The following is a 72089-nucleotide window of genomic DNA, read 5'->3' on the forward strand; positions in this document are numbered from 1 at the left end:
ATAAAGTAAAGCATTACAGGGCAATTGCATTGCATACAATAAAGCGACAACCATATGGCTCCTGCCAGTTGCCGATAACTTGGTTACAAAACATGATCATCTCATATAATAAAATTTAGCATCATGTCTTGACCATATCACATCACAACATGCCCTGCAAAAACAAGTTAAACGTCCTCTACTTTGTTGTTGCAAGTTTTACATGGCTGCTACGGGCTTAAGCAAGAACCAATCTTACCTACGCATCAAAACCACAACGATAGTTTGTCAAGTTGGTGTTGTTTTAACCTTCGCAACGACCGGGCGTAGCCACACTCGGTTCAACTAAAGTTGGAGAATCTGACACCCGCTAGCCACCTTTGTGCAAAGCACGCCGGGAGAACCGGTCTCGCGTAAGCGTACGCGTAATGTCGGTCCAGGCCGCTTCGTCCAACAATACCGCCGAACCAAAGTATGACATGCTGGTAAGCAATATGACTTATATCGCCCACTACTCACTTGTGTTCTACTTGTGCATATAACATCAACACATAAAACCTAGGCTCTGATACCACTATTGGGGAACGTAGTAATTTCAAAAAATTTCCTACACACACGCAAGATCATGGTGATGCATAGCAACGAGAGGGGAGAGTGTGATCTACGTACCCTTGTAGACCGACAGCGAAAGCGTTAGCACAACGCGGTTGATGTAGTCGTACGTCTTCATGCCCGACCGATCAAGCACCGAAACTACGGCACCTCCGAGTTCTAGCACACGTTCAGCTCGATGACGATCCCCGGACTCCGATCCAGCAAAGTGTCGGGGAAGAGTTCCGTCAGCATGACGGCGTGGTGACGATCTTGATGTACTACCGTAGCAGGGCTTCGCCTAAGCACCGCTACAATGTTATCGAGGATTATGGTGGAAGGGGGCACCGCACACGGCTAAGAATATGATCACATGGATCAACTTGTGTGTCTAGGGGTGCCCCCTGCCCCTGTATATAAAGGATCAAGGGGAGGAGGCCGGCCGGCCCCTATGGCGCGCCAAGGAGGAGTCCTCCTCCTAGTAGGAGTAGGACTCCTACTAGAAGGGGGAAGGAAGTGGGGAGGGAGAAGGAAAGGGGGGGGGGCGCCGCCCCCCTCTCCTAGTCCAATTCGGACCAAGGGGAGGAGGCGCGCGGCCCACCCTGGCTGCCCCTCTCTCTCTCCACTAAGGCCCATATGGCCCATTACTTCTCCCGGGGGGGGGGGGGGGTTCCTGTAACCCTCTGGCTCTCCGGTTTTCTCCGAAATCACCCGGAACACTTCCGGTGTCTGAATATAGCCGTCCAATATATCAATCTTTATGTCTCGACCATTTCGAGACTCCTCGTCATGTCCGTGATCACATCCGGGACTCCGAACTAACTTCGGTACATCAAAACTCATAAACTTATAATATAACTGTCATCGAAACCTTAAGCGTGCGGACCCTACGGGTTCGAGAATAATGTAGACATGACCGAGACACGTCTCCGGTCAATAACCAATAGCGGAACCTGGATGCTCATATTGGCTCCTACATATTCTACGAAGATCTTTATCGGTCAGACCGCATAACAACATACGTTGTTCCCTTTGTCATCGCTATGTTACTTCCCCGAGATTCGATCGTCGGTATCTCAATACCTAGTTCAATCTCGTTACTGGTACGTCTCTTTACTCGTTTTGTAATACATCATCTTGCAACTAACTCATTAGTTGTAATGCTTGCAAGGCTTATGTGATGTGCATTACCGAGAGGGCCCAGAGATACCTCTCCGACAATCGGAGTGACAAATCCTAATCTCGAAATACGCCAACCCTACATTCACCTTTGGAGACACCTGTAGAGCTCCTTTATAATCACCCAGTTACGTTGTGACGTTTGGTAGCACACAAAGTGTTCCTCCGGTAAACGGGAGTTGCATAATCTCATAGTCATAGGAACATGTATAAGTCATGAAGAAAGCAATAGCAACATACTAAACGATCGGGTGCTAAGCTAATGGAATGGGTCATGTCAATCACATCATTCTCCTAATGATGTGATCCCATTAATCAAATGACAACACATGTCTATGGTTAGGAAACATAACCATCTTCGATTAACGAGCTAGTCAAGTAGAGGCATACTAGTGACGTTTGGTTTGTCTATGTATTCACACAAGTATTATGTTTCCGGATAATACAATTCTAGCATGAATAATAAACATTTATCATGGTATAAGGAAATAAAATAATAACATTATTATTGCCTCTAGGGCATATTTCCTTCAGAAAATTTGCAAGGAAATTACTGATGCTATTTCTGGGTTTTGGTGGGGTGATATAGAGGAAAAGAACAAGATGCATTGGTAGTGGGCATGGTGGAAGATGTGTATCCCCAAGAGCAGGGCCGGGCCGACAAAATCCGGGGCCCTGTGCGAAACTAAAAAATGGGGCCCTATCTTAAAAAAATGAACTAACAAGAAATTATAGTATATATATCTCGCAGAAAAAAATTGTAATGTATATAATATAATGGCTTACATAACAATTGAAAATATAAAAAGTCATACCTATCCAACTCCTGGTTGCTATTTATTTGAACATCCTCATTCTTTTAGTATTCTTTATGAGTAGAACCGAAGTTAATACCTATATAAGAAGTACAATTTGAATATATTGGCTCAAAGAGGCATACAACTAGTGAACACATTCAAGTTTGAGCTAACATGTGCACTGTCCAAGAAAAGGCATTGCAATATTTGGATGTAGTATAGCACTTGAAATATGTAAGAGACTAATATTTAGAGGCTAAATCATATTTATGTCTTTTACATTTGAATAATAATAAAATAAAAAGCAAACTGCTAGGCTCATGAGCCTATATATAAACCATAATATGATGTATACAACTGTGTCTAGGAAAAAAGAGTAACTGTCTTTATACTTGTTACAATGGTATAGCACTTGGAAGTATCACATACAAACTATATGCGGGTATGCTAGTAATTAAAGAAAACATGGGATATTTTCTGATATATTCTGGGGAGATATTTGAAATTTACCATCAGAAATACTTGAGGCAACAAAAACTATATCAAATCTAACTTCCATATCCCTGATCTACGACGGCGGAGCTCAATCTACATGTAGGGGATGTGTTTATGAGTCTGGAGGAGTGGAGGTCCTTGTATTCACCTGCAGCGGCCAGTTGCCCTGTGATCCGATCGATCCAGGGACCGAGGGGCGAGGGATCAGACTCCAGGATAGAACACCTTCGACCGAGGGATCAGACTCCAGAACACCTTGGATCGATCGTCGATCCAAGGACCGAGGGATCAGACTCCAACACAGGCGAAGTGAACACCTTGGATCAAAGGTCCTTTCCTGCAGGCTGTAGCGATCGAGACGAGTAGGAGGACTGGAAGAGGAGGAGGAGATCGATCCCCGATCCCGTTTCAGCGCTGGTCGCTCGATGGCTCGATCCTCGATGCCCTCGTTGCTTCGACTCCAGCAGTCCAGACCACTACAGCACCCAGCAGCCCAAAGCGCATAAGTTTTTTTTAGTACTAGGCCTTTGTAAAAAAAATTGGGCCCCCCCAAATTTTTGGGCCCTGTGCGGGCCGCACTTTTTGCACCACTATGGGCCCGACCCCGCCCAAGAGAGATGGCGGCATGGGGTTTAGAGATCTACGTGCTTTTAACTTAGTGATGCTAGCAAAGCAAAGTTGGAGATTTATTTCCAATCCGGATAGCTTATGTGCTAGAGTGCTTCGAGCAAAGTACTGTCCTGATGGGAACCTTCTAAAAGCAGGACCTAAAAAGGGGTCACCATTTACATGGCAAAGTACAGTGGCTGGGTTGCAGACCTTCAAAAGGGGGCATATTTGGCGAGTTGCATCTGGTAGTAGCATTAACATATGGGAAGACCATTGGATCCCATGTAGCCCATCAAGAAAAGTTATCTCACTGAAATGAATGTGTATGCTGCAAACTGTTGACGAACTGATTGACCCTTGGACAAGAACTTGGGATGAAGCACTTTTACGTGATAATTTTATATCTATTGATGTTGAGAGAATTTTGAGGATACCCCGAGCACAAATCTGACAGAGGATTTCATAGCTTGGCATAAAACACAATCCTTCTCTTTCTCTGTCCGATCCGCGTACTATACAGAATGGGCTCACCAGTTCGGGGGCAGAATAAGAAGAGAAGAGGACGGACCATCATCTTCCAATCCTGTTTGGGAGATTCTCTGGAAGCTGAATGTTCCTAGCAAAGTGGAAAATTTTGGCTGGAAGGTGCTACATGGGATGATACCGGGTATGGCATTACTCGCAAACCGACATATTCCCGTCTCGGGACAATGTCCGGTTTGTAGAAATGCAGCTGAAGATTTGAAGCATCTTATGTTCACTTGTGACCGAGCTAGAGCTGTTTGGCGGGCTATGGGAGTTCATGAAATAGTTGAAGTGGCAGCAGAACAGGACCGATCTGGCAGTATCATCCTCGAGAATATCCTTAGAGATAAACAACAGCATCTTGTGCAACTAACTCAGAGTGGCATACATGAGTCCATATTTGTGGGGGCTTGGTATATATATATGGTGGCAACGGAGGCAGTTGGTGAAGGGTGAAGGGGTGGCGAGCCCACCAAAATCTGCCCTCTCCATATATGCAATAACGATTAACTTTGCTGGAGCAAAGAAGGCTGCTGATGTTCCTCAAGTTAAGTGAGCAAAACCAGAACATAACAAGTATAAGGTGAATGTTGATGCATGTTTCATGGACAATGGAAGGGGAGCAACTGCGGCTATTCTTCGGGATCACCATGGGCAAGCACTTGCAGGCTCAACGACACTCTTTAGTTAAGTGCGAGATGCCCCTACTGCCGAAGCAATGGCTATATTGAACGGTTGGCCTTGGCAGATCAGCTGGGATGCTCAAATATCATGTTTGAATCGGATTGCTTGGAAGTCACATCAGCATGCAATGGAGAGAGATGGAAATACTGAGCCCCTATTCTGCTATTTTGAGTGACTGTTTCATCCTTGCTCACAGGATCGGTCTGGTATCCTATGCATACTAGTAGACTGCCCGTGCGTTGCCACGGGCTTTTGAAATAGTTTGCACGAGTTACATGTTAACTTTCTAAGGCCTCGCCTTGCCGTAGATCCAGACCCCCGCCACTGATGCCACCCCGCCTAGGCCGCCGCCTGCCGCCGCGCTGCCCCATCGCGTTCGCCTCCGCTCCGGCTACCCCGACCCCGCCCGCCTCCTCTCCGGCCGCCTCCGTCTCCAGTCCATCCTCCGCCCGGCCCCGCTCCGTCCGCCTCCTCTTCGGCCCTGCTTTGTCCGCCTGTCTCTCCGGTCCGCCCGCCGCCCCGCTCCGTCCGCTTTCGTCCCGCGCCGCACGCCGCCGCCCAGCTCCGTCCGCCTCCACCCCGCGCCGCACGTCGCCGCCCCGCTCCCCGCTTGGCCGCCGCCCGCTCCCCGATGGCGCCGAAGAAGACGCTGAAGGGAAAGTCCGGTTTCTTCGGCATGAGGGCGAAGCCCTCCGGGAACTTCGGACTGGAGTTCTCCGACGCCGGGCAGCGTTGGTGGCTCGGCATGTATCCCGCCGCCTATGAGGCTGCTCGTTCCTATGGTGGCGGTGTGGCGTGCCGGACGGGCGTAGACGGACCTAAACTTTCCGAAGGTCGAGTCCCAGCCGGTGGCGGAGTGGCTCGTGCCGCAGGGCATCCGGATGGAGGAGATGCCGACTAAGAATGCGAAGAAGAGACAGGCGGTGTCGCTCCCGGCGAGAGCGACGAGGCGGTGATGGCTTGGTTTGCGCGATTTGCAATTTGCTGCAAAGCCATCTCTAATGAAATGCTATTTGCTACATTTTTAAATAGGAAAATTATTCCGATCAGCCAGCCGTAACTCAACAGACCAATCTATAATGAAATGCTATTTGCTATATTTTTTAAATAGAAAAATTATTCCGATCAGCCAGCCATAACTCAACAGACCAATCCGAACCCCCATAGATCAAGATGCCAAAGTGTCATTTGCCTGACTGCTATGTTCCTACACACGCAGAGCAAATTATTTTTCAAATCAAGGAATTAAGAAAAGGAAGAATATCATGATGTTTGTGGCACTTGCCAGGTCTGCCATGCTACCATGGCATCGTCTTTTTAGTCTCTACCCACATGCCGAGTTGAGAAATAATCTTCAGATATACCCACTGCTAACACACTCACGTACATAATGGTCCTTGGCTGATTGATTTGGCTGACTGTTAACCCAAGCACACAACATACAAAATTAGTTAATGGCCACACGTATGCATTGTTTACTTTATTCCAATTGTGATGCAATCGTGACACCTACTCGCCCCATCCGCTCGCCCATCACGGTAATTGCCTACTCGCCGCTGGTGCCAACCACTCGACCTCGCCACCGCCGCTCGCCACTCAGTCTCCACCGGCTGCCCATTGCCTCTTGCGACACCCGCGTGCTCGCTCAGCCCAATGTTGTTGATTGGAATGTGGGACTGAAGGTAATCCATGGACAGGTTTTAGTTCTGCTTGCATCAAACTTTGGTACTTGTCAATCCATCTAACGCACAAAAAAATCGACTCTCAGACAGAAAAGTGATCTAACTCTATTGATGAGCACAACAGTACATACCATCCCATCATGATGTTGCCATCTCTCACACTTGATGATTACATCTTGTTATTCCTAACATGTACACCATCGGGTGATTGCTTTATTAGAAATATATTTACACAATATGATCAGAGCAACATCAAGGAGTCGGACGCTGGTGCACAGATTCTCCTTAGATTCCACATGCAACCCTTGTAGAGCTAAAAATTCTTTAATCAAATAATTTAAGAATGCATCCATTATGCATTCGACATTAAAGTTATCGTGTGTGACAGACACCGGGAACAAAGACAATGATGGGATCCCACCAAATCCCATTTTTTATTTTAGAATATGGTTGTCCTACCAATGTGTACTTGCAAGGTTTCTTCCTCCTCACTCTCCCTCATTCCCTCTCTCGAACACTCTTCCTCCCTCTCCCGGTCACCCCCCCTCTCTCTGGATCACTCTCGGTCTCCATGTTGTCTTTTCAACAAGGCTCGAACGGTTCAGTAGCTGCCTTGTGAGCTGGTCATCATTGTTGCTGATTGCAGTTGTGCCGATGATGAGGAAAACCACCAAGGGTTGTTGATTCTCTTGATCTCCTCCCCGAGGTCACTGTGGTCCCTGATTGGAGTGTTGTTCATTAACGTCACAACTGCGCCAAGTCCTTCCTGTATAGGAAAAAAACAGTGTCACACAAAAGGGGCATATCGTCAACTTACGACAGAGTGAAAAAAAGAACAGGTACTCGAGGAAGAACAAATGGTGAAATAAAAAATCACCATTAACCACTACGTGAGATACCATCATTACCTGAACAACTTTTTTCAGTAACATAATAGTTTGTAAGAAAAATATGCCGCACAGCATGAAACGCAAAACATATATTTATTGACGCAAGATATACTACAGTGAAATTTTATCCAGAAATTTAAATTATCCTAGTAAGCAAATGCATTTAGAATGGTATTTCAATTAATCACATAAATGCAGGAAGAATCTGGAAAATGGAGAATCATAGAAATGCATGTAATTTTTCTGAAAAAATACCACCATCGACTTATATGTATAATCATTTAATTGATGTGCCTATTTCTCTAGCAATTTTGTGCAAAGTATCAACAAGCTAGCAAAAGTGAAGTAAACTAACAAAAGTACGTGCGATATTTTGTTGTATTAATTAAAACTCACAAGATGCAAGCTAGGACCTGAGCATGATGAACCGGGAGGGGGAAAGGTATAGTAAGATTGGCTGATCAGCCAAGGGCGCATAACAGGGTTCACAGCAATTGTTAGGAGGGCCGGAGGCAGGCAAGGACTCATCGTCTAGCTCCAGCGAGCCGCACAGAACAAGGTTGGCGGCATGATCAGCTCGCTTGTTTGTCTTGGTGCGTCCAGATCTCTCCTCCCTCCTATTCTCCTTCGCACTGAACTCCTTTCTGCTTTGCTCCCCTGAAACTCTTTACGTAAACTTCAAGTAGCATGAGAGTTTAGTAGAACAAAAAATCTATATATCTGAAGAAATGATAGTACAAGCAGAATAGCAGACTAAACTGAATGGGAAAGTGTTGGTCATGTAACTATTGCCATTTCCAATAGATGTACAATGCACAAAGTGGCATCATCTTCAATTTATTTAGCTATCTATAATTGGATTAGCAAGTATGTATACAATCAAATTCAACATGAAAAATTCAGTAGAACCTGAAAAATTCATTAACCCACAGCAAATTTGTAAACCAAAATTAAGAGTAGTGACAATGAATGAAATATCTAAGATGATGTGGGAATATAAAACAAGAATTTAGCCAGAAGACTAATTGTACTCACAGGTCACAACAAGGCAAAAGTAAAACAATAGCTATATGCGAAAATCATAAACTTCATGGATTTGCAATAAATAAATAATCAGTGAGAGGCGGTACATGATCGAAAAATATATAAATAATTTAGAGAAAAATATCTAAATATTTAAACATAGGAAGACAGATATAAGGCATTAAGTAGGTTACATGTCTCTAGTTCTGTAACCTTGTGGCTTCCATGGTGCCAAACATGTTTTATGGTTATTGCATCATGCATGAAACAGAAGGACAACGCCGAGTGAATTTTTCCAATGTGAACCGACATTTTCCTAAGAGTAAAGTTTCTAGAAAATAAAGTAATGCATCGGATCAAATATATAGTCAAGATACATGCAGAAACAACATCCATTAATGAAAAGGCCCAACGTATTGTCCTACTCCAGACTTACAAGATACTGGAGTGAGATCCTCACCTCTCTCTACACAACGTACACCAACTCTAGAAGCATCAGCCTCAGCCTCTCCTCCTTGTAAACCAAAGCAACCCTGCAAGCAAACCAAATCAGTAATAAAAACTGAACCAAATCAAGCCAAGAAGCAAGAGATTTCCACCTATCACGTGTGTGCTCTAGCTATTTTGAGCAAAACCGCATGGCAGCAAGCCCCTCAAGCAGCTCTGCCGGGTAAGGTCTGATGAGCGAGCAGCTAAACACAGCTCCATCTTTGATGTCTCTCTCTTCTTAATTTGGTGTCTCTCCTCAGCTGGCCTGACCAACAACCTAGGATGGGGAGGGGAGGAAACGAAATGACATATGCATTGTAGTCCAATATCAAGGCCTTGATGCAACACCAAGAAGTAGAGATATCTCTTTCATCAAATTATGTCTTATAATTTTATAAACCTTCTCAAGGAAAAACGTAGGTTAAATTTTTAGAAAATTTCACTTCTACATCCTCCCCCCCCCCCCCCCCAACACACACACACAAATGGTAGTTATTCTTTAATTTGCAGTCCCTCCATCCAAAAATAAGTGTCTTAACTCTAGTACAATTTTATACTAAAGTTAGTACAAAGTTGAGCACTTATTTTGGGATGGATGGAGTAGTATTTATGAGTGAAACTGCCTTGAAATGCAACATATCGACACATTTATACCAGTTGTGCGATGTGCCCTGTTAGTTTGCCATTCCATAGTCCATTCCCAGGATGATCCATTAACCTAGAGAGAGAACACCAATTTCAATTAAGAAAAAAGCAAAACATAAGGTTGTAATGTAATGAAGATCTCAGCTGTACGATAAAAAAGAGAGAAGCTATTGTATCTAATCAGAAGCAGCAACACATGTCATGGAATATACTTATATTATATACAGAATTCGATTTCAGAACACCCAAGTAGTCTGTTACCATATTCACAATGCTCTGTCAATGGTAAAACATTGCTAGTGCCTGCAAAAAAGTGTAAAAACAAAATGATGGAACATTATAAAATAACAATTAATAATTGATGTCAACAACATCTACTTTGCCAAGCTGCAGATGCCCTCTAACTTCCTAATGATTGAAATCCCACAAATATTCCTTCAAGTCAGAAACGGCTATATAACTTGACTCGTGGAGACATCACCAGATTTTTCTTCCGTTCTTGCCTCCAAAAGGATTAGTATGTAATACATTAGAGTAAATGGATAGGTGCAAATCATCTCCTAAATTGAAAACCTGCATAGGTGCAATGTTGAGACGGGATAGCCTCTGACTATGAGATGCTAAGCATGCCTTGGCATCTGGACTGAACTTCTGAACTTCTGTGAATCAACTTAGAGCTTCCTCTGATTTTTGTTGTTGCAAACTGCACTAAAGAGCTTTTTGAATCGCGTGGTCGATCAAAAGGCCCTGGAAAAAAATCCCAAACAATATCAATAGATTGATGTGCAGATGTGAACATAGTTGAAGGGGCGGGGGAAGACGAACCAGCGGTAGTCTTCTCTTTGTGATCATTTGCGTAGCCACCTTCTTGACCTCATCTTCTGTGAGCATCCCATCAATGTTCAGCAACAATTCATTTAATCGACTCAACAAAGCGTAATAAAGTTCAGATACATGGTCAAGGAGAAGAAATCAAACAGTATTCAGATATGCTTTTTTTGGCGGGGTAGTATTCAGATATGCTGATTCATGTCATTAATGAAGTGTTGCTTGCTGATCACACAAATGAGTTAATTAGTCAGTACCTTTGAAGCACTCAGTTTGCTGTATGGACATAGCATCCATGAATCCGAGCTCATCTACCTGAGAAATCAGAGGCGCCATTCCATGGCAGCGAAGCCCACCTGCACAAATGGCTTTGCATCAGTGAACAGAACAAGAAGCCAGCTAATGGAAACAGACATGCTTAGAAGTTGCATGGATGGGATCGGGGACAAATTTGTGGCTGAGGGTGTGCGGCTTCATCAGCGGCGTCAGCCCAGGCGTGTGGCCATGGTCGCAGTAGATGCCCGCGGCGTGCCGGCCCTGACCCTGGGTCTGGCCGGAGAAGCACGTCCTCCTCCTCTAGCATCCATATCCCCTGGTACCCATATGACGGCGACGACCACAGCTGGATCCCGGAAGACACCCGCACATGGCCACCGACGGTCTGTTGCGGTGGCGGCCTCCCATCATTTTCAGGTTTTGTCCGGTGAGACAAAATAGTGGCCACTGTTGGCGCACAAAACAGGAATTACACACGCAAGCATAAATAAAGTGATGGTCAGACCAGCAAAATTCACAGCAACATGGGCTTATCTGATGCATATATCTCAAACAATCCAGCACAAGTATATTTCCTCAGGCTCATTATCAAATGATATGTTGCACAGGCAAGTCCACATAACCCAGAGGCAACATATACTACAGGCAAGTCACATAACCCAGGTCTGCAGCTAAATTTCAGGGAGAAGAAATTATCAAAAGACAACATAGGATAAATGTTACATGCTATATACCTACAGCCTAGTTAAACTTTCATCAAACACCTTGAAGGCATAGAACCAACAAAGATGATATTTTGGGGGGATTAAATAAAAAGAGATGAATGGAAAAGAGAGCAGAGAGGCAAATCAGGAGATAGAGAGAGCAACGAGCAGATTAGCTGGCTCGAGGAGCTATGGTCGTTTCTTGATGTGTCCGTTATCAGCTCCACCAGTCATGCCCATGTCCGATCCCCACCAATCATGCCCATGTACGATCCGTGCTGGCGAGGCGGCTCGTCTCCACGACGGCCGCGATCGCCATGGAGATCGCCATGAGGACGCGGCCTGCGCCCATCCGCTGCAGCTGCGACGGCTCCCCGCAGCCGCCGCCCGAGGAGATGGAGAACTTGCTCAGCGCGGGAACGATGACCCAGCCGTAGAGGAGCACCTAGGTGAGCACGCAGAGCACCTCAAAGGAGAGTTCCTCCGGCCCCATGCCCTTGCCGCCCAGCTGCTCGTTCTGCCTGCTGCCGACCCGTCTCCTCTGCATCTCCCTATGCAGTTTGCCCACTCTCCTTCCTCTGCCTCCGCCCACCGCTTCCTCTGCCTCGCCATCCCCATCTTCTTGCCCCGCCTCCTGGCCTCCAACTTCTCTGCATCGCCGCGGCCACTGCTAGACGCCGAACGCCGACCACCACCTCGGCGGAGGTGCCTTTGCTGCTGCTCACCTCACTGTTGTTGCCATGGACATGGGGCTCGGACGATTGACCCAGAAATACTTGGAGATGGTGCAGCCGTATGGCTGATGCATCTATTCACATAAACATAGAATACTCACCGTGTGCCCCGGATGAACATCAACATGTCCTCGCCGGCTACCACCCGCACGCATCGACCACGCGCCCTGCTGCGAGCGGCCTTGCGCTGTCGCCTGCCGCGCCTTCTGGTAGACCCACAGCCCGTCGGTCGCCGTCACCGTCGGATATACATGTGGAGCACCAGCAAGGACGAGGGCGGGGCTGCAAGAGGAAGAGGAGGCATCACCGTCGGAGATAGAGATGGCTAGGGTTAGCCACGGGTCCGCACATGGGGCCAGAACAGCGAGGCGGCTGCATATGTTGGAAATAGGAGATCTCGTCGGAGTCAGTAGCGCCATGGGGGCACCAATCGACGGCGGAGGCGGCCGGTAGTGGACGCCGGCAGCGATGCACGCGCACAAAAGAGAGTTATTGGTAAAAGGGAGAGAGGCCGGCGAACCAGAAATAGAGAGGGATGTCGATCTCAGAGGTCGATGGCGGCGATCTTGGACCTCGGCGGCAGCGATCTTGGACCTCGACCGCAACGCGATCATGCCCTGCCCCGCCCTCGGGTTCCGCAAGGCGGCGGCGTCCCACGAGTTGGGCGCCTCGGAGGTCGGCGGAGGAGGAAGACGGTGCGGCGGCGGCTCCTCCCGGACCTCGGTGGCGGCGGCTCCCCTCGGATCTCGGCGATGGCGAAGGGCTGTCGCCCAGCGGCGTCCTGAGGATCGACCTGGGAAACAGATCGAGGGGAGCCCCGTCGATCCTGCGTGCGATTTGTTTGTGTTTTTTTCGCTGGTTAATTTTCGCCGGTTTGTTTTCGGTGGTTTATTTTCGATCGTATCAGTTAATTGCGACGGGAGGTTGGGCGTGTGCGGCACTCGATCGTGGGGTTTTCTTTGGTTTTTCGCGGCTGAGTGGGAGGTGGGAGCAAGTACCAAAGAAGTACCAAAAAAGACCGGGTGAGGTGGGACGAAAATAAAACCCGAAACGCGACCTACCAACCGAGACATTAGGAGTAGAGATTGTCCTAGAGAGGCAAACACTGTGGCACATGAGCTAACTAGAAAATCTTTTGATTCAAATTCTGTAATTGCGTGGGATAATGATCCTCCACACAGTATTCTAGATGCCCTTGTTAGAGATGTAACCATTATTTAATTTGAAAAAAATGTGCCACAAGTTAAAAAAAAAAGACCCCTCACTCGAAAGGCCCAATAAGAAGAATCACCCCACCGGGCCGACCCCCCACTTGTCACTCTCACTCCTCGTGTCCATCATCGCGCGCGGCCAACAGAAACGCGAGCCGGCGGCGCCGGCGACAGCCGGCAGCCGGTCTCGCCGATCGTAGTCGTACCAGAGGGCAGAGAGAAAACGACGAGATCGTTTAGTGCGGCGACGGGCGCAACTGCCAAAGCAACGCGCGCTTATCAGTATCTGTCCGTCTCTCTTTCTCTCCGTACGCTGCTTGTCCAATATTGGCAGAAGGCAGCGACGCAGCGTCTACGCCGACGGCGCAGCTAGCTTCGGAAATCAACCCCAGCAGTGAGTCGACCAGCATGGCCGGCGCCGCGCCTCACGTCATGGTGCTGCCGTTCCCGGCGCAGGGCCACGTCACGCCGTTCATGGAGCTGTCGCACCGCCTCGTCGACCACGGCTTCCAGGTTACCTTCGTCTGCACCGAGCTCATCCACGCGCTCCTCCTCGACACCGGCACCACCGGCGACGCGCTGTGCGGCATCCGCCTCGTCTCCATACCGGACGGCATGGCCGAAGGCGACGACCGCAGGGACCTCTGCAAGTTCGTGGGCGCCATCACGCGGTACGTGCCGGGCTACGTGGAGGACCTCATCAGGGGGACGGAGGCGTCCGGGGAGAAGGTCAAGTGGCTCCTCGCCGACGTCAACCTAGGGTTCTGCTACCAGGGTGCCAAGAACCTCGGCGTCCGGGTGGCTGCCGTCTGGCCGGCGGCCGCGGCGAGTCTCGGGATTTGGTCCAGCATTCCCAAGATGATAGAGGATGGCTTCATCGATGACAAGGGTACCAAATATCTATCCTTCTACTGCCTAGTTTCCATTGTTTATACTAGCAAAAGGGCCCGTGCGTTGCAACGGGAGAAAAAAATTCATAATTTCAAATGGTCATGATCACATTTCGTTGCATCACCGAGATACAATATCTCTCTCAATTTCTCGAAATCATGAACATTTTGAAATTATGAACAATTTGTTAAACTCATGCACATATTTGAAATCGCAAACAACATACTATTACAAATTTACAATCAAGAACATTTTTTCAATTTATGAATATTTTTTGCTATTTACAAACATTTTTTAGAAATTGTGAACATTTTTAAGCAATTTTCCTGAACTGGCAAACATTCTATAATCGATGAAAATATTTAGAAATTGGGTGGAATAGTTATTGAATTTGACGAACTTTTTTTGATTTAGCGAACATTTTTGGAAATGCCCGTGCCTTGCAACGGAAAAAAACTATCAAGTTATACATGTGTGGTAGATATAAAAAAGTATGAATCAAATTCACAAAGTATATACAAATCATGTCATGATGCGATAAGACACTTTTAAAATGTAATTTCAAAAACGAACAATATGATGCTCATCAAGACTTGATTTTTTAAGGCGTCACAACAAAATATTTTGTGGCTGAGCAAACTGCATTGACGGACCCTGCCTGAGCTATACTGATAAATAAAGTGTCTCGTCTGGACTTAGCGTAGCGGTGTTTACCATAACCACTATTGTGATATGAAAATAAGCATAACTGTGTATGGAAGCAAAATAGACATTTAGTCATTTTAATATAGCTTACAAAAACAAACCCTTAGAAAGTTATGTCAATTTTGTTGGGTTCAGCGTTGTACAAAACACGGAAACCCTTTTTTACCCAACGCGAAGGACTAAATAAAATCATAAAACGAGCTATATAGATCTCCTAATAAAACCTTTATGGAACCTACAATTAGTTTTGTTCATTATTTACGGATGTGTTTTAATTTTTGTGAACATTTTCTAAAAGCTGATGGACATGATTTTTAAATTCCTGAATATGCTTTGAATATTGGCTCATTTAAAAAAATCATGAACATTTTTTATTTCATGAAATCATTAGAAATCGTGATTTGTTTATAATTTGTGAGCAATTTTTTAAGTCATGAACATTTTTTGATTTTTAGAATATTTTTTAAATTCACAAACAGTTTACCATTTTCCTACTTTTTTTCAGAACTCGCAATTGTTTGATATTTTGGAAATCCAAAATTAATTTTGAGATAAAAAACCAAAACAGAAATAAAAAAGTAAAAAGAAATAAAAAATAGGGGGCGCCATCAATCCGAAATTTATTTTTAGGGAAAAAACAAAATAAAAATAAAAAAAGATATAGAAAACAGGGGGCGCCACGACCCGCACATGGGCTGGCCCATTACTGCGCTTGGTAAAAAGAAAGAGAAAAAGTGTGAGAACCAGGGATCGAACCCTGGTCTCCTGTGTGAAGCATCGTTGCCTCAGCCATCGCGCTGCCCATGCATTGGTGCTATTATATCGTATCCACCTTTAATAACAGAATCCTGGAGCGATATTAGAAATTAAAAACGAATCGTTTTTGCCACTTACGGGTGGCATTGGTGGGTAATTATTGCCAACGTCAAGGGCATTTTTAATGACGGACGGGCAGAAGCACTATTTGCTTTATTAGTAGGTAAAGATTTATATATATCATAAAAGAAAAGTTTCGATTCTTTATTATATACATATCCTCCGTTTCAAAATATTAAAAGTTCTACATTTGTCCCAAGTCAAACTTTAGTAAAATTCCACCAAGTTTGCTAAAAACTTTCCTAATATATAATACATGGAACATATATAGTTTAAAATATATATTATGCTAAATCCAATGAAACTAATTTTCTGTTGTAGAAGTTGGTATTTTTTTCATATATTTGATCGAACTTAAATAAGTTTATTAGTTTAGGACAAATCTAAAACTTCAGGTATTTTAAAATGGAAGGAGTATTAAACCTAAAAAAATATTTTGGGATTTTTTTTCAAACTATTGTAAAAGATCTAAAAAATCATTTGAGAAAGACACTAAAGGGCATCTTAAATCTAATAATTGTCAAAAAAAAGTTGTCAGTTCAATGGAAAGACAACTAGACGCAAAACAATCAGTAAAAAATAAAATTACATTGAAAATCATACTCTTCATCTTCTTTCTTCGATTATACACCGGCCATCGAAAATTCAAAATTGTATTGAACCGACGGTCAAGAAAAGGAACACCTACAAACGGCCTCACCATGCCATGCTTTGAAAACCGAAATAGCCACTCACCGCTTGAAACGAGGTCTTTTTTTCTTTTTTTTCCTTTTCTTATTTATTTCTCCACCTCTTCCTCTCCTTCTTCTTCTCCTTCTTCTTCTCCTTCTTCCTCTTCTTATTTTCCTTTTACTCTCCTTTTTCTTCTTCTTCCTTCTTCCTGTTTTCTTCCTTTTCATTATTTTACCTTTTCCTCTCTGATCCACTAACATAGAATCTAGTATCCTAAAATGCACTAACAGTAGAACTAATAACCTAAAATGCACTAAATCAACTAACCTTAAATGTAACTTTTGTAGCACAATTTTTTTCTATATATATATATATATATATATATATATATATATATATATATATATATATATATATATATATATATACATACATACATAAATTAACAAAAAAATTCTATGAAAAAAAATCATACATCAATGCATACATATCCATGGATCATACATACATCTGCATATATACATATACATACGACATCCATATATACATACATCAATGAATTGCAAAAAGGTGTATGAAAAAACATTTTTCGTGTTTCTCTTTTTATAAGAATTTCCAGAGATTTGTTACCCTCCTGAACGAGTGAGCTCATTTTACTGTATACTGAGAAACATTTTTCGTGTTTCTCTTTTTATTTGTTATACATTGTGCATGCTTTCTGACGCGTTTCCCTTGCGTATATATCTTCCCAGATTATGATGGCTCACCAAGTATAGTGGTTCCCTAGCGTACACTTCTTAATCTGTAGAAGAAGAAAAATCCGAACGATTTTAACCTGCTAACTGTATGAACCGTTTGGAATACAAAATACGTTATGGCATTTCCAACGTTGACGCTCAAGCCGCGCAACCGTGTGGACGGTGTGGTTCGGATTTGTTGTGCGATCCAACGCGAGCTTGTATCGGTCCGCATGGTGGTCCGGACGCACTTTTTCCCGTAAACCAAAGACAAACGTGCGGGCTTTGCGGGCGTCCGGACAACACCCACGCCCGCTTCTGACCATTCTAGTCCACACGAAACCCTCCCTCACCCACGCGCGTTCGCGCAGAGCGGCAAGTGCGCGCATTCATGCCAATGTAGAGCGGCCGCTCCACATTTACAACTATGACATTCTCCGTTTTGATTCTCATATTATCAATCCAATATTCATGTTTCAAGATGTGGTCCAACATTCCCAAGATGATAGAGGATGGCTTCATCGATGACAAGGGTACCAAATATCTATCCTTCTACTGCCTAGTTTCCATTGTTTATATTTATATATCATAAAATAAAAGTTTCGATTATTTATTATATACATATTCCTCCGTTTCAAAATATTAAAAGTTCTACATTTGTGCCAAGTCAAACTTTTGTAAAATTCGACCAAGTTTGGTGAAAACTTTCCAAATATATAATACATGGAACATATATAGTTTAAAATATATATTATACTAAATCCAATGAAACTAATTTTCTGTTGTAGAAGTTGGTATTTTTTTCATATATTTGGTCGAACTTAAATAGGTTTAGTTTAGGACAAATCTAAAACTTCAGAAATTTTAAAACGGAAGGAGTACTTAAAACAAAAAAATATTTTGGCAAAAAAAATTATTTGAGAAAAAGACACTAAACGGCATCTTAGGTCTGATAATTGTCAAAAAAAAAGTTGTCAGCTCAATGGAAAGACAACTAGACACAAAACAACCAGTAAAAAATAAAATTACATTGATAGTCATACTCTTCATCTTCTTTCTTGGATTATACACCACCCATCAAAAATTCAAAATTGTATTGAACCGATGGTAAAGAAAAGGGACACCTGCAAACGGCCTCATCATACCATGCTTTGAAGACCGAAATAGCTACTCACCGCTTGAAACGAGATCTAAAAACTGTTGAACACACATCGATTGGGGCATCAGACCACACAAACACATGCTTACACTCCTTCTCCACCTGTCAAGAGGGTTCAAGAAACCAGATCATGTTGCTTAACAAATTGAAAGAAGATATCGAAGTCGGCGCACTATGATCCAACCAACAACATTCCTAGATTGCTACACTAGTTGCCAAGATCTAAAGATCCGAAGAGAGCCAGCATATTTGACAACACCATGGTTGGTGTAGGATTAGACGTCGCCGGTGTAGGGAAATGGCGGAGAGATCTCATTCCAATACGTTGTCACCACCAGCACCTCCCCGATGCTGCTAGAAAACCAAAACCCTTATAAAGATAAGAAAAATGGAAGGGATGGATCCCCATTCCTCTAGCTGTCGACGAGATTGCCTGGGGTGACTATGGTGGAAAAGACCTTCTGAAAACTTGGGTTGGAAGGGTTGGCCATGGTTAGCGGCATGATATTGCATTGCACAAAAGAAGAAATAAAATGTAAAAACAAATAAAACAAAAAATGACAATTTTTTTTGCACATGATTGGTATAGAAATTGCATTGTTTCCTAACGTGCAAAAATAAGGGTATCGTAGTGCAATTTTAACACATCGGTATGAATCGGACACACATTGCATAAAAATTGAGTGAATATATATCCATGTTATGGGAGCTATTATTTGATAGGTGCTTATTTTTTGGGTGTTCAGTCAAATTTTCTCCACCACTCTCCACCACCCGATCTAGATCCAAAGGCACTTTCTTCTTCTTCTTCTTCTTTTTTAGCATTCTTTTTTCCCTTACACTAATACTAAGAAAATAAAACAAAATAAAAAATAAGTTATATAGGGAAGAATGAATTAGTGGCATGGTATTACCCTTTAAGGAAAAATAAAATAACAAACTAAAACAAACAATGACCAAATTTGCACAAAATTTACACGAAATTTGCACTATGTTATAATATTCAATAATAAGCATCTAACGGTCAATGTTTTTGCCAAAGGAAGTTTCCTAAGAAGGAATAAGTTAATGGCACAGGTAGTATGCCAACAAAGTGACTGACCCAAATTGAAAATTCAGGTGACTTGCATATAGCTAAAATCAGAGGAAATTTCACTTTAAATCAGATATTTGTCTTGATATGACATATCAAACTAACCACCAACGATAACAATATAACTCTGCAGCAGAAGTCATATGTGCATCGTCTCTGCAGATTGCATATCAATCAGCTTTGCGATTTTCCCTTGAAGCACACATGATGACAAATAAGTGCATTGCAGGCGTGGCAAAGCAGGAGGGAATATATGAGATCGCCCCCAAGATGCCGACGATCTGCATGTCGCGCCTGCCGTGGTACATCGACGGTCCAACCGAAGGGCAGCAGCTGATCTTCAAGCTCGTGGTCACCGACAACGCCCAAGCGACCAACCTCGCCGAGATCGTCGTGTGCAACTCGTTCCACGACGCCGAGACAACGACGTTTGAAATGTTCCCGGAGATATTGCCCATCGGCCCGCTGTTTGCCGACCAGGAGCTCCGGAAGCCTGTCGGGCAGTTCTGGCCGGAAGACATCAGCTGCTTGGAGTGGCTCGGCTCGCAGTCCGAAGGCTCCGTCGTGTACGTGGCGTTCGGCAGCTTCACCATCTTCGACCCGCGGCAGTTCAGAGAGCTCGCCGAGGGGCTGGAGCTCACCGGCCGGCCGTTCCTGTGGGTGGTGCGCCCGGACTTCACCTCCGACGGCCTCGGCAAGGCATGGTTCGACGAGTTCCAGAGCCGCGTCGCCGGCAAGGGCATGATCGTCAGCTGGTGCCCCCAGCAGCAGGTGCGTACATTACCAAGAAATGTGCGTCTGTCAGCGCTCATTGCAAGCTCCAGGTTCTCATCCATGTCAACATGCAGGTTCTGGCGCATCCCGCGGTGGCGTGCTTCGTGTCGCACTGCGGGTGGAACTCGACGATGGAAGGGGTGAGGAACGGCGTGCCGATCCTGTGCTGGCCCTACTTCGCCGACCAGTTCACGAACCGGAGCTACATCTGCGACATCTGGAGGACCGGCTTGGCCGTGACGCTCGGAGATGGAGTCGTGACGAAGGAGGAGGTGAAGAGCAAACTTGAGCAGGTCATCGGCGACGAGGGAATCGCGGAGAGGGTAGGGATGCTCAGGAATGCAGCGCGTAGGAGCATCGGCGAGGGCGGGTCCTCGTATGAGAATTTCCAGAGATTTGTTACCCTCCTAAACGAGTGAGCTAGCTGCATTTCACTCGTTACTGTCTGAGACGGCCGAAGAAACATTTTTCGACTCTTTCTTTTCTCTTTTTTATGTCGTGCACGCTTTCTGGCGTGCTTCCCTTGCGTACATCCTCCCAGATTATGATTGCTCACCAAACAAAGTATGCACGTGGTTCCTTAGCGTACACATCTTAATCTGTAAGGAAATGTTTGAACGATTTTAACCTGCTAACTGTACGAACAATTTGCAGTACAAAGTAGGTTATGAAGCCCAAAATCAGCATGAAAGGAATGAGGCGGGGTAAGTGTATATGCATATATGTAAGCATCTGAGATTCTACAATCCTCAACAACACCAGCTGTGACGCGGGATGGTACACTCCCAACTAACGAAAATTAGTTTTAATTCTATAACCACATTTAGCAAGATTATGCGCAATCCATTTCTAAGTCTGGGCTCATCTGCATCCAGTGAACAGTAAACTTTAATTTTTTTTAAAAAATCCAAATTATTTTTGTATGGAAGCTTTTTCAGTGGGTGAGGGCCATGCCAACTTTCAGCTTGTTCGGACATCTGAGTAGCTCTCACAAAAAAAGGGTCCAACCAGTAAATTGTTGCATAGACCCTAAATTTCTCTTTTTTGCTGAGAGAGACTCAGATGTTCAAACTAGCTGAAATTTGGCACGGAGCTTACGCACTGAAGCATCTTTCTTTCATGCAACAAACATTTGGATTTTGTTTTGAATTTTTCTAGTATTTATTCTGATTTTACTGTTCATGGTGGGAGTAGATGAGCTGAGGAGCCAAATAGCCGCTCTTCATTAAGCTATAATCTATTCATGGCCTTTTTGGGAAGTCCTAAGGCCATATTTTATGCATCGCAAGTCCAAATCTTTAGGGTTGTCAAAGTCTTCTTCCTCTTGTAACCATCGACAACGCGTCATGAGCAAACCTTGTTGCTGCCTCTAGGCCTTCATCTCGACGGAGCAACTTTGTTTGAAACAAGGAGCTTGTAGAAGCAGTGGCTGAAGAGTCATTGATGTAGACCAGAAGACGTTGGCGACTGTGATGTGCGTAGAAAATTGCCACCCCGGAGAAAAAAACACCCAAAAGAGCCTGCAAGTACTCCAAAGATCACAAGTGTCGGCCGAATCCATACGGATCCACCAGAGATCAAAACCGTCCGCATCCAAGAAGATAAGCCGAAGAAACACCTCTACACGCTCTCCACCGACGCTAAGCGCATTGCTGAAACGAGGAAATGACAGGGAGGATATTATTCCTAAACTGGGGCAACGCTGCCGCCCTAGTCGCCCCGACCAAGACACAACGACTTCCTAAAGTCTGTTACCGCCCATGATCATGTCTCCGCGCCCTCCTATGATGATTAGGCCAGGACGAGTTGCCGCCGAAGGTTACCAAGTCACGGGATCTTAGCGGCTAGCTAGCCTAGAACCGCCGCTAACGCGCGAACCTGCAGCAACACCGCACAACCGCGTCAAATCTTGAACATCCAATGCGAGTGCTGCTTGGTCGTCCACTTGCAGGTCTTGCGCCAGCATGCACAACAGTTGATCCTCCCGTCATACCAGGCCACCCCACAAGGCACGAAACCATGAGAAGACCTCCTACCACCGGCGGCGTTGTGCTGGTTTTGCCTAGCGGCGCACCCTTGCGGTGGCGAGAGCAGTAGGAGGCAAATGGGCTTCCTTGACAGTGTGGGTCCATTTTGAAATACTGGAACAAGTCAAAGACCCCATTCGCCTTCTTGAAATAAAGCAAGTCCGACCTGTCCATAACACCATTAGTAGATAAGTGGTTATGCATGTACAGGCAACCAGTTTCCAAAATAATCGTTTTGTGCATAGGAACTGCATTGTAATACCTGCAACGTAAAGACATAACCACATAAAATCATTTGCCTTAGCCAGGGGCATTTGCTAAATGGCTTGGACATGATAGAAATGGTGTGGAAGGCAAAAGTGAACAACCATTTAATGGAACAGGGGCAAAACTAAAATTGAGTAGGTTGGATCCAGCTAAAGAAAAAGGCCCAAACGAATAGAGTATATAATTTTTGTAGTTATTTAGCGCAAGACCTATACGTTGCCCTCCTAATGTGTCATGCCTCTGGCATCGACACCGCTCGCTACCTGTGAGCCGGCCCGGTAAGGGACATGTTGAGGTGCCTTTTGTATCGTTTTTTCTCTTTTATCTTTTCTTCGGTTTTCTTTGTTTCTTTATCGATTTTCTTCGTTTCTTTATTTTCTTTTCACCATTTTTTCCTTTTCGTTTTCCTTTTTGTAACAGATTTCTAAATTTTTCATACACATTGTATAGTTTTGTATACATTTAACACTTTCAAATACATGACTAACATTTTTTGTAAATATATGTTTTGTTGTCTAGTTTTCTCATATACATTGTACATTTTTCGTATACATCTAAAACATTTTTTATATACATTTAATATTTTTAATACATGATTTAATTTTTTACTACTTGTTTTTGAATATTGTACGAATATGTGTTAAATATTTTTTCAATGCATGTTGAAACAATTTGTTTGTATAATGCGATTTGTTTTCTTGAATTATGTGTTTTTTAACATGGGATAAATTGTTTTTTCATTCACAAACATTTTGTTCGAAATGAATGATAAATTTTCTAAATGGAGCCTGCATATTTTTTTGAATGGTAGGGACCATTTTTTTTACATTGTATAATATTTTTTAAATGTAACATAAATTTTTTCTAAAACACCTGATTTTTTTGAAATGTTTCTGCATTTTTTGAAATGGTAGATTTTTCTTTTCAAAAGTTGAGCAAACACTGCATTTACATTTTTTTAATGTGTGTTGAACACTTTAAAAACAGTGAACCATTTTTTTCTTCATAATATGCATATTTATAGTTATTTTCAAAATTAGAGGAAATAAACACGCATGACTTCTGCGTGATATGAACTTGAAGAGACCACGTGGTTACTGGGCTTGCAGGCGACGCCACTCTCCGCTGCGCCCGTCATTTAGAAGGAGATGGTCTCTAGTACCACCACCTACTACTTACAACCTGTGTGTTCCACATAACTTATTTTCCCAACCGAAATGGAGCATCGTGCAGCACAGATTGCACCTGCAGGTCAATCTCTGTGGAAGGGGGATAAAAAGATTGTCTTGCTGGCACCTGCAGGTCAATCTCTGTGGCAAGGAGTAGTCGGTCACTAATTGAGGAGTATTTGGTGTAAAGATCACTTCATTTTTCTTGGTTGCGGCAAGTGACGCACATACAACGCGCCACTTATTGCAATCGAGAAGTTTTCTCTTTTTTCGTAGATTCGTTTATTCAAACGTTTTATCTCTTAAACAATGGGTTCAAATCTCGAACCCCTTTCACCGTTGGATTCCTCACGTTGAGATCTTCAAAACTAGATCCCATGTTGATAGATTTTGACGAATTTTTTTCATAAAAAAAACCGGACGAAAAAACCGAGGCAGGATCACGGGTTTTTTTCCTTTCCGAAAGAGGCACGCCCGTGCCTTTCACGAAATCACAACCGTGCCTCTCGCGGAAGAAGAAAAAAGAAGAGAAAACGCGTTTTTATTCATTTCCGAGGAGGCACGGCCGTGACTCTCGTGTAAGCAAAACCGCGACTCTTGTGAAAGAAAAAAAAACAGAAAACACGTTTTTTTCCTTTCCGAGAGGCACGGCCGTGACTCTCATGAAAACACAATCATGCCTCTCGCGGAAGCAAAACCGTGACTCTCGTGAAATAAAGAAAAAACAGAAAACACGTTTTTTTCCTTTTCGAGAGGCACAGTCGTGACTCTCACGAAAGCACAACTATGCCTCTCGCGGAAGCAAAACCGTGACTCTCACGAAAGAAAAAAAATAAAAAACGCGTTTTTTTGTTTCTGAGAGGCGCGGCCGTGACTCTCGTGAAAGCACACCCGTGCCTCTCGGAGAAACAAAACCATGACTCTCGCGAAAGAAAAAAAACAGAAAACACATTTTTTTCGTTTTCGAGAGGCACAGCCGTGACTCGCGCGAAAGCAAAACCGTGCCTCTCGTGGAAGCAAAATCATGACTCTCGCGAAAGGAAACAAAAAAAGTGTTTTTTGCGTAATTTTTTGGAAAAAGTCCATTTTACTCCCTTGAAGAAAGTGGGTTGTTCGCATAACCCCCTCATCTTTCTTTTGGTTCACTTAACCCCCTAATCTAACCAATACCGTTCAAAAATCGTTGTTAGTGGGTTTCTCAGGTGGTTTGCTGACGTGGACTGGGTCAAAGAGGTTTGTTGACCAGTGGAGGGGAGGGAGGGGGGCGATGCAGGTTTGTCCGGCGTCACCGCCGCTGCTGTTCCCGTGACCCGCCGCCGCCGTTGTTGCCTCTTGACTCTCTCTCTCTCTCTCTCTCCCTCTCCCTTTCTCTCTCGCCCTCTCTCTCTCTCCCTCTCCCTCTCCCTCTCCCTCTCCCTCTCCATCTCTCTCTCCGCCGGCGCTCGTCGTGCACGTAACAAACATGAACCTCTGCTGGCCCTCAAGTCCGTCCTGGATGCATCGGCTCCCGACAGCCTCCTCTGTCCGTGCCGGAGGCATAGCCGAGGTGGGGCGAGTCTCAGGAAGGTGCTTGCCCGGATACAGGTTAGGAGGCACGGCTGGGTGCAAGAGATTCGGCCGGGGATGGAGCAGGATGGCGGCGACGGCTGGTGGCGCGAGGTGATGGGGAGTCTGGGCTGCTCGCTAGCAGGCTGCATCTCTCATGTAACGACCTGGCCACTGTATCCAGTTCGCACAGCCGCTAGCGCGCTGCTGGGATCCGGAGCAGGCAGTGAGGAACCAGGACGAGGTGTGGTGGTGTTTGGCCAGCCGTGGCAATTCCGGTTGAGTGAAGGTCAGGCCAGAGGCTCGTGGATCCGGAGCATGGTGGCCAATCCGCCGTGCTGGGAGGTTAGGGTGGACACGGTCCCTGACCGAGCCACCATTGGGACCGGCCACCGTGGTCCTCCAGGAGGAAGAATCCTACGAAGAGCAGTACGCTGTGCAGCCAGACATCACTAACGTGCACACCGGAGGAAGGAAAAAGGAGGCTGTGATTCCTGCCCACCATGGCGAGCTTTCGTTACGTTGAGGTCGACTCGGAGCACTCCTTATTCAGCCCCAGTCGGCATGCAGGTCGCCGCCGCCAGCCCCTGGCTCCCCGCACCTGTCGCTGCTGGTGGCCATGTTGTGTGCATCGCCTTCCAAAGAGGCCAAGGCTGCACAAGGAAGGAGGAGACTCCACGGTGAACAAATCAGCCTTGACCGAGTCAATTTAGCAAAACCACCCGGCAAATCCATTTTGGGCGAGTATTGAACGGTATTGGTTTTATTAAGGAGTTAAGTGAACCATTTTAGACTTCGGAGGGTTATGTGAACCATCGACTTTGTTGAGGGGAGTAAAATGGACCTTTTTTTTATTTTTTTGATTGAAAAGCCGGGAAAGACCGATGAAAAAACCAAAACGTTGAAAAAAAAATCGAAAAAACCCGTTTAAAAAGCCGAAATTCGGTGGGAGCGCTCAGAGCGCGACACGTGACGAATGGTTAAGAGCGCGTCAAGTGGCGCTGATCGTTGCGAGGCTTCCAAGAAACGCTCGTTAACTTTTTTTTGAGAAGATAGAAGCGCTCGTTAACTAGTTGCTCCCGGAAGTAGTACACCATGCAAGTGAAATAACGTAGGAGGCCCGAGCGGGGCCTCTATGACGTATTAGCCCGGTCTGGCCCAGCCCGTTGTGCCGGCGGGCCTGAACCAACTATAAAAAGTTAAAAACCGCCGCACGGACACGGACACGCCGCACCGAAACGCAACAGAGAAACAAACACCGGCGGCACAGGCTGCAGCAAGGAGCAAGCTAGTTGAGCGGCATCCAGCTCGCTATGGCCGTGTCCTCCGCTGCTCGCCGCCTCCTCCTCGTCGTCACCGTGACCGTCGTCTCCGTCGCGGCCGCGGCGCCATCCTCGCCGGGGCCGTTCCGGACGCTGTACGCCTTCGGCGACTCGTTGACGGACACGGGCAACACGCACTCCACAACGGGGCCATACTCCTTCGGCGTGTCCCACCCACCGTACGGCGCCACCTTCTTCCACCGCCCCACCAACCGCTACTCCGACGGCCGCCTCGTCGTCGACTTCCTCGCCACCGACTTCGTTGCCCTCCCCTCCTTCCTCCCGCCTTACCTCTCTACCCTCTCCCGCAACGCCAACGCCACCAAAGCCAGCTACTCTGGCGTCAACTTTGCGGTGGCCGGCGCGACGGCCATCGAGCACGAGTTCTTCGTCAGGCAGAACCTCAGCGCCAACATCACGCCGCAGTCCATCATGACGCAGCTCGGCTGGTTCGACGCGCACTTCAAGGCGCGGCGGGCCAGCGGCGGCGGCAAGGACGGGGGCGTCGGCGATGCGTTGTTCTGGGTGGGCGAGATCGGCGCCAACGACTACGGGTACAATTTCATGGCCCCCGACGCCCTCCCGTCAGAGCGCATCCGGAGCATGGCCATCGATAGGATCACCACCTTCCTCGAGGTACACTGTGTTGCTCTAGTTTTGCGTTTCTTCGATGTCACTACTCAGTACTCACTAGCACTTCACAAATGCATGGGCATGGGTGCTGATGCATGCACGTCTGACGGAAGTTACAGGAAGCAACTAGCTTTGGCTAGATCTCATTGATAGCTAGACTCCCAATTTCAGGACTATTCTCGATAAGTAGCTGTTAAAATGAAATGCAGCTAATAGTTATAGTACTTAGCACAGTGAGTAGCTATTGAAAATGAAATGCAGCTAATAGTTATAGTACTTAGCACAGCGTGAGTAGCTGTTGAAAATGAAATGCGGCTAGTAGTTACAGTACTGAGCACAACGGGTGCTCAGAGCTTCACCCCCCTCTTATCTCGGTAAGGTTGATACACCCCGTCCGTTTTTTTACTCAGTATATTAGCTTTGTCATATATAAAGTTTGATACCAAATATATATGATATGAAAATATATAAAATCATGATTCTAATGGCATTGATTTGGTATTATGGATATTAATATTTTTTTGTATAAATTTGGTCAAAGTTTATAAAGTTTGACTCGGCCTTAGAGCATCTCTAGCACATCCCTTAAAATCTATACCACAAAATTGATTTACAGGATACGGCAAAACGTTTTTTTACATTTTTATAGTATGACTTTTGTTCCGGTTAGATTCTATAAAAATCTCTCATGATCCCGACAAAATTGCATAAAACCCCCTAAAAGCGCCCGCTAAATTATAATTGGATCTCATGTCCTGCACGGGGGTGAACTCGTGGGCGGCCGAGCTGCTGCTGCCGCGCCTACAGCCGGAATCGAGGTTCAAGGCCATGGCGGGGCACCGGTGGCAGCGGCGAGATGTGGTGGCTTCTCTAGTTGGCCAGAATCGAGTTTGGGAGGCGGCAACGCTAGCTGCAACGGAAACGGTTGGGGCTAAAATTTTCCTCCCGCCAAGCCACGTGAGAGATAGATGAAACTGTAAAAAGAGGAAAAAATCTTGGGAGTATGATGGACGGCGGACGAAATATACAACTCCCCATAAAAAAACTTATGGGACGGGCCGTTTTACAGGACTTGGCTATGATGATTTTTTGTACCGATTCTGTAAAACAACGGTTATTTTGCAGGATGAGGCGATACATAAAATCTGCTAGAGATAGTCTTAGCTCCAAAAAAGTGGGCGCTCTCCTGTGTGCAGCGGGTAAATATGGAAGGGGTAACTGAGCCAAGCACAGAGTGCAAGTTTCGGGTCATAATAACTGCACTAATTGGTTCGTGCGACACCTCACGTCTGTTGTAAGCAGGTCTTGACAATTTATCCATTATATTGTACCTCCTTAGTTCCTAAATATAAGATGCTTTGGTAGTTCAGTAAAAATTATCTAAGCACCAACTATGAATATGACAGCATGCAGATCACATATCAAATAATATCATTTATAAAGTTCAATTGTCCGAAGTAGCATCCCATCTGCACCTACAAAAAGAAATCATTCTTTAGCCTCCATACAAGTGTTCATTTATTATCAATAGCTAAATACTCATGTGTTGCTACGGGTTGAAACAATATGTAAAGAGTGGTGGCATGTAACCGATTGTCCTCGACTACTATGGCGCCGTCTGTGTTGTGATGATGTTGGTGGCTAAGTGTTTGTCTGTAAGGTCAGTCTAGATCAGGCCAGGCGTAACAGCCAGGAACCAATGAATGTGACCGGGGCGTTACAACTTGATGCCCGCAATGGCACATATCACCGCAATACTTATTACAAAAGTATTTCAAGGTATTTATGGAACTTAGGAGCTAAGGTTGGGCATTCCTGCCATAACTAGAGTTGGCATGGTCTATAGTTGTGTACATGAGATATCTTCTATCAAGTCATGTACTCCCTCCTTTCCGGTTTATAAGGCTCAATTTAAAAATCTCATCAACCAAGGTAGATGATGAGTGGTGGATTTTTTTTGTAGTTTACAAAAGCACCCAATTAATGCTCTTGTTTTCCTTAAAAAATTATGTTTACGAATGCATTAATTGCAATGCATGCATGCATAAAGTGCATGCATTGGTCAGTTTTCTCTTAATACTTGCATGCAATTATTTAATGCACTTTAAAGTCTGAACATGTGATGGAGAACAACCAAATTGAACCTTATAAAATGAAAAAACTAAAATTTTGAGATAAGCCCTATAAACCGGAAAGGAGGGAGTAAATGGTAAGATAATCTAACGAGGAATGCGTAAAGTAAACAAGTATCAAAACAACTAAACTAAAAAAATGCTAAAATAATAAACAACTTTTAGGCACAAGGCAAACTAACTAGCAACGATTAACTAGCCTGATATGCCACAATATATGAGTCGTACATGTACACCCACCCAACATTTAGCGGGTGTACGATAGTAATTAAGAGTTTCCATTTGGATGAGACAAATAGCAAATGGGTCTTCGTTACTCCCCCATTGAGTCGACGACCTAGGTCAAAGTGTTTCATTTCCATCTCTTTTGTATTTACACATTCGTTTTTCAATTAACACATCTAAAGAGGGATAGAGGTTTCTGCATTTTTATATAGGAAAAGGAAGTTATCTGATTAATTGGAAAAACTGAGCGAAAACCAGATACAAAGGGCACAAAGTCCCCAACCGACCGCCGAAGCGATGGAACCCGAGGCAAACACACCACTACACGCACTGACACACCACCAACGAGCCTGAAGGCACCGCACCACCACATCACAATCACCACTGCCCGGTGAAGGGAGAATAACCAGTCGGATATGGGAGAAGCAAGGATGGGCCACCCAAAACATTGGACACAAATATTACTAATCATCCAATGTTTTTTTTCGTATTTAAACAAATGGTGTGTTTGTATTGAAAAGTTATGGTGGTGGCCTAGAAATGGTTTAGTCTTATGAGAAATAATCCATCTATCCCATTATATAGCATGTTTAGATTTTTTTACGTCAAACTTTATAAATTTTGATCAATTTTTTATAACAAAAGTATCAACATCTAGAATACCAAATAAATACCGTTAGATCCATCATGAAATATATTTGGTACTGTAAATATAGATAATTTTCTCTATAAACTTCAAATTTGTGAAACTTGAATCTTTAGAAAACAAATACTTATTCTATGAACAAATTAAACGCAAAATTATCTCAACCACCAGAATGATTTGTCGGTGCGTGACTAAGAAAGAAACATGAAAAAAACGCAGGGGCTGCTGAACAGAGGGGCCGGGTATGTGGTGGTGCAGGGGATGCCGCTGACGGGATGCTTGCCGTTGACGATGACGCTGTCGCGGTCGGGGGACCGGGACAACCTCAGCTGCGTGGCGTCCGTCAACCAGCAGAGCCTCGACCACAACCACCACCTCCAGGCGGCGCTCCACCGGCTCCGGCGTAGCCACCCGGACGCCATCATCGCCTACGCCGACTATCACGCCGCGCACCTCGCCGTGGTGCGCAGCCCGGCCAGGTACGGCTTCGCGGAGCCCTTCAAGGCCTGCTGCGGCACAGGCGGCGGCGCCTACAACTTTGAGATCTTCGCCACCTGCGGCTCGCCGGAGGTCGCCACCGCCTGCGCCCAGCCCGCCAGGTACGTCAACTGGGACGGGGTGCACATGACCGAGGCCATGTACAAGGTCGTCGCCGGCATGTTCTTCCACGACGCCACCGGGGCGTACTGCCGGCCCACCTTTGGCTCCCTGCTGGCCGCCAGGAAAGGCCAGGGCAAGTGAGCGCCAACGTCATCGTCATCATCAGCTTAGCATGCACCAGTCTGATAGCCATTGTAATTCGGTTGAATTGTGATCCCTAGTACCTCGACTGAATCCTGTGCGTTTTAGTATATCATACAGATGTATAACTTGACGCTATGGTGACGAACAGAGTGTTAAACAAGAGTATCCTAGAATTTCATGTTAAAATGGCCAATTCAGATTTCTTCCAACAAGACACGGAGGAACTTCGGCCCCGTTCGGGGATCCACCGGCTCCAAGAATCTGCGGAGCCGCTGTTTGCCCGCTCCAAAACTTTAAACTACGCTCCGTCCGCTCTCGGAGCGAAGCCGTGGAGCAGAGTGGAGCTGAACAGGCCTTTCATGAACAATCACTGACCACGTCATAATAATGATGAGATGAATGCACCTCACATTTTCTTTGAGATAACATCATCACCTAATGAATGCACCTCAGACCTCACCTACAGCGAAAATCCTACACCCACGAAACTAACTTACGAAAATTACCTTACCAGGATGGGGCCCCATTCCCGCTAATAAAAAATTGCAATTATTTTATGTAGGTGTAGCAAAGCTCCACCTACAAAACTGAGCCAAATTATCATAAAACTGAGGCTAATCCCAGCTCTTTTTTTTAAGGATCAATGTGGCCGCATTTATTTAATCATAAGCGTTTGGAATCTCATCCGAGATTACATCAAGCCCGTAGTCTGAGATGATCCCCAACCACATCTGACAAAGTTCATCACCTACTCCGACTCTAGCTAATTTATGTACAACATTAGCAGAACAACGAAACCAAGACACCTTAAAATCCCAGCCCTCTCACGACATAGACGTTGGTGACCGTTCGTTTAAATGATTTAGCTGATCTCAGCTGCCAAATGTGCTATCTACTCTGGCCTTCCGGCAGTTTTATCTACTGGAAGAACCTGAGATCTGTAGTTGCTTGGGCCTTTCTACCGGCCCATATATCTAAGCATGACACGGTCGGTCTGCGTCTCTCAGCCCGGTCCAGAAGTGTTAAGACAGAGAGTGAGATCCATTGATTGGTCGTTTGTGTCCCATTTTTTCTTTCTAGCAAACTTGTTTTGTGTCCTGTTTGATGAACTAAATTTTAAAATTCAAACAATAGTGTGTGATAATTGACACATATGCACACACATATGTTTTTAAAATGCCTTTTGTATTATAAAAATATATTAAACACTGTCGGAAGAAAATTGAAACCTTTCATGGTGTCATTATATGACCACTTGAATCATAGTGTCACACAAAAGTTTTGTCATATGTTGCTTTCGACCCAACAGGAGATGCGGGGGTGTGATCCTTATTTTTGCCTTGTCTTCTACAGTTTGCTAATTTTCGCTCTCAGACACATAGCTCAAATCCGAGAACGAATCATCAAAAAACATTAGCTCCACCATTAGATCCATCCACATGTAATGCAAATCCTATGTGCATCTGCATGACTATGAGCCCCTAAACGAATTCTACAAGAAATGGTTGGGGAAATTTACCTCTCGGCAAGCCATCGAACAGCTTGAGGTCGCGCGGTGGAAGGGGTGGTGTGTCCAGATCGTAGGGTGAAAGCGTGGGGGCTGTAGTGAAGCGTGCAGGTCCGGGAACGGCTCTGCGAAGGTGACAAGGGTCAAACCGCGACGGTCTGGGCTTTTGGAGGTGGCACCAAAAGAAGGCGGCGTAGGCATGTGGACGGTGGCAGAAGGGAGTGTTAGTCCTTAATGTCCTAGTTCCAATATTTTGGTAGATGGAGGGTGCACTATATCAACTTGGACAACCTCCACATATGGAGGCTCACATGCTAGATTCGAAGTGCCCTCTAAAAATTATGGCCATAAAGGGAGGGATGTCGACTCTGTGATGCCTACTACACAACCTTCTTCTTGTAGACGTTGTTGGGCCTCCAAGTGCAGAGATTTGTAGGACAATATTAAATTTCTCTCAAGTGGATGACCTAAGGTTTATCAATCCGTGAGAGGCATAGGATGAAGATGGTCTCTCTCAAACAACCCTGCCACTACTAGAAAAACCCTACTAATGGCGCACCTAATATGGCCATTAATGGCGCATCTGTGGTGCGCCATTAACAGCACGCCATTAGTAATTTTTACTAATGGCGCACCACCTGGTGCGCCATTAGTATCTGGTATACTAATGGCGCACCGCGGGTGCGCCATTAGTATAGGCCAGCGTGCGCCATTAGTATGCCTCCCAGGGGCCATGTATACCCAGGTGCTTTGGCATACTAATGGCGCACCACCACTGGATGCGCCATTAGTAACCGCAGCATACTAATGGCGCACTACCCAGTGATGCGCCATTAGTATGCACTGTCATACTAATGGTGCACTGTCCTGTGATGCGCCATTAGTATGAATATTAGGTTTTTTTTATCTTTTTATTTTCTGTTTTTTGCACAGGTTACAAAATGTATAGTTTGACAAAATATAGACAGCACACATCAACAACAGATTCATCGAATACAATAGAAGATTAGTCTTTGAATACAATTCATCATATTAGTCTCCGAATACAATTCATCATATTAGTCTCCGAATTAAAAAGACCGAACAAAGATAGAACATTATATTACAAGTCTCGAGACCGCGAGTAGCGAGTTTGTCTTCACATTACAAGTCGATATCGATCATCTAAACTACCATCACATAGAAGAGAGCTGCGGTCATCACGATGAGCATCATCACGATGAAACTCGTCTTCATCCGGTTCCTCCAACGCTCCCTCCCCTCTCCCGCTAGATAGCGGGCGTATCTAGATTCGGCCTCGGCCCTAGTGGTGTACCCTTTGTAACTGTTACCGCTGAATCGGTGAACCTGTCTCCGACACTCCTCCCAGTCATCGTAGACTCCGGGAACCTTACCCTTGTACACGACATACGTCGGCATCGCTATGCACTAGCCAAACGAAACGTTAGTACCAATTCACAGACAATACATAAGCAATATATAATTATGCAACAGAACGATCGGAAGAGAAAAGGAAGACATTAATAGCATCGATTACATCTAAGTTGAACGACTCTCGAAACCAAAGAGACATACTACAAGTTCATTAAAGTTTAATTACAACATGAGCCAATCGATGTTTCAGAACTAGACAACTCGACTCAAGGGACCGGAGCGTGGATGAAGCCGCCGTCTATCGTGGGAGTCATGAAAGAACGGGCGTTGTCATCCTGCATTTGTAGCATTGTGTCGATGTCACTGTTGGACGGTTGATTTCTGAGGTAGAACTGCCCCGAGGTACGAAGGACATCTTGATGGATGATTTCCGCAAACTCCGACTGGATGCGAAAGAATTCTTGTCGGAGGTCCGCGTCCTGGATTGCCGACACGCTCGCGGCCCAATCTTTGAGTTTACTCGGTAGCAGAAGTTGATGATGGTCCCGTACGATCGCCCGCATGTGATGGATGGCGTAGTAGGCACCCTTCTGACCGCCAGGCGGCTGCTTGACGCAGCAGAACGTCGTATTGTGGGAGAACACGTGCTTGCCGTACTTACGAATAGGCCTGGTGAAGGTGCCTCCAGATTGGGCGTAGCCGGGGAGAACATCATCAAGAACCTTCTTGACATTTGTGTAGTCTACGTTCGACTGACGGTCCGGGTCGAAATACGTGGCCATGGAATATTTGGGGCTTAGGAGGATGAGCGTGCAACGTGTGTCACTGCAGAAAACACGGAATGTTAAAAGAAAAACGATCGAAAAGTAAGAATTCATATGTTACGGGCCGGTTGAGGGGAGGACTTACTCGGGAAAGTAAGGCACGAGGAAGTTATCCTTATCTTGGTTTGCCAGAATGACGCCTTCGAGGTAAGAACTCGCGACTTGCCGGTCCCCAGCGCTGCCCAAGATCTTGGCACGCATGTAGAAGGGGTCGACTATCACGATGTCCGGGGTCTTGTCGCGAATGATCCGCATCTCCATACTCAGCGAAAATAGCCGAACGAAGGTGTAGTGCAGCGGATGAAGGTTCAACATAGCGTGGATGTCATCAAAACGCAGGACGATCGTACGCCCGATGGAGTTATCCACAAAGCCCTTGCCCTCTGGCACCTTGGCCGCGAAAACCGGGTATGCCACATCCTTCTCCCTGAGACGCCGCTTCTCCAAAGCAAGAACACTGTCATGCAGACTCCGCATAGCACCGGTTGCAGCATTGAGCATATTTGTCGGTAGCATCGCCCTACCCGCCACATGCACCCTCCTCGAGATATCCTGCGGTGAAGGTGGCCCGTCCTGAGCACGGATCGTACTCGGTGCCGGCTGGCTCGCACCCTTCTTAGTCTTTCTTTTGCGTGCCTTCTTCTTCTCCTGTAATGGGACCGAGTTCTGCTCACAGACCGCCTTCTTGAGTGTGTTGGGGCTGATAATATTTCGCACCTCGCCTATCTGAGGCTCGGTGAAGTCGGCAGCTGGAGGCGTCTCCTGAGAGCTGAACGCCAGACGGCGCCTGTTGCAACTTGGCTTCTCCGCGGTACGAGCTAGATCGCACACGTCTTTTGTTGGGTTTGGTTCTTGAGAAGGAGGCCCCATGAAGTCGCCATCGTACCCATGCTCGGCAAAGTACTGATCGACGTTGCCAAATGTATCATCGTCGTCGTCGTCGTCGTTCTGATCCTGTGCCATATGCATGTTTGGATCCAGTGGCATAGGGATGTCCGGCACCGTTACGGCGGTCTTGCCATGGGGCCGACTTGGCGCCGGCACGACTGGCGGTGTTGTCTTTGGGGTGGTGTCCCCCGCCCCCAAACGAATCTGGCTCTTCGGCCAAAGCAGGGGCCAGCTCAGGCAGGCGCTGAGGGTCATCACGTCATCATCGTCGGCCCCGACGGGTCGAATCGGAGGTAACAAGTCGTCGCAGCCTGGCAGCACCCGAACCAGTTGAACCCTAAACAAGTTGGGTGGCATCTGGGTACCGTGGAACAAGGGGTTGCCCGGTTGAACGATTTTGCCCTTGGCGACATCGACCAACTCGTTGTTCACGAAGTGGAGGAGAGTGCACGGAACGTCGGCGGCGCCCTGCGAAAACATGTAGGGCGTCAGGGATGCCCAGTCAAAGGCAAGGAGATGAAGTCCTCGGCCGAGAGAGGCTTAATTAGTTACCGTGATGATGGCGTCGAGCTCGGCTAATGTCGAGGCACCGCCAACGGCGGGCGTGCAGTTGACGGAGCGGCCGCTTGCTGAAGAGGTGCCGGCCGGCGTACACCCGGGTGCATTAAGCTCCCGTGCCGGCGTCGGAGACACCAATGCCGCCTCCGCCGGAGGCACCAATGGCCCCGCCATCGCATTATGCGAGTTGCTGGCCGTGAAGCTAGGAATCGGGGGCGGCCCCTGTTGGCCGCCCGCAATCCACGCACTCAACCCCGAGATCAAGGTAGGCACAAGGGCGGTGATCGTCGCTCCGAGTCGTTGTTCCACTTGCTCTTGGACAATCTCCGGAATCCGCGCCACCTGTGCCTTGAGTTCTTGAACCTCTCGCGCCTGGCTTTCCGAGCTGGTCTTTTTCTCCTTCCGCACACCAGCGGTATAGTATGACCCCCATTTTGTCGACAAGCCTTTGCCGGCCACACGACCAGCTGACGTCGGCTTACTGAGCTTATCCTTGTTCTTCATTATATTCAACCCCCTATTTAGAGTGGTGTCCCAAGGGTTGCTCTTAGTCGACCCCGCGCTACTGCTTTCAGTCGCCTGCGGAAGGAATGTGAACCATTTAGAAATTCGGCTTCATTAATTAGAATGCAACCATATGGAGCTAATTACGCGGGGGTGTATTCCTTACCAGAACAAGCTCAAGCCGCCTGGTCTTCGGATCCGTGGTAAGCTCCTTTGTTTTCGGGTCCTTCTTGTACCGGGCCCTGACAAAGTTCCTGGTCTGCTTGTCACCGTATTTATCGAAGAGGGGCGGTAGGCCTTGCTCGGCACGGTCCGCCTCCTCCTTGTCCCATATAGGCTCCGCCACTCTGTAACCGCCGGGACCGAGTGTGTGTTCCCCTATGTTCAGCTCCCGCATTTGTTTCCCCCACTCACTTGATTGGGAGCTTGCGGTGCTCGAGCAATTGATCTTGAAGTCGTTGTAGTCATCTTCGGTGATCGAAGGATTTTTCTCCTTGATCTTCTCATAACTCTCACCTTTCTCGATCATTCTCTTCACATTGCTTTTCCAAGTAGACAGGGCCTTGCTCATCTTCGTGAGGGCAGCATTGTTCACTTTATTCCCTTTGAGGCTTGTGTTTTCGAATTCAGCGGGGAACTTGTATCGTTCGTGCAGCTTCGTGAAGAGGAGGTGGCGCAAATTCCCTCGGTCAGGATGCCTCAGGTTCTCGGTGTTGATCGAGACGGTGCTCCGGACAATGCACCCGAGCTGAAGCGAGTACCCCTTGACTATTCGTTCGGGCGCCGTTGGATTCCCGTTGGAGTCCACTTCAGTAACTTCCTCCTTGAGGGTGCGGAGCACGATCGGGCGCCGGTCCTTCCGTTGCCTCTTCGGCTGGCTGCTATCTGTGCGTGCGCCGCCATCATCAGTGGTGGCATCCTCGGCGGCACCATCAGTGGTGGCATCAGTGTGGTCATCCTCGGCGGCACCATCCGTGGTCTCAGGATCGGTGGGGAAGGCGGCGGCCTCATACAAGTGAGGTTGTTCCTCCATCTCCTGGGACAGCTCCCAGAATGCCTTGCCGCCCGAACCCCCGGCCTCATCGTTGTGGGCCATGTTTCTCTCTAAATAGAAACAAAGTTTGGTCAAAAAGTTGGTTATTGTCAAGGAACAAGATCATGGTCTCATCATTTAGGGTTTGTCGACACCGAGGCATCCTAAAATCTAAGCTTTTATCATTGAGGGTTTTTCGACGCCAAGGCACCCTAAAAGCCTAACTTTTCATCATTTCGGTTTTTATCGACACCGAGGCACCCTAAAAGCCATGCATTAGTCACAAGTACGCCGGGGCACTTGATCCTACTTAATTAACTACTAAGATACCCCGGCCTATGCATTAGTCACAAGTACCCCATATGTCCTATTTTTAGCAAAGTCATGCTAAAATTCACGGAAAATTTCAGCATGACCTTTGCTGAAAATAGGACATATGGAGTACCCGAATTTGCCGGAACGGAAGTTAATCGACATTCCGGCAAACTCAAGGGCCTCTCGGGGTACCTGCAAAATCATCACGACACGATGGTCGGAGACAAAACCCAGCAAACTAGCAAAATCATCACAAATTGTTTTCTGTTAAAGATGATCATCATCTTTACAAGTCTTTCTCAATGTGATCACAAGTAATTCAGAGGCATCACAAGTAATTCAGAGCATCACAAGGCATTAGTAGTTCAGTACATGAACAAGTTTTACAAACCCATATAAGAACAAGTGAATTCTAGTCCCATTGACACTCCTGGTTTTCTACAAACACCAAGTACTAGGGCACACAAAAGTTCTGAAATTTGTGTGCCTAACTGAATTAACTGAATTTTCAGTAACCGAATAAACTGAATTTTCAAAACTGCAAGAAGCCAATTAAAAAAAATCCAACAGCACTAGAACTGAGCTGATTGACAGTAGTTTTGTTCACTGTTATGAAGAGAAACTTCTTCTTGTAAGAAAGGACTTCGCGTGTGGTTTGGAATATTCAGAAATCAAGTTGAAATATAAAACCATATAGAGGTAGGTATGCTACAAGTCTACAACATATATACTAATTAATCAACTGCAATCAGGAGACAGTTTCTTCTTCTAAGTCCATCTCACGGTTCGCTGAATTAAGAAAAATACATCATCATTTCAGAAAACTTACGCAAACTACTCAAAACAGGAAGAAGAAGAAAAACACATTTCAGAAGGAAAAAACTTTTGTATAGCTAGAATTCAGAATGCATTCAACAATCCAAACTTTTGTATTTCCTGGATAACAAACAGTAATGATCTCTAGCCCTGACATTCATTTATTCATTCTTCTAGTAAATAGGTGCATAAATGTTCTTGCCGAATGGGTTTATTTTTTGTTGATCTATATGCTCATATATGCAGACGAGGCTAGCCACTTTTCTGCCACTCATATGCCACTGATAAAAAAAATGAACTTTCACCAGTAAGTTGTAACTTGGCAGCCAGTCAGTTTATACAACAAAGATAATCATATATTTCTATGAACACTAGACGCCAATCTGAGGATAAAAAAGCATCTACTAGTAACTAGTGCATATGATCATCACTAGCCCATAATAGTAATTAAGTTTTTTTTGTAGACAAACAACATGTTTATCTTTCAGGCATCTACATCTCAGAGTGTACCGAACAAAACCCAGAGCTTGGTGCTAGTGCTCTGCTGCTCAAATTGGGTCGAGAAGCATCTACTAGTAACTAGTGCATATGATCATCACTAGCCCATAATTCGTGTACTCCAAAAATTCAAGCAATTGTACCAAATTTTGAAAGAGATTTTTCCAATTTATATTTAAATAGAATTGGGGTATATACCTTGGAATCCTCCTAATGGAAACAGCACTAACTGGCGTCTCTATTTCAGCACGAACTGTCAGAAGACTTTTGACCTAAATAATATTTAAATGGTTCTAAGTTAGTAAAGTACATAAAGAAAGATCATCGAGTAATTCTCCATGGCATAATTTTTACCTACCAACAGGAGACCTATAACATTTCTAGGGTTTCCTGAATACACAGGTACACGGCTGTGGCCCCGGGCAAGAATTGTACCAATTGTTTCCCTGTAAATACAAGTAAAGAAGGTTCACTATAAATAACAGTATGTGATGAGCATGTCAAAGGTTGCATAGTGGAGTCCTCTCGATATATACTATTCACAACTGTTTATTAATTATAGTATCTAGGTCAAACTTTAAAATGATTACATCACCGAAGTAAAGAACCACAGATAGACAAAATGGTAAGGGAATTCAATCAGGATCAATGGAATATGCTTGCTAGAAGAACCAACAAAATTAGAAGCAGAAAATGGCACAAATGGACAATGCAAACTGCTCATTGCAACCTTTCAACTAAGGACTTAATATTTCAACGAATCTAAAACTAATATGATTCAACTTTGTTATTTGCCATCAATAAGCATACACACACTGACCAGAATCAGTGGAATGGAGAAGGAAGCAAGCACGTGAGAGGAGGCTATGGACTTGCGGAATGGAGAAGTAAGGAGGAGGTGGTCGTACCTTGGGCGTCTAGTCTAGGTCCTGCGGCGCCGTGGCGTCGAGGGAGGCGGGTCGACGGTGGTGTGGACGGGGCGGGGTCGAGGTGGGGCAGCGGCGTCGGGGCGGGGTCGAGGCGGCGTCGGGGCGGCGGGGCAGCGTCCGGGCGGCGGGGTCGGGGCGGCGTCCGGGCGGCGGGGTCGGGGCGGCGTCCGGGGCGGCGTCCGGGCGGCGGGGTCGGGGCGGCGTCCGGGCGGCGGGGTCGGGGCGGGGTCGAGGCGGCGTCGGCGCGGCGTCCGGGCGGCGTCCGGGCGGCGAGGAGAGGGCGAGGGAGGGAGAGGGCGAGGGCGAGGGCGAGGGCGAGGGCAGCGGCGGCGGCGGCGGTGGATCGAGAGGGAGAGAACTGGCGAGGGGGATCGGGCGAAGGGGGATCGGGCGAAGGGGGGATCGGGCGAAGGGGGGCCACAATACTAATGGCGCACCTCACCGTGGTGCGCCATTAGCATGTCCATACTAATGGCGCACCTCACCGTGGTGCGCCATTAGTATTTTTTTTATTTCAACTCGAGCCAAAAGGTTATGTAGTACCAGAACCTATCTATGTCAAGCCCACTCTACTAGCTCGACTGGTCAGCAGCCAGTTCTCACACCAGGAGGTCCTGGGTTCGACTCCCAGGCTCCACAAATTTTTTTTAGCATTTAAAAAGCTGTTTGATACTTATTTATGTTTAAATATGTTCAAACTTGTTTAAATAATAACAGTAATATTTTTTTATAAGACAGTAGCATTTAAAAAGCTGTTTGATACTAATTTTTTTTATAAGACGGTGCGCGGGGTGCGGGGGGTCGGCGGCGGCGGTTGAGTAGGGGAATCGAGGGTGCGGGGGGTCGGCGGCGGCGGCCGGTGGACTGGGGGGGTGCTCGGCGGCGAGGGGGGCCGGATCTGGCGAGGTGGGATAGCGATCGAGATGGAGGGGGATCGAGATCGAGTGTCCATGAAATTTAAAAATATTCATGATAGTTCAAAAAGTACCCATGAAATACAATCGAGAAATGAAGGCTACGATTTAAATACAATCGATCTTAGCTAGCTATCTGTTCACAATCTTCTTGCCCTTCTTTTTCGCAAATGGAGTTCTTCTGTGGAACGGACGTCCTTTAGGTAGGGTGGTCCTGCTTCTTCTTGTGGTGTATGCTGCTACTTCATCATCGTCGTCATGTTCGATCCTCGGGTCGCCGTACTTGTCGAAGTCTTGCTCATTGGCTACTCCATCCATTCCGATGATCTTCCTTTTGCCTCTCCTCACGACAACACGACTGGGCTTTGGCGGGTCGGTAATGAAGAAGCATTGGTCCACTTGGGAAGCCAGTACCCATGGCTCATTTTTCGCGGTGACGTTTGCGCCCGCGGTCTTGGATTTGGCTTCGGGTATAACCATGGTGGTGAAATACCGGTCTTCTTTTATGACGTTCTTGGCCCATCTGACACGGAACATCGGGACCTTCTCTCCAGCGTAGCTCAGCTCCCAGATCTCCTCGATCCTTCCGTAGTATCTGTCCTTGTCGTTACCGGTGTAGGATTCCATCGTTACCCCGGAGTTCTGATAACCATCGCTCTTCATGTCCTTGGCCTCGGTGTAGAATGTGTAGCCGTTGATATCGTACGCCTCATAGGTCATCAGGTTGTGCTCGGCGCCCTGTGACAAGGCGAATATGAGTTGTTCTTCCGCGGAAGAATCCTCATGTAAAGGGTACGACAGAAGCTTATGCTTGAACCAACGCGTGAAACATGAGTTGTGCTCTTTGAGTGTATCTCCGTCCGTCCTCTGTTGGCCTCGGTCATTGTACGTCTTTTTAATAAAGGTTTTGTGCTCTACCACCCAAGGATCGACCACGTCTATGTGTTGTAGCGCGACTAGGTTTGCTCTTTCAAAGTCGGCGAGTCGACCCTCGAAGTCGACATGCATTTCGCGGCGACCCTCACGGTGACCCCATCCAGCGAGCCTGCCGAGGTGCCTGTTGACGGGCAGACCAACGGGGTTCTCGATGCCTAGATAATTCGTGCAGTAGGAGATGCACTCTTCGGTCAGAAAGCCCCTGGCTATGCTTCCTTCTGGACGTGACATGTTGCGAACGTATCCTTTGATGACACCATTCATCCTTTCGAACGGCATCATGCTGTGCAGGAACGTCGGCCCGAGTTGGATGATATCCTCCACTATATGGACCAGCAGATGCACCATAACGTCGAAGAATGCGGGCGGGAAGTACATCTCAAGCTCGCATAGTATCACCACGATCTCTTCCTGTAGCCTTCTGAGTTGCCTCACGCCAATCGACTTCCGAGAGATGACGTCGAAGAAGTTGCATAGGCCAAATAGCGTTTCACGGACGTGCGCGTCCATGATCCCACGGATTGCAACTGGAAGTATCTGCGTCATCAGCACGTGACAGTCGTGAGACTTCATCCCGCTGAACTTCTGCTTCGCTGGGTCTAGGTATCTGCTTATCTTCCCCGCGTAACCGTAAGGAAGTTTTACTCCTAGGAGGCAGGTGAAAAACTGCTCGATCTCCTCCTGACTTAGAGTGAAGCACGCGGGAGGGTAGTCATTTCCGGTCTTCTTGGCCTTTTTGCCTTTGCGACGACTTTCTGTGTCCTGCTTCGCCTCATCATCATCATCATCATCATCATCATCATCATCATCATCATCATCATATATAGCGTGAAGCTCCTGCCTGATGCCCATTGATTTCAAGTCTGCCCTTGCTTTCGGCCCATCTTTGGTCCTCTCTGGCATGTTGAGCAGGGTACCAAGCAGACTCTCGCACACGTTCTTCGTGATATGCATGACATCAAGGCTGTGAGGCACACGGTGGATCTTCCAGTACGGCAAGTCCCAGAAAACAGACCTCGTTTTCCATACCTTCAGCAGCGGCTCTGGCGCCTTTCGCTTCTTTCCCGGCTCTGGCGCCTTTTGCTTCTTTCCCGGCAGTGGGCAGTCTTTCCAATTTTTCAACAGCTTGTCTATTTCCTCGCCGCTCCTCGTACACGGGCGTTTTCGGGGTTCGGTTTCACCATCGAACAGATCCTTGCGTTTCCTCCACGGGTCATCGTCGCGAAGCCACCTTCGATGTCCCATGAACACGGTTTTCGAAGACCCGGGATCTCTATCTAGCTGGCGATACGTTGTGTCATCCATGCACCTTACGCATCCAGAAAATCCGTGGACTACCTGCCCCGCAAGATATCCGTAACCGAGATAGTCGTGCACCGTCGTGAGCAGTGCGGCTCTCATAGGGAAATATTCTTTCTCTGCGGCGTCCCACGTATTGGCTGGCGTTTTCCACAGCGTGTCAAGCTCCTCTTTCAGCAGCCCCAGATACAGATTGATGTCGTTCCCTGGTTGTTTCGGCCCTTCAATTAGCATACTCATGTGAATGTACTTCCTCTTCATGCACAACCAGGGGGGAAGGTTGTACATCCACACAAACACAGGCCAGGTGCTATGTGTGCTTCTCTGGCTGCCAAACGGATTGACTCCATCGGTGCTCGCGCCCAGCACGATGTTCCTTGGATCGTTCCCAAATTCTGGGTATTCGAAGTTCAATGCTTGCCACTGGCTCGCATCCTTAGGGTGACTCAGCATCTTGTCTTTTTTATCTATCTCCGGATCATTTGCGTCATCTTCTCGCTTCTTCTCCTCCCTATCCGCGTGCCAACGCAGGAGCTTTGCTACCTTAGGATCCGCGAAATACCGCTGCAGACGAGGAGTGATCGGAAAGTACCACACCACTTTTCGAGGAGCTTTCTTCCTCTTCTTGTATCGAGTGACACCGCACACCGGACATATTGTAGACTCCGCGTGCTCGTCCCGATAAATGATGCAATTGTTCATGCACACATGGTATTTCACGTGCGGTAAATCCAGAGGACACACGATTTTCTTTGCCTCCTCCAAACTGGTCGGGCACTTGTTCCCCTTGGGAAGACGTTCGTGCCAGAATGACATGTTCTCGTCGAAGCATGCGTCGGTCATTTTGTGTTTTACCTTCATCTCCAGAGCCATGAGCGTTACTTTCAGGCGGGTATCCTCGGGCCTGCATCCTTCATACAACGGAGTAACCGCGTCTAACTCAAGTTGATCCATCTTGGCTTTCTCTCGGGCGGCAGCTCTTGCGTTATCCGTCTGCTTGAGAAGCAGCTCTTGAATATGAGGGTCCTGCACCCAGCCCATCGATGGTCCAACGTCGTCTGCTCCGCCGGCATCATCATCATGTCCTGCATCTTCTACATGATGACTGTGTACAGCATCACCGTCGTGATCATCTCCTGGGGATTCTTCGTCTTCTCGCCCCCCCGAGCCGCGGTGGTTGTCTTGCTGCCCTTCCTCATTTCTTGCCCGGCCCCCATGAACGACTTCGTAGTCATCATCATCACCTTGCCACCGATAGCCATCCATGAAACCACGCAAGAGCAGGTGGTCCCGCACCTGCCCGGAATCCGGGTCCGCAATAAGGCTATTCAGCTTGCATCTTCGACACGGACATCTTATCTCCGTCTCGTTCTTTTGAAGCATCTCGGCCTTCGCGGACCTCAAAAACCTATTCACGATGCCTTCGGTCATCGTGCGGACCATGGTCGCCTGCGGGGTAGAGCAAAACGATATTTTAGAACCAAGAAAAAATTTGGCATGACTTTCCCTAAAAATAGGACCAAAAAGAATGCTTAATGCCAAAATTCTCGCCGAAACGGAAATGAATCAACATTCCGGCAAAATATTGGCAACTATCGCATTTCAAATACCGGTACACCTCCAAACACAAACACATATGCAACACCACAAACATATGCAACACCACGAACATACATAGATCTAGCTAGGCCATAAAAAGTGCATGTGCACATTGTTTGTAGGGAGAACAACATAAATATAGCTTCCCCCCTTACTTACCTAGCAAAACAAGGTAACTTAACCACTTAATTTGAATGAATCTATGGTGGAAATGAGGTGAAAAAGAGGAGGCACCCGAGACAAGGAGGAGGCGGTGGAGAGAATGAAGTGGGGAGAAAGTGAGTGTGGGAGGAGAGGCTGTCCAAAATATCTTGTTGCTGCCCACTTACTAATGGCGCACCAGCAACAAATGCGCCATTAGTAATCCAGGTTACTAATGGCGCACCCCCTGGCGGTGCGCCATTAGAACTTTTGCAAAAAAAGGAATAAAAGCAATAATAAAAAAATAACATTAGTGGCGCACCTCCTGGATGGTGCGCCATTACTAGTTACAACTAGTAATGGCGCACCACCAGGGGATGCGCCATTAGTATGTTTGGACAGGCGCACTAGTTCAAAAAAAAATTGGTACTAATGGCGCACCGTGGTCAGGGTGCGCCATTAGTAGTTTCAACACTAATGGCGCATCAGAGGGTGTTGCGCCATTAGTATATACTAATGGCGCACCACTTGTCTGGTGCGCCATTAGTGCCATTTCCATCTATAGCCCTTTTCCTAGTAGTGTGCTACCAAATAACAAAGAGTCTCTTGTGTCCCCAACACACCCAATACAATGGTAAATTGTATAGGTGCACTAGTTCGGCGAAGAGATGGTGATACAAGTGCAATATGGATGGTAGATATAGGTTTTTGTAATCTGAAAATATAAAAACTGCAAGGTAACTAATGATAAAAGTGAGCACATACGGTATTGCAATGCGTTGAAACAAGGCCTAGCACTAGTAGAAAAAGGGCCATTTGTCCCGGTTGGTAAGGCCCATCTGTCCGGTTGGTGAACCGGAACTAAAGGGTCGTTACTAATGCCCTAGGCCTTTAGTCTCGGTTCTTACATGAACCGGGACAGATGGGCCTCCACGTGGCCGCTGCGGCGAGCCCAGGAAGGAGGGCCTTTCGTCCCGGTTGATGGCACCAACCGGAACCAAAAGGCATCCACGCGTCAGCAGCTAGCGGGAGCTGTGTTTTTTTAAAGGGGGTGGTTTAGGGGTTTGGGGGGTTAATTTAGGTTGTTAGCTAGCTAATAGAAAGAAGTGCCCTCTCTTATCTTCGTGATTGGTTTACCAAAGCTACTGCTATGCCTAAACGTGGCTTAGATTGAAGTGAAGGCAACATATATGTGGTGCATGTCGAAAGTAATACTAATCCTAACTTGATCAAGTTTGGATTAGTACTACTTTCGACATGCACCACATGCATGTTGCCTTCACTTTAATCCAATCAATGTTCATTTCACCCACTGATATATAATAACTCTTCATGCCCGCGTCATGCATCATCATAATAACAAGTCCTACTAATCATCATCATACAACTTCTACTCGTTATTAATAACAAGTCATACAATCATCATCCTCATAGTCATCGAACCAACCCTACTTAATTGTTCTTAGCACATGATCATCAGTATTAGGTAGGACCTAAATACCCTCTTTAAGGTAAAATAGCATAAAACAATATAGACCCTGACTCTTCATTATAGAGAATGGAGATCATCCTGTCTCCAATTCTTGTGCTTCGCTTCGTTTTGCTTCCAAGAACCTCTTTACGACTGTCCATACATTTTTTCCATTGTTTGATTAGCATGTCTCCACTTTTTTAGAAATCCGGTATGGACAGTTCAGATTCGTAGGATGACCTGGATATATGTTCAAAACATCAAGGCTACCATTCTGATATATCAAATGAGGCACACAATCCATCGGGATTCTCTGTTGAAAAACATAGTAATAACTTCATAGTTAACAATGATGTACTAGTTTTAGAAGTATGCAAAAGATGCACGGATGTCGTAATAGTAAAAAATCTTACCAGGGTATCTCCATGGTAGTTATCGTGGTTCAACACGTGCACTAGTGGCACGTATTGACCATAATGTTGAGGAGTTTGATTGTAGATATTGTAATTCTCAATATCAGTACAAAATGCAATCAGATGATTTTTCTCCTGATAAGTTAATTCGGAGCCATCGGTGTAGTGGGTTTTGTCTACCATCTTCCGCACATTCTTTGAAGAATGAAAATAAGCTGTCAACTATTTTGAAATAAACAATATAAATTAGTTAATAACTATGTTTGAGAAACTCACATAGTGGTAGAATTGGAGGCGTATCAACAAGGACCCAAATGTCCATATTGTCTTGCTCGATTTCAGGATCACCAAGATCCATGGTGACAAGCATATCCTCATGAAAACCATACATCTTGCAAAGTGCTTCCCATTTTTTGCAACCAAAATGGGTTACGCTCTCAGAATTGTACATTTTTACTTCGAAATCCATACCATGATGGGTCCTTAGGTGAATTTTCTTTCTTTCCATCCTTTCATGGTCTTCAAAACCCATCCTCTCCAAGACATATCATCTTGCATGACATGGGATAAGCTAGTCGAATTGTGAAAGATGAAAATTACACGTTAAAATAGTTGAAGTTGTGCTTTACAAAAAAAACACTTATCGTCGTTGTGTATCGCTTCAACATCGAAGGTCTCCTCGAGCTTAATGCTGAAGCGTCGATCTTCGTCTAGGTGAGGCCTGTCGACAGACCTCGGTCGTCGTGGCACCAATCGCACTTCCCCAGGAGACTTTCGTCATCCGAGTACGACATTTCCTATGTTCATAATTCAAATATTGAACTTGTACAATTAATCAAATGCATACTCCTTGCATATTGCTCTCCAATTTTAGCATTCAAAGTAGGAGTAGTTTTCTAATTTGTGCATTAAATAAGCAAAACCAAATCGTAAAATAAAGTAGTATTCAAATTAGCATGCATTCAGTTATAAGCAAAACTACATCATCTATTGCGTCCATACATCGTCGGATATTATCACTAATACACCTCCAATACTATCATACATATAGCATCGCTAATACAGCTAGAACCGTAGCGCCCGACGGGTATCGGCGCGAGCGGTGGACACCCAAAGAGAAAGAACCATCACAGGATCATAGCTCCAGTGAGATCCCTAAAGAACCTGCCAGGTATTGTCGAACCTGCCCTCCAATGCAACCAGGTAGCGACGGACGTGCTCGTCCTCCTCGCTGACACGGTGACGTACCACCTCCGCGGTGTCCGGAAGCCTCAACACCATCACTGGCCCACGCGACCGCCACCAAACAAGGATCGGGTCAACGACGGGCTGGCTCCTCACCAACCTACGCCCCCGAAAGGTAGCACCTCCTAATACCAGCCCAGCGGAGCCCAGTCCCGGACATGGCCCCTCTGATCAAGCCAGCCTCCTCCGATGAGTCGACGACGAGGATGCGGGATAGGCATCGTCAACGTCGATGCAGGAATAATTGCTTGAACTAAAGAAATAAACTAGTTCTATTAATTTTCTTACTAAAAATAAACTACTTCTATAGTAAAATAAAGTAGTTTTTATTAAATCAACTAGTTCAACTACTAAGCACTTACTATAAATAAAATAAAGTAGTACTTACTAAAAGTAAACTAGTTTAACTAGTTCTATTATTTTATCAACCCCCCCCCCCCTTACGTCGAAGTTATCGGGGAGGGGGTATATCGACAACGACATACCCGATAAAAAATAAGAAGAGGAAGAAGAAGAAAAAAAAGAGGAGAAGAAGAAAGGAATAGAGGAGAAGATTGAAGAAAAAAAAGAAGAACAAAGGAGTAGAAGAAAGGAATAGAGTCTTCTCCTCTATTCCTTTCTTCTTCTCCTCTTTTTTTCTTCTTTTTTCCTCTTCTTATTTATTTCTCCACTTCTTCCTCTCCTCTTCTTCTCCTTCTTCCTCTTCTTATTTTCCTTTTTCCTCTCCTTCTTTTTCTTCTTCTTCCTTCTTCCTCTTTTCTTCCTTTTCATTATTTTACCTTTTCCTCTCTGATCCACTAACCTAGAATCTAGTATCCTAAAATGCACTAACAGTAGAACTAATAACCTAAAATGCACTAAATCAACTAACCTTAAATGTAACTTTTGCAACACAATTTTTTTCTAAATATGCACATATATATACATAAATTAACAAAAAATTCTATGAAAAAAAATCATACATCAATGCATACATATCCATGGATCATACATACATCTGCATATATACATATACATACGACATTCATATATACATACATCAATGAATTAGAAAAAGGTGTATGAAAAGAAAACTAGAGAGCAGGCCGGGGCGGCGGCGGCAGCGCGTGGTAAAGTAGAGCAGGCCGGGCGGTGGCGGCGGCGCACGGCAATCAGAGTAGGCAGGGGCGGCGGGGCGGGGGAAAGGAGGGGGCTCACTGGGCGGCGACGATGAGGCGCGGCAGAGGGCGGCGAGGGCGAGGTCAGGGCAGGGTGGCGACGGCGTCGGGGCGGTGCGGGATGGCATCAGAGGGGCACGGGACGACGCGCAGCGACGACGGCGATGGCGAGGCAGAGGGCAGCCTGGCGACGTCATCGGGCGGGATCGAAGAACTGAATGAAAATTTTCACAAGTGCTGTTTATATAGACAGAGCATTGGTCCCGGTTCGTGGCACTAACCGGGACCAATACCCCCTTTAGTCCCGGTTGGTGCCACCAACCGGGACCAAAGGTCTCTTTTCAGCAGCCCAAAGGGCGGGAAGCAGAGGCCTTTGGTCCCGGTAGGTTGCACCAACCGGTACCAAAGGAGGGCATTGGTCCCGGTTTGTGGCACTGACCGGTACCAAAGGTGGGTATTGGTCCCGGTTCGTGCCACCAACTGGGACCAATGGCCTTGCAGTGCGGCGTGATGGTGGGAGTTTAGTTCCACCTCGCTAGTTGAGAGCGCTGAACACCTATTTATAAGCTCCGCTGCCTCCTCTCTCTCGAACTCCTCTGAACTGCAGGCATATGGGCCTAATCTGACACTGCTTTGCCTGTGGGTCTGCTTGGCCTTCTGCGGGCCTGAATCCTGGCCCAACTAGCTGGGTTTCTAGTCGTATTCAAGCCGTGGTGGCCCAGTAGGTGGCATTTTTTTATTTTTTCTAGTTTTTTCTTTGTTGCTTTATTTTTTTGTTTATACTTACAACAAAATACTTACTGTTGCTATTTTTATTTATTTTATTTTATTATAGTTTATTTTATTTTATTTTACTTTGTCTTATTTTCTTTCTACTTATTTATTTCATAAAAGTTTATTTTATTTTATTTTGTTTCTACTTATTTATTTTATTTTATTTTGTTTCTACTTATTTCTTTTTGTATTTATTTTATTAAATTCCTTTTGCTTTTAATGTTTTGAACAGAAAATAATTTGATAATTTTAGTTGCATAAATTCTATATAATTTTAGTTTCAATAATACTAGAGGTTTATAAAATGCAACACACAAAGCATTTCAACAAAACATTCAAAGCATTTCAACAAAACGGACAATCTGTTTCAAGATATCAGAGTTTCATACGGAAACTCGTCTGTTACAACAGGCATTTCAAATGAACTAGGAAAAGGTTGAAAGTTGGCATGGTATCATCATAATAGTTATGGAGAGAAAGTCTTCACTTTTTCTTTGGTTGTGTCCTTTCCTTATTGCGCCGTAACCATGGATAGTCTTCATCGTTTATCAGAATGCTTAGGCCAGCCTTGACTTTAAAGGGAGGAATTTCATGAAACTTTTCATAATCTTCGGACATGTCTGTCTTGTCCTCCATTCCCACGATGTCCCTTTTTCCTAAAAGAACTATGTAGCGCTTTGGCTCATCGTATGATGTATTCGCTTCCTTATCTTTTCTTTTTCTCGGTTTGGTAGACATGTCCTTCACATAGATAACCTGTGCCACATCATTGGCTAGGACGAACGGTTCGTCAGTGTACCCAAGATTGTTCAGATCCACTGTTGTCATTCCGTACTGTGGGTGTACCTGTACCCCGCCTCCTGACAGATTGACCCATTTGCACTTAAACAAAGGGACCTTGAAATCATGTCCGTAGTCAAGTTCCCATATGTCCACTATGTAACCATAATATGTGTCCTTTCCCCTCTCGGTTGCTGCATCAAAGAGGACACTGCTATTTTGGTTGGTGCTCTTTTGATCTTGGGAGATCATGTAAAATGTATTCCCATTTATCTCGTATCCTTTGTAAGTCAATACAGTCGAAGATGGTCCCCTGGACAAAGAGTACAACTCATCACAAAAGTGTTGTCACCTTTGAGACGCGTTTCCAACCAACTGCTGAAAGTCCTGATGTGTTCACATGTAATCCAGTTGTCACACTACTCTGGGTGTTTGGAGCGCAGACTGTTCTTGTGTTCATCAACATATGGGGTCACCAAGGTAGAGTTCTGTAGGACTATGTAGTGTGCTTGAGACCAAGAATGCCCGCCCCTGCATATTATTGAGTCCCCTCCAAGCGTGCCTTTTCCAGTCATTCTCCCCTCATACCGCGATTTAGGGAGACCTATCTTCTTAAGGCCAGGAATGAAGTCAACACAAAACCCAATGATATCCTCTGTTTGATGGCCCATGGAGATGCTTCCTTCTGGCCTAGCACGGTTACAGACATATTTCTTCAGGACTCCCATGAACCTCTCAAAGGGGAACATATTGTGTAGAAATACGGGCCCCAGAATGACAATCTCGTCGACTAGATGAACTAGGACGTGCGTCATGATATTGAAGAAGGATGGTGGGAACACCAGCTCGAAACTGACAAGACAATGCGCCACATCACTCCTTAGCCTTGGTATGATTTCTGGATTGATCACCTTCTAAGAGATTGCATTGAGGAATGCACATAGCTTCACAATGGCTAATCAGACGTTTTCCAGTAGAAGCCCCCTCAATGCAACGTGAAGCAGTTGCGTCATAATCACGTGGCAGTCATGAGACTTTAGGTTTTGGAACTTTTTCTCTGGCATATTTATTATTCCCTTTTATATTCGATGAGAATCCAGTCGGGACCTTCATACGGAGCAGGCATTCAAAGAAGATTTCCTTCTCTTCTTTGGTAAGAGCGTAGCTGGCAGGATCTTCATACTGCTTTGGAGGCATGCCGTATTTTTCGTGCAAACATTGCAGGTCCTCCCGTGCCTCAGGTGTATCTTTTGTCTTCCCATACACGCCCAAGAAGCCTAGAAGGTTCACTCAAAGGTTCTTCGTCACGTGCATCACGCCGATTGAAGAGCGGACCTCTAGGACTTTCCAGTAGGGTAGGTCCCAAAATATAGATTTCTTCTTCCACATGGGTGCATGTCCCTCAGCGTCATTCGGAATAGCTAGTCCGCCGGGACCCTTTCCAAAGATTACGTGTAAATCATTGACCATAGCAAGTACGTGATCACCGGTACGCATGGCGGGCTTCTTCCGGTGATCTGCTTCGCCTTTGAAATGCTTGCCTTTCTTTCAACATTGATGGTTGATCGGAAGAAATCGATGATGGCCCAGGTACACATTCTTCCTGCATTTGTCCAGGTATATACTTTTGGTGTCAGCTAAACAGTGTGTGCATGCGTGGTATCCCTTGTTTGTCTATCCTGAAAGGTTACTGAGAGCGGGCCAATCGTTGATGGTTACAAACAGCAACGCGTGCAGGTTAAATTCCTCCTGTTTGTCATCATCCCACACACGTACACCATTTCCATTCCACAGCTGTAAAAGTTCTTCAACTAATGGCCTTAGGTACACATCAATGTCATTGCCGGGTTGCTTAGGGCCTTGGATGAGAATTGGCATCATAATGAACTTCCACTTCATGCACATCCAAGGAGGAAGGTTATACATACATAGAGTCACGGGCCAGGTGCTGTGATTGCTGCTCTGCTCCCCGAAAGGCTTAATGCCATCCGTGCTTAAACCAAACCATACGTTCCTTGGGTCACCTGCAAACTCAACCCAGTACTTTCTCTCGATTTTTCTCCACTGCGACCCGTCAGTAGGTGCTCTCAACTTCCCGTCTTCCTTACGACCCTCTCTGTGCCATCGCATCAACTTGGCATGCTCTTCGTTTTTGATCAGACGTTTCAACCGTGGTATTATAGGAGCATACCACATCACCTTCGCAGGAACCCTCTTCATGGGGGGCTCGCCGTCAACATCACTAGGGTCATCTTGTCTGATCTTATACCGTAATGCACCGCATACCGGGCATGCGTTCAAATCCTCGTACGCACTACGGTAGAGGATGCAATCATTAGGGCATGCATGTATCTTCTGCACCTCCAATCCTAGAGGGCATAAGACCTTCTTTGTTGCGTACGTACTGTTGGGCAATTCGTTATCCTTTGGAAGCTTCTTCTTCAATATTTTCAGTAGCTTCTCAAATCCTTTGTCAGGCACAACATTCTCTGCCTTCCACTGCAGCAATCCCAGTACGGTACCGAGCTTTGTGTTGCCATCTTTGCAATTGGGGTACAACCCTTTTTTTGTGATCCTCTAACATGCGATCGAACTTCAGCTTCTCCTTTTGACTTTTGCACTGTGTCCTTGCATCGACTATGACCTGGCGGAGATCATCATCATCGGGCACATCGTCTGGTTCCTCTTGATCTTCAGCAGCTTCCCCCGTTGCAGCATGCCGGTATTCAGGGGGCACATAGTTGTCATCATCCTCTTCTTCTTCGCTGTCTTCCATCATAACCCCTATTTCTCTGTGCCTCGTCCAAACATTATAGTGTGGCATGAAACCCTTATAAAGCAGGTGTGTGTGAAGGATTTTCCGGTCAGAGTAAGACTTCGTATTCCCACAATTAGGGCATGGACAACACATAAAACCATTCTGCTTGTTTGCCTCAGCCACTTCGAGAAAATTATGCACGCCATTAATGTACTCCGAGGTGTGTCTGTCACCGTACATCCATTGCCGGTTCATTTGCGTGCATGATATATAATTATGTGTGTCAAAAGTAAGAAAATTAGACAAGTATCTATCTAAAGTAAGAATTTTTTTCTTTCAGAAAGAAGATAAGAACAAGAGGCTCACCATGGTAGTACCGGCGACGAGATCGGCGCGGGCGATCGACGGTGGTGAAGACGGGGACGGGGCGTGATGGACCGCTAAACCTAGACAAATCTCGGGAAAAATGGAGCTCGGAGGTCGGGCTTCGAGAGGAGAAAGCTTAACTAGTGTGGCTCAGGCATTTCATTGAACACCTCATGTGCATAGGAGGTGAGCTAGAGCACCCAAATGCCCTCCCCTCGCCGGCCAAAAAAAAAGAGCAGTGTGGACTGCTCTGCTCGCCGGCGAGGGGGTATATATAGGCAACTAATTTGTCCCGGTTCGTGGCTGGAACCGGGACTAAAGGCCACCCTTCTGTCCCGGTTCTAGGCACGAACCGGGACCAATGGCCGTGGGCTAGGAGCGAGGCCCATTGGTCCCGGTTCGTGCCTAGAACCGGGACAAATGGGTCCACATAAACTGGGACAAATGCCTCCGAGGCCCGTCCGGGCCCCTGGGCGCATGAACAGAGACGTATGCCCCCCCATGGGTCCCGGTTCTTGACTGAACCGAGAATAATGGGCTTGGCAGGCTCCAACCAAAGCCCTGTTTTCTACTAGTGTAGGGTTCATACTTTCACTTGTGCAAGTTCTTGTTGGGGATCGTTGCAGAAAAATTAAAAAATATCTATGCATCACCAAGATCAATCTATGGAGAGACTAGCAACGAGAGAGGGGGGAGTGTATCTTCATACCCTTGAAGATCGCGAAATGGAAGCGTTACAAGAACACGGATGAAGGAGTCGTACTCGCAGAGATTCAGATCACGGTTGATTCCGATCTAAGCACCGAACAACGGCGCCTCTGCGTTCAACACACGTACAACCCGGGGAGGTCTCCTCCTTCTTGATCCAGCAAGGGGGAAGGAGAAGTTGGGGAAGAGCTCTGGCAGCATGATAGCGCGGTAGTGGAGCTCGTAGTTCTCCGGCAGGGCTTCGCCAAGCTCAACGGAGGAGGAGGAGGTGTTCGAGAGGGGGAGGGCTGCGCCTTGGATGAGGTGTTGCTGCCCTCCCTCCACCCCTCTATTTATAGGGTGAAGGGGGAAGGGGGCCGGCCCCTCTAGATGAGATCTAGAGGGGGCGGCGGCCAAGGGGAGGTGGCTTGCCCCCCAAGCCAAGTGGGGCGCCCCCTTTAGGGTTTCTCCTAAACCCTAGGCGCATGGGCCCTAGGGGGGTTGGCACCTAGCCCACCTAGGGGCTGGTTCCCCTCCATATTCATCCCTTAGGGCCCTCCTGGGCAGGTGGACCCTCCCGATGGACCCCCTGAACCCTTTTGGTGGCCCCGGTACAATACCGACAAACCCCCGAACACTTCCGGCGACCGAACAAGGACTTCCCATATATAAATATTTATCTCCGGACCATTCTGGAACTCCTCGTGACGTCTGGGATCTAATCCGGGACTCCGAACAACATTCGGTAACCACATACTAATTCCCATAACAACTCTAGCGTCACCGAACCTTAAGTGTGTAGACCCTACGGGTTCGGGAACCATGTAGACATGACCGAGACATCTCTCTAGCCAATAACCAATAGCGGGATCTGTATACCCATGTTGGCTCCCACATGTGCCATGATGATCTCATCGGATGAACCACGATGTTGAGGATTCAATTAACCCTGTATACATTTCCCTTTGTCAATCGGTACGTTACTTGCCCGAGATTCGATCGTCGGTATCCCAATACCTCGTTCAATCTCGTTACCGGCAAGTCACTTTATTCGTTCTGTAATGCATGATCCCGTGACTAACTGCTTAGACACATTGAGCTCATTATGATGATGCATTACCGAGTGGTCCCAGATATACCTCTCCGTCATACGAAGTGACAAATCCCAGTCTCGATTCATGCCAACCCAACAGACACTTACGGAGATATCCGTGATGTCTACTACACAACCTTCTTCTTGTAGACGTTGTTGGGCCTCCAAGTGCAGAGGTTTGTAAGACAGTAGCAAATTTCCCTCAAGTGGATGACCTAAGGTTTATCAATCCGTGGGAGGCGTAGGATGAAGATGGCCTCTCTCAAACAACCCTGCAACCAAATAACAAAGAGTCTCTTGTGTCCCCAACACACCCAATACAATGGTAAATTGTATAGGTGCACTAGTTCGGCGAAGAGATGGTGATACAAGTGCAATATGGATGGTAGATAAAGGTTTTTGTAATCTGAAAATATAAAAACAGCAAGGTAACTAATGATAAACGTGAGCGCAAACGGTATTGCAATGCGTTGAAACAAGGCCTAGGGTTCATACTTTCACTAGTGTAAGTTCTGTCAACAATAATAACATAATTGGATCATATAACTATCCCTCAACATGCAACAAAGAGTCACTCCAAAGTCACTAATAGCAGAGAACAAACGAAGAGATTATGGTAGGGTATGAAACCACCTCAAAGTTATCCTTTCTGATCGATCTATTCAAGAGTCCGTAGTAAAATAACATGAAGCTATTCTTTCCGTTCAATCTATCCTAGAGTTTGTACTAGAATAACACCTTAAGACACAAATCAACCAAAACCCTAATGTCACCTAGATACTCCAATGTCACCTCAAGTATCCGTGGGTTTGATGATACGATATACATCACACAATCTCATATTCATATATTCAGCCAACACAAAGAACTTCAAAGAGTGCCCCAAAGTTTCTACCGGAGAGTCAAGACGAAAACTTGTGCCAACCCCTATGCATAAGTTCACAAACGGAACCCGCAAATTGATCACCAAAATATACATCAAGTGAATCACATGATATCCCATTGCCACCACAGATAAGCACATGCAAGACATACATCAAGTGTTCTCAAATCCTTAAAGACTCAATCCGATAAGATAACTTCAAAGGGAAAACTCAATCCATTACATGAGAGTAGAGGGGGGGGGAAACATCATAAAATCCAACAATGATAGCAAAACTCACGATACATCAAGATCATATCACCTCAAGAACACGAGAGAGAGAGAGAGAGGTCAAACACATAGCTACTGGTACATACCCTCAGCCCCGAGGGAGAACTACTCCCTCCTCGTCATGGAGAGCGCCGGGATGATGAAGATGGCCACCGAAGAGGGATTCCCCCCTCTGGCAGGGTGCCGGAACGGGTCTAGATTGGTTTTCAATGGCTACAAAGGCTTCTAGCGGCGGAACTCCCGATCTATTCTTCTCTCCGATGTTTTTAGGGTATATGGACATATATAGGCGAAAGAAGTCGGTCAGGTGAGCCACGAGGGGCCCACGAGGGTGGGGGCGTGCCCAGGGGGTAGGGCAGGCCTCCCTGCCTTGTGGCTTCCTCGAAGCTCCCCTGTCGTCTACTCCAAGTCTCCTGGATTGCTTCTGTTCCAAAAATAAGTTCCGTGAAGTTTCAAGTCAATTGGACTCCGTTTGATTTTCCTTTTCTGCGATACTCTAAAACAAGGAAAAAACAGAAACTGACACTGACATTGGGCTCTAGGTTAATAGGTTAGTCCCAAAAATCATATAAAATAGCATATAAATGCATATAAAACATCCAAGGTTGATAATATAATAGCATGGAACAAAAAAAAATTGTAGATACGTTGGAGACGTATCAAGCATCCCCAAGCTTAATTCCTGCTCGTCCTCGAGTAGGTAAATGATAAAAACAGAATTTTTGATGTGGAATGCTACCTAACATATTTATCCATGTAATTCTCTTTATTGTGGCAAGAATATTCAGATCCATAAGATTCAAGACAAAAGTTTAATATTGACATAAAAATAATAATACTTAAAGCATACTAACAAAGTAATCATGTCTTCTCAAAATAATATGGCCAAAGAAAGATATCCCTACAAAATCATATAGTCTGGCTATGCTCTATCTTCACCACACAAAATATTTAAATCATGAACAACCCCGATGACAAGCCAAGAAATTGTTTCATACTTTTGATGTTCTCAAACTTTTTCAATCTTCACGCAATACATGAGCGTGAGCCATGGACATGGAACTATAGGTGGAATAGAATGGTGGTTGTGGAGAAGACAAAAAGGAGAAGGTAGTCTCACATCAACTAGGCGTATCAACGGGCTATGGAGATGCCCATCAATAGATATCAATGTGAGTGAGTAGGGATTGCCATGCAACGAATGCACTAGAGCTACAAGTGTATGAAAGCTCAAAAAGAAACTAAGTGGGTGTACATCCAACTCGCTTGCTCACGAAGACCTAGGGCATTTTGAGGAAGCCCATCATTGGAATATACAAGCCAAGTTCTATAATGAAAGATTTCCACTAGTATATGAAAGTGACAACATAGGAGACTCTCTATCATGAAGATCATGGTGCTACTTTGAAGCACAAGTGTGGTAAAAGGATAGCAGCATTGCCCCTTCTGTCTTTTTCTCTCATTTTTTGTTTTTTTTGTTTTTGGGCCTTCTCTTTTTTATGGCCTCTTTTTTCTCTTTTTTAAAGTTTTCGTCCGAAGTCTCATCCCGACTTGTGGGGGAATCATAGTCTCCATCATCCTTTCCTCACTGGGACAATGCTCTAATAATGATGATCATCACACTTTTATTTACTTACAACTCAAGAATTACAACTCAATACTTAGAACAAAGTATGACTCTATATGAATGCCTCCGGCGGTGTACCGAGATGTGCAACGATTCATGAGTGACATGTATGAAAGAATTATGAACGGTGGCTTTGCCACAAATACGATGTCAAGTACATGATCATGCAAGCAATATGACAGTGATGAAGCGTGTCATGATAACGGAACGGTGGAAAGTTGCATGGCAATATATCTCGGAATGGCTATGGAAATGACATAATAGGTAGGTATGGTGGCTGTTTTGAGGAAGATATATGGTGGGTTTATGGTACCGGCGAAAGTTGAGCAGTACTAGAGAGGCTAGCAATGGTGGAAGGGTGAGAGTGCGTATAATCCATGGACTCAACATTAGTCATAAAGAACTCACATACTTATTGCAAAAATCTATTAGTTATCGAAACGAAGTACTACGCGCATGCTCCTAGGGGGATAGATTGGTAGGAAAAGACCATCGCTCGTCCCCGACTGCCACTCATAACGAAGACAATCAAAAAATAAATCATGCTCCAACTTCATCACATAACGGTTCACCATACGTGCATGCTATGGGAATCACAAACTTTAACACAAGTATCTCTCAAAATCACAACTACTCAACTAGCATGACTCTAATATCACCATCTTCATATCTCAAAACAATCATCAAGTATCAAACTTCTCATAGTATTCAATGCACTCTATATGATAGTTTTTATTATACCCATCTTGCATGCCCATCATATTAGGACTAGTTTCATAACCAAAGGAAATTACCATGCTGTTCTAAAAGACTCTCAAAATAATATAAGTGAAGCATGAGAGTTCATCTATTTCTATAAAATAAAACCACTGCCGTGCTCTAAAAGGATATAAGTGAAGCACTAGAGCAAATGACAAACTACTCAGAATAATATAAGTGAAGATCAATGAGTAGTCGAATAATTATGTAATTACATGAAGACCCTCTAACATTTAAGAATTTCAGATCTTGGGATATTATTCAAACAGAAATCAAAACAAAAGAAAATAAAATGACGCTCCAAGCAAAACACATATCATGTGGTGAATAAAAATATAGCTCCAAGTAAAGTTACCGATGAACGAAGACGAAAGAGGGGATGCCATCCAGTGCATCGCCAAGCTTAGGCTCTTGGTTGTCCTTGAATATTACCTTGGGGTGCCTTGGGTATCCCCAAGCTTAGGCTCTTGCCACTCCTTATTCTGTAGTCCATCGAATCTTTACCCAAAACTTGAAAACTTCACAACACAAAACTCAACAGAAAACTCGTAAGCTCCGTTAGTATAAGAAAATAAAAAAACCACTTAGGTACTGTTGTGAACTAATTCTAAATTCATATTGGTGTAATATCTACTGTACTAGAGATTATGGTAGGGTACGAAACCACCTCAAAGTTATCGTTTCTGATCGATCTATTTAAGAGTCCGTAGTAAAATAACATGAAGCTATTATTTTCGTTCAATCTATCCTAGAGTTCGTACTAGAATAACACCTTAAGAAACAAATCAACCAAAACCCTAATGTCACCTAGATACTACAATGTCACCTCAAGTATCTGTGGGTTTGATTATATGATATGCATCACACAATCTCAGATTCATCTATTCAACCAACATAAAGAACTTCAAAGAGTGCCCCAAAGTTTCTACTGGAGAGTCAAGACGAAAATGTGTGCCAACCCCTATGCATAAGTTCACAAACGGAACACACAAGTTGATCACCAAAACATACATCAAGTGAATCACGTGATATCCCATTGTCACCACAGATAGGCACATGCAAGACATACATCAAGTGTTCTCAAATCCTTAAAGACTCAATCCGATAAGATAACTTCAAAGGGAAAACTCAATCCATTACAAGAGAGTAGAGGGGGAGAAACATCATAAGATCCAACTATAATAGCAAAGCTCACGATACATCAAGATCGTATCACCTCAAGAACACGAGAGAGAGAGAGAGATCAAACACATAGCTACTGGTACATACCCTCAGCCCTGAGGGAGAACTACTCCCTCCTCGTCATGGAGAGTGTCGGGATGATGAAGATGGCCACCGGAGAGGGATTCCCCCTCCGGCAGGGTGCCAGAACGGGTCTAGTTTGGTTTTCGGTGGCTACGGAGGCTTCTGGCGGCGGAATTCCCGATCTATTTTTCTCTCCGATATTTTTAGGGTATATGGACATATATAGGCGAAAGAAGTTGGTCAGGTGAGCCACGAGGGGCCCACGAGGGTCGAGGCGCGCCTAGTGGGGTAGGGCACGCCTCCCTGCCTCGTGGCTTCCTCGAAGCTCCCCTGATGTCTACTCCAAGTCTCCTGGATTGCTTCCATTCCAAAAATAAGTTCCGTGAAGTTTCAGGTCAATTGGACTCCGTTTGATTTTCCTTTTCTGCGATACTCTAAAACAAGGAAAAACAAAAACTGGCACTGGGCTCTAGGTTAATAGGTTAGTCCTAAAATCATATAAACTGGCATATAAATGCATATAAAACTTCCAAGGTTGATAATATAATAGCATGGAACAATAAAAAGTTATAGATACGTTGGAGACGTATCAACCCGTAGTGCGCCTTTATAGCCACCCAGTTACGTTGTGATGTTTGGCACACCCAAAGCGTTCCTACAGTATCCGGGAGTTGCACAATCTCATGGTCTTGGGAAAGGATACTTGACATTAGAAAAGCTTTAGCAGACGAACTACACGATCTTGTGCTATGCTTAGGATTGGGTCTTGTCCATCACATCATTCTCCTAATGATGTGATCCCGTTATCAATGACATCCAATGTCCATGGTCAGGAAACCGTAACCATCTATTGATCAACGAGCTAGTCAACTAGAGGCTCACTAGGGACATGTTGTGGTCTATGTATTCACACATGTATTACGATTTCCGGATAACACAATTATAGCATGAACAATAGACAATTATCATGAACAAGGAAATATAATAATAACCATTTTATTATTGCCTCTAGGGCATATTTCCAACAGTCTCCCACCTGCACTAGAGTCAATAATCTAGTTACATTGTGATGAATCGAACATCCATAGAGTTCTGGTGTTGATCATGTTTTGCTCATGGAGGAGGTTTAGTCAACAGATATGCTACATTCAGGTCCGTATGCACTTTACAAATATCTATGTCTCCATTTTGAACATTTTCACGAATGGAGTTGAAGCTACGCTTGATATGCCTGGTCTTCTTGTGAAACCTGGGCTCCTTGGCCAGGGCAATAGCTCCAGTGTTGTCATAGAAGAGAGCCATCGGGCCCGACGCATTGGGAATAACTCCTAGGTCGATAATGAACTCCTTCATCCAGATTGCTTCATGTGCTGCCTCTGAGGTTGCCATGTACTCCACTTCACATGTAGATCCCGCGACGATGCTTTGCTTGCAACTGCACTAGCTGACTGCCCCACCATTCAAAATGTACACGTATCCGGTTTGTGACTTGGAGTCATCCAGATCTGTGTCGAAGCTAGCATCGACGTAACCCTTTATGATGAGCTCTTCGTCACCTCCATAAACGAGAAACATATCCTTAGTCCTTTTCAGGTACTTCAGGATATTCTTGACCGCTATCCAGTGTTCCATGCCGGGATTACTTTGGTACCTTCCTACCAAACGTACGACAAGGTTTACATCAGGTCTGGTACACAGCATGGCATACATAATAGACCCTATGGCCGAGGCATAGGGGATGACACTCATCTTTTCTCTATCTTCTGCTGTGGTCGGGCATTGAGCCGTGCTCAATCTCACACCTTGTAATACAAGCAAGAACCCCTTCTTGAACTGATCCGTATTGAACTTCTTTAATATCTTGTCAAGGTACGTGCTTTGTGAAAGACCAATGAGGTGTCTCGATCTATCTCTATAGATATTGATGCCTAATATATAAGCAGCTTCTCCAAGGTCCTTCATTGAAAAACACTTATTCAAGTAGGCCTTTATGCTTTCCAAGAGTTCTATATCATTTCCCATCAATAGTATGTCATCCACATATAATATGAGAAATGCTACAGAGCTCCCACTCACTTTCTTGTAAACACAGGCTTCTCCATAAATCTGCGTAAACCCAAACGCTTTGATCATCTCATCAAAGCAAATGTTCCAACTCCGAGATGCTTGCACCAGCCCATAGATTGAGCGTTGGAGCTTGCATACCTTCTCAGCATTCTTAGGATCGACAAAACCTTTCGGCTGCATCATATACAATTCTTCCTTAAGAAAACCTTTAAGGAATGCCATTTTGAGGTCCATTTGCCATATCTCATAATCTTAGAATGCAGCAATTGCTAACATGATTCGGACGGACTTCAGCTTCGCTATGGGTGAGAAGGTCTCATCGTAGTCAACCCCTTGAACTTGTTGGTAACCCTTGGCAACAAGCCGAGACTTATAGATGGTCACATTACCATCCATGTCTGTCTTCTTCTTAAAGATCCGTTTATTTTCTATGGCTCGCCGATCATCGGGCAAGTCAGTCAAAGTCCAAACTTCGTTTTGATACATGGATCCTATCTCAGATTTCATGGCTTCAAGCCATTTGTTGGAATCCGGGCCCGCCATCGCTTATTCATAGTTCGAAGGTTCACCATTGTCTAACAACATGATTTCTAGGACAGGGTTGCTGTACCACTCTAGTACGGAACGTGTCCTTGTGGACCTATGAAGTTCAGTAGCAACTTGATCCGAAGTTTCATGATCATCATCATTAACTTCCTCTCTAGTCGGTGTAGGCACCACAGAAACATCTTCCTGAGCTGAGCCACCCTCCAATTCAAGAGGCAGTACCTCATCAAGTTCTACTTTCCTCCCACTTACTTCTTTCGAGAGAAACTCTTTCTCCAGAAAGGATCCATTCTTGGCAACAAAGACCTTGCCTTCGGATCTGAGGTAGAAGGTATACCCAATAGTTTCCTTAGGGTATCCTATGAAGACGCATTTTTCCGACTTGGGTTCGAGATTTTCAGGTTGAAGTTTCTTGACATAAGCATCACATCCCCAAACTTTCAAAAATGACAGCTTAGGTTTCTTCCCAAACCGTAGTTCATATGGTGTCGTCTCAACGGATTTCGACGGAGCCTTATTTAAAGTGAATGCGGCAGTCTCTAAAGCATAACCCCAAAATGATAGCGGTAGATCGGTAAGAGACATCATAGATTGCACCATATCTAATAGAGTGCGATTACGACGTTCAGACACACCATTACGCTGAGGTGTTCCAGGCGGCGTGAGTTGTGAAACAATTCCACATTTCCTCAAGTGCGTGCCAAATTCGTGACTCAAATATTCCCCTCCATGATCTGATCGTAAGAACTTTATTTTCCTGTCACGTTGATTCTCAACCTCATTCTGAAATTCCTTGAACTTTTCAAAGGTCTCAGACTTGTGTTTAATTAAGTAGACATACCCATATCTACTCAAGTCATCAGTGAGGGTGAGAACATAATGATAGCCACCGCGAGCCTCAACGCTCATTGGACCGCACACATCAGTATGTATGATTTCCAATAAGTTGGTTGCTCGCTCCATTGTTCCGGAGAACGGAGTCTTGGTCATTTTGCCCATGAGGCATGGTTCGCACGTGTCAAATGATTCATAATCAAGAGACTCCAAAAGTCCATCTGCATGGAGTTTCTTCATGCGGTTGACACCAATGTGACCAAGGCGGCAGTGCCACAAGTATGTGGGACTATCATTATCAATCTTACACTTCTTGGCATTCACAGTATGAATATATGTCACATCATGTTCGAGATTAAACAAGAATAAACCATTGACCAGCGGGGCATGACCATAAAACATATCTCTCATATAAATGGACAACCATTATTCTCGGATTTAAATTGTAACGCCTCGAGACCGACGTGCCAGGTGTCCTCCAGTTATTCGCTGTTGTTGCCTTGTCATTGCTTGCATGTCATGCATTGCATATCATGTCATCATGTGCATTTCATTTGCATACATGTTCGTCTCATGCATCCGAGCATTTTCCCCATTGTCCGTTTTGCAATCCGGCGCTCCTATGTCACCCGGTGTCCCTTTCTACCTCTTTTCGTGTGTGGGTGTTAAACTTTTTTGGATTGGACCGAGACTTTCCATGCGGCCTTGGTTTACTACCGGTAGACCACACGTCAAGTTTCGTATCATTTGGACTTCGTTTGATACTCCAATGGTTAACCGAGGGACCGAAAAGGCCTCGTGTGTGTTGCAGCCCAACACCCTTCCAAAGTGGCCCAAAACCCACCAAAACCCCCTCCATCATCTCGATCGTTCGATCACGATCGTGTGGCCAAAAACCACACCTCATTTGGACTCTCCTAGCTCCCTCTACCTATAAATAAGTGATCCCCTCCGAAATTTGCGGTCTAACCCTAGCCTTCCTCTACCTCGCGCCACCGGACAAAAATCCCCGCCGCCAGACATGTCCGCCCTCCACCTCGCTCCGGCCAATGGCGTCGCGCCACATCACCCCATCGCCGCCGCCAGCCTATCGCGCGCCGCCACCTCACCGCCTCTCTCTCTCCTCCTGCCGCGGCCCGCGGAGCCCATCCGGGGCCCGCACGGGCCCAAGCCGCCGCCGCCGAAGCCCGCTTGCACCGCTGCCGAAGCCCGCTCGTGCCCCGCCACCCTTGCACCGGCGCTCGGCCTCCCGCCGGCGAGCTCCGCCGGAGCCACCTCGCCACTGTCATCTCTTGCCGGCGCCCGAGCGCCCTTGCCGAAGTCCAGCCGCGCCGCCGCCCGCAGATTCCCGCCGGTGACCCGAGCCGCCTGGCCGAGCTCACGCCCCGAGCGCACTCTCTTCCTTCTGCCGCCACCGCTCGGGACCCTCCACCGCCGTCGTCTCCCCGCCTCCGTCAGCGGCACCGACGAGCAGCCGCTGCCGGAGCTCCTCCCATTGCGCCGCCCCGCACTTCCTTCGCCGTCGCTGCGCCTCCGTCGCCGCCCAGCACCAGCACCATCTCCGGCGACCCCGTCGCCCATGTCGCCGGCCTCTGTCGCCGTCGTCGTCGAGTCTCCGGTGAGATTCTGACCGGATCTGGTTGGGTGGACCAGATCCACCAGTTCGGCCATCCAAATGGCCTCCGTCCAGATCCGGATCCCTCCGTCCCGCACCGCTTCGTCCCGGGTTGACTTTTCCCAGAGAGTTCCAAATTTCACTAAGTCCCCTAGATTTCAGTATTTTTTGAGCATATTCATCGCATCATAACTTCATCATCGTGGCTCCGATTCGTGAGTGTAGCATATCAAAATGTCCGTCTCGACGAGTACATCATATCATCTCACTGCATCATTTTCATTTGAGCTCATCTTGATGCCCGAAATGCTATTGGAAGAGGGCTATGTGAGGATTATGTCAGATCTGTTTCAGCAAATGGCATTTTGTCATTTTTGCCATGATTAATGTGTGCATGCTATGACCCTGAGCTCTACATGTGTTTTGAAATATGCCATGCCATCTTTACAGGGGTGTATGCCATGTATTTTTGTGATCTTTGTGGTGACTAGCACAAGCATGCAAAGTAGCTTACTCAATGATGCTGATTTCAGGGACTTAGAATTTCACTAAGTCCTTGTCCTGTTATTGTTTTTATGCCATATGTTCATGTTGTTTCCTAGTGATTCGTGCCTCTTTTGAGGATGATCAGTAAGGATGTTTTGTTAATATTGTGGTGCTCTATCCATCCATGTCTTTGTTTGCATTTATGGAGCACCCTAGCTTGAGTCAATCGAGCTCTACTTTTGCTATAAATTGTTCCTAGCAGATTGTTAACATGTTTAGCGATTTTGCCGAGGATGTTGTTATTGATCCGTGCATGCTATGTTGTTGTTCTTGCCATTTCTAGCTTCTATGCCATGTCTTCTTACTGGGTGTATGCTTAGTTTGTCATGCCATGCTTTGTAGTGAGTGCATCGAGCTCATAAACATGGCTACTCGTTGACTGTTTTGCCATGCTCCAGTTTTTCACTAAGTTTGAATATGTGTATGTTTTTGCTATGTTCACATGCTTGCAATTGTATTTTCTAATCCCTTTTGGCTCATGGTCACAAAGGGACTTTTGTTATATGCTTAGAGTAGCTTCATGCCATGCCTTGCTTTGCCATGATATGTTCCTGTAGCATATATTTATCTTGCTCTAAACATTGCTTCCTGCTGATAAATTCCTGATATCCTGTTAATTTCACTAAGTCTGTAACCTGTTATCTTTTGTACTTTTGCCATGCTTGTTTGAACCTGTTATTGATTGAATTAGCCGTAGCTTAGTGTTCATCTTTTGTCAAGCATCATGAGTGGATCCCTGCCATGCATTTTGTTGCTATGTTTGAGTGCTGTAGCATATTTATCTTGATGCATTTAGATGGCTACTTGCTGTTAATCGCAGACTAGTGCCATATTTGTTTTGCTTACCATTTCCAAACCGTGCATCCGATTCCGGTGATCTTTATATCGATTTCAACCGAAATCAACTCCTCTTTCCAGTGGAACTCTTGGTTTTCCAAGTTGAGGCCAGGTTCAATCATTCCTTTCCAAATCATGCATATGCATCACATATCGCATCCCGCATATCATACCATGTTCGTGTGTTGGTTGTTTACTATGTTGTGTGCTTCTTTTCGGTGTTGCTTCTTCGGATTGGTTCCGTTAACATCACGTTTGTGAGGACCCGTTCGACTACGTCTGTTTGTCTTCTTCATGGACTCGTTCTTCTTCCTTGCAGGATTTCAGGCAAGATGACCATACCCTCGAAATCACTTCTATCTTTGCTTGCTAGTTGCTCACTCTTTTGCTATGCCTATGATGCGATACCTACCACTTGCTTATCATGCCTCCCATATTGTTAAGCCAAGCCTCTAACCCACCTTGTCCTAGCAAACCGTTGTTTGGCTATGTTACCGCTTTGCTCAGCCCCTTTTATAGCATTGTTAGTTGCAGGTGAAGATTGGAGTTTGTTCCATGTTGGAACATAGATTATTGTTGAGATATCACAATATCTCTTATTTAATTAATGCATCTATATACTTGGTAAAGGGTGGAAGGCTCGGCCTTATGCCTGGTGTTTTGTTCCACTCTTGCCGCCCTAGTTTCCGTCATATCGGTGTTATGTTCCCGGATTTTGCGTTACTTACACGGTTGGGTTATAATGGGAACCCCTTGACAGTTCGCTTTGAATAAAACTCCTCCAGCAAGGCCCAATCTTGGTTTTACCATTCACCACCTAGCCTCTTTTTCCTTTGGGTTAGGCCAGCCCAAGGGTCATCTTTATTTTAACCCCCCCCGGGCCAGTGCTTGTCTAAGTGTTGGTCCAAACTAGAGCCCCTTGCAGCGCCACCTCGGGGAAACTCGAGGGCTGGTTTTAGTTGTACAGATTTCTTATCCGGTGTTGCCCTGAGAACGAGATATGTGCAGCTCCTATCGGGATGTCGGCGCATCGGGTGGTCTTGCTGGACTTGTTTTACCATTGTCGAGGATGTCTTGTAACCGGGATGCCGAGTCTGATCGGATTGTCTTGGGAGAAGGAATATCCTTCGTTGACCGTGAGAGCCTGTGATGGGCTAAGTTGGGACACCCCTGCAGGGATTGAACTTTCGAAAGCCGTGCCCGCGGTTATGGGCAGATGGGAATTTGTTAATGTCCGGTTGTAGAAAACCTGAAGTTTATCTTAATTAAAATACATCAACCGCGTGTGTAGCCGTGATGGCCTCTTCTCGGCGGGGTCCGGGAAGTGAACAAAGTGTTGGAGTTATGCCTGACGTAGGTTGTTCTAGGATCACTTCTTGATCATAGTTGTTCGACCATGCCTTTGCTCTCTCTTCTCGCTCTCATTTGCGTATGTTAGCCACCATATATGCTAGTCGCTTGCTGTAGCTCTACCTCAGACCTTTACCTTCCTATAAGCTTAAATAGTCTTGATTGCGAGGGTGTGAGATTGCTGAGTCCCCGTGACTCACAGATACTTTTGAAACCAGTTTGCAGGTGCCGATGATATCATGCAGGTGACGCAACCAAGCTCAAGGAGGAGCTCGATGAAGATCTTGTTCTTTGTGTTGTTTCGTTTCCAGTTGATCAGTAGTGGAGCCCATTGGGACGATCGGGGATCTGTGTAGCATTTGGGGTAGTCTTCTTTTATTTTGGTTCCGTAGTCAGACCTTGAGTGTATTTGGATGATGTAATGCTTTATTCATGTTTTGTGTGAAGTGGCGATTGTAAGCCAACTATGTATCTCTTTCCCTTATGTATTACATGGGTTGTGTGAAGATTACCTCACTTGCGACATTGCTTTCAATGCGGTTATGCCTCTAAGTCGTGCTTCGACACGTGGGAGATATAGCCGCATGGAGGGCGTTATATAAATGAGTAGCCATCTTGCATTAAACGAGATCCAGATAAAATGTTTGTGCTCAAAGCTGGCACTAAATAACAATTATTTAGGTTTAAAACTAATCCCGTAGGTAAATGTAGAGGTAGCGTGCCGACGGCGATCACATCAACCTTGGAACCATTCCCGACGCGCATCGTCACCTCATCCTTCGCCAGCCTCCGCTTATTCCGCAGCTCCTGTTTCGAGTTACAAATGTGAGCAACCGCACCGGTATCAAATACCCAGGAGCTACTACGAGTGCTGGTAAGGTACACATCAATGACATGTATATCATATATACCTTTGGTATTGCCGGCCTTCTTATCCGCTAAGTACTTGGGGCAGTTTCGCTTCCAGTGACCGTTTCCCTTGCAATAGAAACACTCAGTCCCAGGTTTGGGTCGATGCTTTGGCTTCTTCTCGGCAACTGGCTTACCGGGCGCGGCAACTCCTTTGCTATCCTTCTTGAAGTTCTTCTTACCCTTGCCTTTCTTGAAACTCATGGTTTTATTGACCATCAACACTTGATGTTCCTTTTTGATCTCCACCTCCGCTGATTTCAGCATTGAATATACCTCAGGAATGGTTTTCTCCATCCCCTGCATATTGAAATTCATCACAAAGCTCTTGTAGCTAGGTGGGAGTGACTGAAGGATCCTGTCAACGATCGAATCATCCGGGAGATTAATGATGACCCACAAGTATAGGGGATCTATCATAGTCCTTTCGATAAGTAAGAATGTCGAACCCAACAAGGAGCAGAAGGAAATGATAAGCGGTTTTCAGCAAGGTATTCTCTGTAAGTACTGAAATAAGTGGTAACAGATAGTTTTGTGATAAGATAATTTGTAACGAGCAACAAGTAACAAAAGTAAATAAAGTGCAGCAAGGTGGCCCAATCCTTTTTGTAGCAAAGGACAAGCCTGGACAAACTCTTATATAAGGAAAAGCGCTCCCGAGGACACATGGGAATATCGTCAAGCTAGTTTTCATCACGTTCATATGATTCACGTTCGGTACTTTGATAATTTGACATGTGAGTGGACCGGTGCTTGGGTGTTGTTCTTACTTGAACAAGCATCCCACTTATAATTAACCTCTATTGCAAGCATCCGCAACTACAACAAAAGTATTAAGGTAAACCTAACCATAGCATGAAACATATGGATCCAAATCAGCCCCTTACGAAGCAACGCATAAACTAGGGTTTAAGCTTCTGTCACTCTAGCAACCCATCATCTACTTATTACTTCCCAATGCCTTCCTCTAGGCCCAAATAATGGTGAAGTGTTATGTAGTCGACGTTCACATAACACCACTAGAGGCTAGACAACATACATCTCATCAAAATATCGAACGAATACCAAATTCACATGACTACTAATAACAAGACTTCTCCCTTGTCCTCAGGAAAAAACGTAACTACTCACAAAGCATATTCATGTTCATAATCAGAGGGGTAATAATATGCATAAAGGATCTGAACATATGATCTTCCACCAATTAAACCAACTAGCATCAACTACAAGGAGTAATTAACACTACTAGCAACCTACTAGCACCAATCCCGGACTTGGAGACAAGAATTGGATACAAGAGATGAACTAGGGTTTTGAGATGAGATGGTGCTGATGAAGATGTTAATGGAGATTGCCCTCTCCCAATGAGAGGAGCGTTGGTGATGACGATGGCGATGATTTCCCCCTCCGGGAGGGAAGTTTCCCCGGCAGAACACCTCTGCCGGAGCCCTAGATTGGTTCCGCCAAGGTTCCGCCTCGTGGCGGCAGAGTTTCATCCCGAAAGGTTGCTTCTGATTTTTTCCCATCGAAAGAATCCATATAGCAGAAGATGTCCATCAGAGGGCCACCAGGGGGCCCACGAGGTAGGGGGCGTGCCCTAGGGGGGCCCACCCTCGTGGATAGGGTGTGGGCCCCCTGGTCTTCATCTTTGGCGAGGATTTTTCATTATTTATTATAAGGTATTCCGTGGAGTTTCAGGACTTTTGGAGTTGTGCAGAATAGGTCTCTAATATTTGCTCCTTTTCCAGCCCAGAATTCCAGCTGCCGGCATTCTCCCTCCTTATGTAAACCTTGTAAAATAAGAGAGAATAGCCATAAGTATTGTGACATAATGTGAAATAACAGCCCATAATGCAATAAATATCGATATAAAAGCATGATGCAAAATGGACGTATCAACTCCCCCAAGCTTAGACCTCGCTTGTCCTCAAGCGAAAGCCGATAACAATAAATATGTCCCCATGTTTAGAGGTAGAGGCATCGATAAAAATAAAATACGGACATGAAGGCATCATGATTATTCTCATAACAACAACATATATAGATATTTTCATATGATTACTTATGTTCAAGTGATGATCTATTCACAATGCAAAAGTATGAATCAGAAACCTTATTGAGAACCAACAAACTATAACCTCAGTCATTGAAGCAATTGCAATTTATCATAACATCAGAAAGAGTCTATGTCAGAGCTAAAAAGCAAGTCCACATACTCAACTATCATCTAGTCCTTCATAGTTGCTAACACTCACGCAATACTTGTGGTTACGGAGTTTTAATCAGACACAGAGAAAGATAGGGGCTTATAGTTTCACCCCACAACCTTTTACCTCAAGGGTAATGTCAGCAATAATAACTCATGCCCCCTACATCCAATTATATATATATATATATATATATATATATATATATATATATATATATATCAGGTTCTTTCCAACATGCTGGGCTGGCCAAAGGATAAAATGAAAAAGGGAGAGGTGAAGATCACCATGACACTTGCATAAGGTAGAAGATAATAATAAAATATAGGCCCTTCGCAGTGGGAAGCAGAGGTTGCCATGCGCTTTTATGGTTGGATGCACAAAATCTTAATGTGAAAGAACGTCACTTTATATTGCCCCTTGTGATATGAACCTTTATTATGCAGTCCGTCGCTTTTATTATTTCCACATCACAAGATCGTATAAAGTTTATTTCTCCCACACTAATCATTCATATTTAGAGCAATTTTTATTGCTTTGCACCGATGACAACTTAC

General features: G+C 45.6%; 3 protein-coding genes across 25 annotated transcripts; 2 read left to right on the forward strand and 1 right to left on the reverse strand.

Annotated features, from left to right (window-relative positions):
• Window positions 1-6874: 6874 nt before the first annotated feature.
• On the reverse strand, window positions 6875-12997 carry LOC123105074 (uncharacterized). 23 transcript variants are annotated; one of them, XR_006450654.1, is made up of 9 exons: window positions 12651-12997; window positions 12232-12412; window positions 10674-12125; window positions 10414-10469; window positions 9598-10335; window positions 9054-9220; window positions 8915-8987; window positions 7845-8107; window positions 6875-7307 (listed from the first exon to the last, which is right to left on the reverse strand). XR_006450654.1 is itself a non-coding variant. In XM_044527058.1 (8 exons), the coding sequence occupies exons 4-8, from the start codon at window positions 10224-10226 to the stop codon at window positions 7286-7288; spliced, it is 411 nt and encodes a 136-aa protein (XP_044382993.1). In that variant the 5' UTR covers window positions 10227-10335; window positions 10414-10469; window positions 10674-12412; window positions 12651-12995; the 3' UTR covers window positions 6875-7285. The 23 variants fall into 23 exon arrangements, 2 of the variants coding, with proteins under 2 accessions (XP_044382993.1, XP_044382994.1); XR_006450665.1 differs by having other exon boundaries at window positions 9598-9661; window positions 9801-9891; window positions 10162-10335; window positions 10674-12996; XR_006450656.1 differs by having other exon boundaries at window positions 10674-11139; window positions 12651-12995.
• Window positions 12998-13749: 752 nt separating this feature from the next.
• LOC123107847 (UDP-glycosyltransferase 83A1-like) lies at window positions 13750-20667 on the forward strand. Its single transcript, XM_044529754.1, has 3 exons — window positions 13750-14230; window positions 19704-20245; window positions 20323-20667. The coding sequence occupies exons 1-3, from the start codon at window positions 13750-13752 to the stop codon at window positions 20665-20667; spliced, it is 1368 nt and encodes a 455-aa protein (XP_044385689.1).
• A 5872-nt stretch (window positions 20668-26539) lies between these two features.
• Window positions 26540-31026, forward strand: LOC123107848 (GDSL esterase/lipase At3g48460-like). Its single transcript, XM_044529755.1, has 2 exons — window positions 26540-27214; window positions 30434-31026. Exons 1-2 carry the CDS (start codon window positions 26570-26572, stop codon window positions 30953-30955), a joined length of 1167 nt encoding a protein of 388 aa, XP_044385690.1. The 5' UTR covers window positions 26540-26569; the 3' UTR covers window positions 30956-31026.
• The last annotated feature ends 41063 nt before the right edge of the window (window positions 31027-72089 follow it).

This window comes from Triticum aestivum, chromosome 5A, assembly GCF_018294505.1.
Source record: "Triticum aestivum cultivar Chinese Spring chromosome 5A, IWGSC CS RefSeq v2.1, whole genome shotgun sequence".
Lineage (NCBI taxonomy): Eukaryota > Viridiplantae > Streptophyta > Magnoliopsida > Poales > Poaceae > Triticum > Triticum aestivum.

What these genes read in the sequence shown, in the direction of transcription:
- LOC123105074 (XM_044527058.1), bottom strand. An exon ending in TGTACGTTGTGTAGAGAGAG is followed by an intron (nt 8,089 to 8,914) that starts GTGAGGATCTCA and finishes AAAGAGTTTCAG; the next exon opens with GGGAGCAAAGCAGAAAGGAG. An exon ending in TCCCGGTTCATCATGCTCAG is followed by an intron (nt 7,308 to 7,844) that starts GTCCTAGCTTGC and finishes TTTCCTATACAG; the next exon opens with GAAGGACTTGGCGCAGTTGT.
- LOC123107847 (XM_044529754.1), top strand. Translation starts at nt 13,750, where the DNA reads ATGGCCGGCGCCGCGCCTCACGTCATGGTGCTGCCGTTCCCGGCGCAG. An exon ending in TGGCTTCATCGATGACAAGG is followed by an intron (nt 14,231 to 19,703) that starts GTACCAAATATC and finishes AGTGCATTGCAG; the next exon opens with GCGTGGCAAAGCAGGAGGGA. An exon ending in GCTGGTGCCCCCAGCAGCAG is followed by an intron (nt 20,246 to 20,322) that starts GTGCGTACATTA and finishes GTCAACATGCAG; the next exon opens with GTTCTGGCGCATCCCGCGGT.
- LOC123107848 (XM_044529755.1), top strand. Translation starts at nt 26,570, where the DNA reads ATGGCCGTGTCCTCCGCTGCTCGCCGCCTCCTCCTCGTCGTCACCGTG. An exon ending in GGATCACCACCTTCCTCGAG is followed by an intron (nt 27,215 to 30,433) that starts GTACACTGTGTT and finishes AAAAAAACGCAG; the next exon opens with GGGCTGCTGAACAGAGGGGC.